Source organism: Nomascus leucogenys, chromosome 10 (assembly GCF_006542625.1).
Source record: "Nomascus leucogenys isolate Asia chromosome 10, Asia_NLE_v1, whole genome shotgun sequence".
NCBI classification, from domain to species: Eukaryota; Metazoa; Chordata; class Mammalia; order Primates; family Hylobatidae; genus Nomascus; species Nomascus leucogenys.
Genome location: NC_044390.1, coordinates 51,457,038 through 51,517,985, shown reverse-complemented (window position 1 = coordinate 51,517,985; position 60,948 = coordinate 51,457,038). Strand labels below are relative to the sequence as shown.

Below are 60,948 nucleotides of genomic sequence, written 5' to 3'. Positions count from 1 at the left end.
AGTGCCTGTTCAAAAGGTCACCCACAAGCACAGCACTGCCCAGGAGGCCTGAACAGTAGTGGCCTTCAGGCTGGGTGCAGTGGCTGACACCTGTGATTCCAACACTTTGGGAGTCTGAGGCGGGAGATTACTTGAACCCAGGACCAGTCTGGGGAACATAGCGAGACCCCATCTCTACAAAAATAAAAATTAAAAAAATAGCTAAAGTAGCTGGTCATGGTCCCAGCTACTTGGGAGGCTGAGGTGGGAGGATAAGTTGGGCCCAGGAGGTCGAGGCTACAGTGAGCTGTGTTTGTGCCACTGCACTCCAGCCTGGGTTAGAGAGCAAAACCCTGACCCCAACCCCAACAAAGTAGTATCCTTCAGAGAACTTGGAGGAGTGGGCACTGAAAGCTTCAGGGACTAGCAGAGACAAAAATTTGAAGCCACTTGGTGGAGACGGGAGATCGACAAGAGGAAATGGGACAAGGTCTCAAAGGAGGCCCACGGGGTGCAGGTTAAAACCTGGAAGAGCTGATGTGAACAGCCAGCTCAGAGCACCTGAGACAGAGTTGCCTTTTTTTTTTTTTTTTTTTTTTGAGACATTATTCTTACTCTGTTGCCCAGGCTAGAGTGAGTGGCACGACCTTGGCTCACTGCAACCTCTGCCTCCCAGGTTCAAGTGATTCTCCTGCCTCAGCCTCCCGAGTAGCTTACAGGCACCTGCCACCACACCTGGCTAATTTTTGTATTTTTAGTAGAAATGAGGTTTCACCATGTTGGTCAGGCTAGTTTCAAACTTCTGACCTCAGGTGATCTGCCTGCCTCGGCCTCCCAAAGTGCTGGGATTACAGGCATGAGCCACCTCACCTGTCCCACTGTTGCCATTTGGAGGTCATCAGGGGTCTCTACTGCATAGAAATTAGTTGGCAGCCGGCCGGGCGCGGTGGCTCACGCTTGTAATCCCAGCACTTTGGGAGGCCGAGGCGGGCGGATCACGAGGTCAGGAGATCGAGACCACGGTGAAACCCCGTCTCTACTAAAAATACAAAAAAAATTAGCCGGGCGTGGTGGCGGGCGCCTGTAGTCCCAGCTACTCGGAGAGGCTGAGGCAGGAGAATGGCGTGAGCCCAGGAGGCGGAGCTTGCAGTGAGCCGAGATCGCGCCACTGCACTCCAGCCTGGGTGACAGAGCGAGACTCCGTCTCAAAAAAAAAAAAAAAAAAAAAAAAGAAATTAGTTGGCAGCCTTGGCACTCAAAGTGCCCGGCCAGGGCCATTTAATATAGAAGGACCTGGGAGTTTTGGGTTCTTTGACAATGCATATTTTAGTGGTTTAAGAATTTGGCACAGGTGGCCGGGTGCGGTGGCTCACATCTCTGAGTGACCTGGGTTCAAATTCTAGCTGTTATTCAGCATGGGATTCAAAAGTAGGGACATAACCCCACCTCCTCACTGGTGAGGTGGGAGCAGAGAATGACATCCTGGCACACACTGTGCCTCGGAAGGGGCCTCCCTGAGCATCTCAGAGGGGGTTCATCATGGGTCTGGCACTCATGGGTTGGGTGCTGTGGGGTGAGGTAGGGAAAGCCCAGCTGAGCTTGGGACCAACTCTGGGCTTTGTGGGAATCTGAAGTCCCTTTCCTAGGGGCCTCTCTGGTCCCTCTGGGCATGTATGTGACATCTCCAAGCTATGTAACCATGGGCCAGATCACAACCTGTCTGAGTCAGTGTTCTCACATAAAAATCAGTAAGACTGGCCGGGCATGGTGGCTCACACCTGTAATCCCAGCACTTTGGGAGGCCAAAGCAGGCGGATCACGAGGTCAGGAGTTCAAGACCAGCCTGGCCAATATGGTGAAATCCCATATCTATTAAAATACAAAAAATTAGCCAGACATGGTGGTGCATGCCTGTAGTCCCAGCTCCTTGGGAGGCTGAGGCAGAAGAATCGTTTGAACCTGGGGGGGCAGACGTTGCAGTGAGCTGAGATCATGTGAGACTGTCTCAAAAAAAAAAAAAAAAAAAAAAAAGGCCAGGCATGGCGGCTCACACCTATAATCCCAGCACTTTGGGAGGCTGAGGCAGGCGGATCACCTGAGGTCAGGAGTTCGAGACCAGCCTGGCCAACATGGTGAAACCCTATCTCTACTAAAAATAAAAAAATTAGCTGGGCATGGTGGCATATGCCTGTAATCCCACCTACTTGGAAGGCTGATGCAGGAGAATCACTTGAACCTGGGAGGCAGAGGTTGCAGTGAGCTGAGATTGCGGCATTGCACTCCAGCCTGGGCAACAGAGCAAGATTCCGTCTCAAAAAAAAAAAAAAAAAAAATGCCCAGCACAGTGGCTGATGCCTGTAATCCCAGCACTTTGAGGCCGAGGCGGGTGGATCACAAGGTTGGGAGTTCAAGACAAGCCTGGCCAAGACGGTGAAACCCCGTCTCTAACAAAAATACAAAAATTAGCCGGGTACGGTGGCAGGTGCCTGTAATCCCAGCTACTTGGGAGGCTGAGGCAGGAGAATCGCTTGAACCTGGGAGGCGGAGGTTGCAGCAAGCCGAAATCGCACCACTACACTCCAGCCTGGAGGAGAGTGACACTCTGTCTCAAAAAAAAAAAAAAAAAAAAAGCACCTAAAGTGTTTACCAGTGTGCCAGGCACATCAGAGGAGCTTGAGAAATGGTAATGCTCAAATCCTGCATACCACTACCTGAACCCCACAACCTGTGGCTGGAAGTGTGAATACAGGTGGTGCGGAATGGGATAGAAACGACTGGACATGTGACCTTGAACCATCAGGGCTCATACAAAAGGGCAGTGGGGAGGGAGGGGGCTCATAGGGTCCAGACACTACCCTGAGCTGCAGAGAAAGACAGGGAGACAGGCAGTGAGATGGAGGCAGAGCAACAGATGGGGGAAACAAAGAACAGAAGCAGAGGGAAACAGATGCAAGACCCCAGTAAGAGAGAGGGGCCGGGCATGGTGGCTCATGCCTGTAATCCCAGCACTTTGGGAGGCCAAGGTGGGTAGGTGGATCGCTTGAGGTCAAGAGTTCGAGATCAGCCTGACTAACATGGTGGGACCCCATCTCTACTAAAAATATAAAGATTAGCCAGGCACGCGGTGGCTCGCACCTGTAATCCCAGCACTTTGGTAAGCTGAGGCGGGTGGATTCAAGGTCAGGAGTTTGAGACCAGCCTGGCCAACATTGGTGAAACCTCATCTCTACTATAATACAAAAATTAGCCGAGCATAGTGGCAGATGCCTATAACCCAGCTACTCGGGAAGCTGAGGCAGGAGAATCACTTGAACCCAGGAGGCAGAAGTTGCAGTGAGCCGAGATCAAGCCACTGCACTCCAGTCTGGGTGACAGAGCGAGACTCCCTCTCAAAAATAAACAAATAAATAAATAATAAAAATAAAAATACAGAGATTAGCTGGACGTGGTGGCGCACGCCTGTAATCCCAGCTTCTCCTGAGGCACAAGAATCTGGAACCTGGGAGGTAGAGGTTGCAGTGAGTTGAGATTGTGCTACTGCTCTCCAGCCTGGGCTACAAAGTGAGACCCTGTCTAAAAAAACAAAAAAAAAGATGGAATAACAGCCAGCCAGACTGAAGAAGAGTGAGCACAGGGCCAAGGAGATACCACGTTGAAGGATCCTTTCTGGACCTGGGCCAAGGTAGACAATTCCAGGACACAGGGACAGATACACTGAATTGATAACAACAAATGTTTCGGAGACCTCAGAGTGAAAAGAAAGGTTTACTCCTTGTATCATCCCCTCCCCGTGGACTGCTTCAATTCTATCAGGGACAGGCCAGCCCCTGGAGGCTGCAAGGAGCCACAAACCTTTCCCAGCTCACACTCTGCACCCCTCAGTCTCTGCTGCTAAAGAATCAGCCTCAGGCAGATGGGGCGTCCACAGTCTGTCCTCATTACCCAGTCACACCGGGTAGCATGGCCCGAGAGAGCCCTTATCTCTCCCCACCTTAAAACCCTCAGCATCACACAGCAGGAACCAGTCCACAGGGCTTACCAAGCATACGCAGTGAAAACAGAAAAATGTCTGTTATAAACCCCCTAAACCTGAGATGGCTGAAGAGCCAGATTCCTGCACCCCATCTGACTCCCCCAGGCAGTGGGAGATGACCCGAAGCCCCCATTCCCTGGGCAGAGTGGTGTGCCTGGGGAGGCCTGGCAGTGGTGCTGTGCTGTGCCAGACCTTGGCCTGCCAGTCAGTCAGTCCCGCTGGTTGGGTTGAGCCAGGAGCACCCACAAGTCATCAGGGGCTGTGGATTTGTTGCTTGCCGCATACCGCTGAAGTTCAAGGTAGCTAAAGGGTGGAGTCCATCAGTGGGTGGCCGTTCTCGGGAAGCATGATGCGAGTGCTGGCACCTCCCTGGGCAGAGGATGTATAGTGGACAGACTCGCGGGTGGACTGGCGGAGGCACGCACAGCAGAGGAGGCGGCGGAAGGTGCGGCGCATCTCAGCATCTCGGCAAGAGTACACAGCAGCATTGACCAGTGAGTTGGCCTCGGCCAACAGTAGGAAGTACTTTTCTACAGCCAGGACATTGCAGGACTCACAGCCTAAACCATCCAGCAGCAGTATCACCTGGCCTGGTGTCCAGCAGACCACGAACGCCCCTGTGGGACAGAGGCGGAAATGAGCAGGGCAAGCTGTCAGAGGCCTGGCACCTACAGCTCTCAGTTTGGGGTTGGAGTGGTCTCCAGAGCTCGAGCAATAGTGGTGAAGTTTGCAGTGCAAGAGCTGCCTGTTTTGCTGATTCTGCAGTGTGACAGGAAGACCTGCTAAGATGGGACATCTATGCTAATTGGTACACAGTGGCCAAGGCACTGGACATTTTGTGTGTGTGTGTGTGCGTGTGTGTGTTTGAGATGGAGCCTCGCTCTGTCGCCAGGCTAGAGTGCAGTGGTGTGATCTTGGCTCACTGCAACCTCTGCCTCCCAGGTTCAAGCGATTCCCCCACCTCAGCCTCCCAAGTAGCTGGGACTACAGGCGTGTGCCACCATGCCCGGCTATTTTTTTTTTTTTTTTTTTGTATTTTAGTAGACATGGGGTTTCACCATGTTGGCCAGGATGGTCTCGATCTCCTGACCTCGTGATCCGCCCACCTCGGCCTCCAAAAGTGTTGGGATTTCAGGCGTGAGCCACTGCGCCTGGCCTGTGTGTGTTTTTTGAGACAAGGTCTCCTTCTGTCACCTAGGCTGGAGTGCAGTGGCACGATCACACCTCACTGCAGCATTTGACAGGCTGAGGCAGGAGAATCGCTTGAGGCCAGGAGTTTGAGACCAGCCTAGGCAATATAGTGAGACCTCGTCTCTACAAAAAATAAAAAATTAGCCAGGTATGGTGGCACATGCCTGTAGTCCCAGCTACTCAGGAAACTGAGGCGGGAGGATTGCCTGAGCCCTGAAGGTCGAGGCTGCAGTGAGCTATGATGGAGCCACTGTAATCCAGCCTAGGCAAGAGTAAGACCCTCTCTCCTAAAAAAAAAAAATTTGAAATTTAAAAATATGGGCCGGGTGCGGTGGCTCATGCTTGTAATACCAGCACTTTGGGAGGCCAAGGTGGGTGGATCACAAGGTCAAGAGATTGAGACCGGCCGGGCGCAGTGGCTCACGCTTGTAATCCCAGCACTTTGGGAGGCCGAGGCGGGCAGATCACGAGGTCAGGAGATCGAGACCACGGTGAAATCCCGTCTCTACTAAAAAAAATACAAAAAATTAGCCGGGCGTGGTGGCGGGCGCCTGTAGTCCCAGCTACTCGGAGAGGCTGAGGCAGGAGAATGGCGTGAACCCGGGAGGCGGAGCTTGCAGTGAGCCGAGATTGCGCCACTGCACTCCAGCCTGGGCGACAGAGCAAGACTCCGTTTCAAAAAAAAGAAAAAAAAAAAAAAAAAGAGATTGAGACCATCCTGGCCAACATGGTGAAACCTGGTCTCTACTAAAAATACAAAAATTAGCCAGGCATAGTGGCACGCACCTGTACTCCCAGCTACTCAGGAGGCTGAGGCAGAATCACTTGATTCTGGGAGAATCAAGGAGAATCACTTGAACCTGGGAGGCAGAAGTTGCAGTGAGCTGAGATTGCGCCACTGCACTCCAGCCTGGGTGACAGAGCAAGACTCTGTCTCACAAAAAGAAAAAAAAAAAAAAAAATTAAAATACTTATAGATTAAAAAACAATTTAAAGGCTTTTTGTTAAAACAGGCTTAGCACTGCTAAAACTCCTTTTTTTTTTTTTTTCTGAGACAGAGTTCTGGAGTTTCGCTCTTGTTGCCCAGGCTGGAATGCAATGGTGCGATCTCTGCTCACCACAACCTCCGCCTCCTGGGTTCAAGTGATTCTCCTGCCTCAGGCTCCCGAGTAGCTGGGATTACAGGCACACACCACCATACCCAGCTAATTTTGTATTTTTAGTAGAGACGGGGTTTCTCCATGTTGGTCAGGCTGGTCGCGAACTCCCAACCTCAGTTGATCTGCCCGCCTCGGCTTCCCAAAGTGCTGGGATTACAGGCGTGAGCCACTGTGCCCGGCCAGCACTGCTAAAAACTCCTAAGGGCTTCCCATGAAACTCACAATAAGACTCCTGTTCGTGCCCCTTAAGGCCTTGCTGAACTCTCCTCCTCACAAGCCCGCTTTCCTCTTTAGAGGCTCTGGCCTGGTACTGCCTCGAGGTTTTTACTTTGTTTCCTCTGCCTGGAACTCTCTGTTCCTATCCTCAGCATTCAGGCCTCTGCTCACCTATCACCTCCTTGGAGAACATTCTCCACCTAAGTCATCCCCCATCGCCCTCTATCAGTTAGCTTGTTTTGTTCATTGCTTCGCAGTGTCTTGTGGGAGATGGGGGAAGCAGGATCCCTGTGGCCCACTGAGGGCCCCACTTACCCAGGATGATGACAACAGTCTTGACCAGGCTGAGCGTGGTCTCTCGGTAGCGGGGGTGGCAGCTGACGTGCTCTGCCATGCGCTGCACTCGCCGCCGCACGTAGAAAAAAATGCGGGTGTAGACGGCCACCATGAGCAGGAAGACAAGCAGGCTCGACAGAGCCCAGACGGCCAAATAGGAGCGGCTGAGCAGGGGTGCCATGCGTGAGCAGCGGTCCAGGGCACAGAGGCAGTGCCAGGAGTGGGCAGGCAGCAGCCCCAGGCCTAGGGCAGCCACCCACACGCCCACAATGAGCATGACCACACGGCCACGGGGCAGGCGGCTGTGCAGCTGCACGGCCATCACACTGCGGTGCCGCTCCACGGCGATGGCCAGCAGTGTGGCCACCGACGCAGTGAGGCTTGTGTCCAGCAAGCCCTGCCGCAGGAACCAGCCCTCAAGTGAAAGTCGAGCTGTGCGCGGACCAGTGTGGAACATGAGGAAGAGGTAGGCCACGCCCGCGAAGAGGTCAGCTGCGGCCAGGTTGCCGAGCAGGTAGTAGATGGGCTGGTGGAAGCGGCGGTTGGAGGCGATGGCTGCTATGACCAGCAGATTGGTCAGCAGCACCAGCACGCTGACGGTCAGCCCCAGTGCCACCACGACCACATCCTTGGGCCGCCAGTGGGAGCTGAGCTCTTTGCCACTGTTGTTATAGAAGAAGCCGATGGTCTCGTTGTAGTAGCACTGGCTCATGGTGACCATCTGGGGATACAAGAGATCAGTGCATGTGGCACTTCTTGGAAAGACACAGGGAGGGGCGGCAGCTGCAGAGGAGGGTCAGCGCAGGAAGGACAAGGGTCTCGAATTCAGATGCCTCAGAGCAAAGTGGCAGTGGTGACGACCACGGTGGCCTGGAAAAAGCATGCTCCATGGGGCTAGGGTGGGGGTGGAGGAGCAGCTGTTTCTTACCTACCAATAAGACCTGTGTGCAAGACATCACCCAAGTCAATAGGTTTTTGAACCAGAAGAAGTGAAACAAAACCCACCTATGGTCGAATCCCAGCCCACCTGCCGCCAATGTGTGACCCGGTTTGGGTTGTGGGGAGAGGAGGGTTAGGGCAAGACAAAGGGGTGTGAGCTGCGCGAAGAGATGAGGGAGGGTCACTTTGGTGCCGGAGTCAGTGTAGGGAGCAGAGACCCGGGAGCGTGTGCACACAAGGGTGAGGTCACTTGCTAGAACCCTGCGAGGGGGCGATGCCGAGGCGTGGAGGTGATCGGAGTGGACAGAGAGGCGGCCCCAGAAGTTGGTCGGCGGGATTTGGGCGCGAGTGCTTCCCAAGCGGGCGGGGCAATAGGCTGTTCCGGGTGGGACGGAGGACACTGGCGGTCTCCGGGACAAAGACAGCGGTTGGGGAAGGGACGGCTGGCCGGGCCTCCAGGCGTCTCCAGACTGGGGAAGGGGTAGGGGGTTAAGGGATCAGAGGGCGGCGTCCTGGCCCCGCAGGCACGTGCCGCGCCCTTCCCCCGGGCCCAGGCCCGCACCCGCCCGCCTCCCGTCCGTGCAGGCCTCACCTGGGCCTCCCGTCACGCCGCAGACAAGGCGGGCTCGCGGGGGTTCGGGGCGGGCCCGAGGCCCATGGCCCGGCGACTGCGGCGGGAGCGGTGGAGCGCCCGGGTGCGCCGGAGCGTCCGGGTGCGCCCTGTACGGGCTGCTGAGAGGGCGCGGGAGGCGGGGTCTCCCCGGCGCCCCGCCCCCGCCACCTGGGGGAGCCCCGCCCCGCCCCGCCACCTGGGGGAGCCCCGCCTCCCCGGCCGCGTCGGGGGCGGTGTCGCCCGGAACCGCAGCCCCCCTATTTCCTCCCCGCCTCGCGGCCCCTCGGTCGCCCCTATTTCCGGCGCGGGACCCCCACCCCGGTCCCTGCACACCTCACGCGCCCGCAGTTTCGAGCCTGCGGGGCTGAGTCACTCGGCGACCCGAAAATTCCCTCCGTGACCCCGCGCTGCCCGGACGGAGCTCCAGGTGGTCTTGGGTCCGCGCCCCCGCTCCGGACCCCTAACCCTCCCAGCCCCACCCCGCTCTCTTCTTCGTGTCCAATCGGCCGCCGAGTTACAAGCCACTCCCTGATCCGACTTGGCTCCCACCGCCCGGACCCCCGCCCAGCCTCGGCTTTCCCAGCTCGCAGTAACAGCGAGCCGAGGCCTCCAGTGCGAGGCCCACCTCTGCGGCCCCAGCTGATCATCGGGCGCACGCTAGGGTTTTGGAATCCCGCCCTCGTACCCCTCACCCTGGGACAGCGCTGCCCCCTGCAAAGCCCGGCCCTGCCCTGCCCTGTGGCTTCCTCCCTCGGCCTCCCTGCGGTGGCCCCGGGCTCCCACGGTCTGGAGCACACAGCCCCATTGTCCCGGTTATCTGTACTTTGTTATACTGTATTTGATTATGCAGGACCGGATCGGGGACGCAGAGCTCCGGGAGGGCCGGGCTGGCGTGACTCAGCCGGGTGCTGCGACCCAGCCCCAACTGCCTTTAGGTAGGTGCTGCAGGGTGTTTGATGATGCAAGAAGGAGGCCTTGAGGCCGGGCGCAGTGGCTCACGCCTATAATCCCTGCATTTTGGGAGGCCGATGCGGGCCGATCACGAGATCAGGAAATCGAGACCATCCTGGCCAACATGGTGAAACCCCGTCTCTACTAAAAGTACAAAAAAATTAGCTGGGCATGGTGGCACGCGCCTGTAGTCCCAGCTACTTGGGAGGCTGAGGCAGGAGAATCGCTTGAACCCGGGAGGCGGAGGTTGCAGTGAGCCGAGATGGCGCCGCTGCACTCCAACCTGGCGACAGAGCAAGACTCTGTCTCAAAAAAAAAAAAAAAAAAAAAAGAGGCCTTGATTCCCCTAATCTGTAACATGGGGGCAAGGAGTGCTACCCATGCTGGCCTCTCCCCTAGCAGAGATGCACCCAAGGGCATACAGGACACAGTTTATTAGAGGCCATCAGACCTCAGGCACCACCAGGATGTGGAGTCTGAGCTGCCCACCTCCTCCAGGAAGGTCACTTCGAGTCTGCGAAGGAGGCAGGCAGGTGTGGGGGAGTGACCACAACCAAAGTAGCAAAAGCACCCCTGTCCCAGGGGTCAGAGACTAGAGTGGACCCCAAGGATCTCATAACCTGTATTGACCCTGAGTATTGACCCTGAGTGACCTCTGAGCCCGAGCAGCCCTGATGCTTGGCAGTGACCTGTGTCTACTGGGGGGACTCTGGGACATTATCCCCAAAAGCGTTTTAGGCCTCCCCTAGGCCATGTATTAAATAGTTTTTCCTTATAGGAACCCTGGACCTCTCCCAACACTGAACTCCTGGCGGGGTGTTTGGCCACTAGGTGGTGGGAGGTAGGAAGATATGGGACCGTCTTCACAATCTGGGCCTCTTCCTTATTTAAGGTGCCAGGGTGGTCAGAGATGGTCCTCGGCTTCCTCAGCCTGGATGTCTGGGCAGCAGGTGGCCCTGGGCACAGCCTCACTGTACAGTTTCGAGAGTAGCCGGGCTGTCTCCTGGGTGATCTCAAAATGCTTGGGCAGCGGGGTGCGGCGCAGGGGGCTGCCCTCAGGGGAGGCAGCTGCAGGGCTGGGTCCCCGCCTCCGCAAACTCCCTCTGGGCACTGATGTGATGGGGGTCTCCTCGCACAGCTTGGAAGCCACTAGGGCCAGACTGGACAGCTGGTGGGTTACAGGCCTCACACCGCCCCGGGGATACTTCACTGGCTGGCGGCTGAAGTGGCCACGAGACTGTGTCCCCAGGAGTGAGTCCTCTGGGCCTTGGCTGGACACTGTGTGTGGAGTGGGTGGTCAGCGCAGAGCACCTCCAAGTTCTCTGGATATCCCCCCCAGGAGTCACCTTTTAGCCAAGCCACCCTGGGGCCAGGGCACCCCCAGAACTCCTGAGCCTCTCCCTAACATACTCACCTTCCCCTCCCCCATCTTTGGTGTCTTCAGCCACGTCTTCTCTCTGGTCACTCTGTGGAGTTGGAATCTGCAGGGAGAAACCCAAGAATGAGACCCCAACACTAAAATCCCAGTTCTTTGAGATTCCTGGAGAGCCGAGGGCTTATTCCTGGAAATGCAAAAGGCATAGCCAGTGCAAAAGCCCTGAGGTAGGAGCGTGCCTGATGTGTTAGGACGCAGCCCCACCCTGTAATGAATGAGGGAAAGGTGGTAGGAAGTGAGACCAAAGAGGAGTGGGCCCAGGTGGCTCTGCCAGCCACCCCTGACTTCGCACCTACTCTGCACTGGGTGTGGACCACCATTGAGCTCCTCCTAGGCACAGGGCATGGACCACCACTGAATGTGCACCTGTCATCCTTTGCAGTTTTGGTGTTTGGGGATAGACGATGCCCTTATAAGTGTACTGCTTGGTCAGGCATAGTGGTGCATGCCTGTAATCCCAGCACTTTGGGAGGCCGAGGTGGGTGGATTATTTGAGGTCAGGAGTTTGGGACCAGCCTGGCCAACATGGTGAAACCCCGTCTCTGCTAGAAATACAAAATTTAGCCGGGCGTGGTGGTGCATGCCTGTAATCCCAGCTACTAGGGAGGCTGAGGCAGGAGAATCGCTTGGACCTGGGAGGTGGAGATTGCAGTGAGCTTAGATTATGCCCCTGCACTCCAGTCTGGGTGACAGAATGAGACTCCGTCTCAATAATAATAATAAGTGTACTGCTTGCCCTTCCAGCATAGAGCAGTGTCATTCATTGAGTCTGGACCATGGGCTCCATGAGGGTGGGAAAATCCTTGTTTAGCAAACGGCCAGCCCAAGGAGTGGCTCAGCCCTCTCCACATTAGGACCAGGCGGTGCCTCTGAACTACCATCCTGGGCTGCTCTCTGCAACCTTACCAACCTTACTGTTCCATCCTTAGCTAAATGGTTGGCAGTGTCTACACATTAGACACTGTCCCGAGCACTTTATGAGCCATTCCAGCTCTCAGAGACCCACAGTTCACCAGCAGCCGCTTCCCAGCTCTGGGCTGCTGCAGGAGAGATCCTTGCTCTCAGGAATGGCAGATGCAGCAAGATACCAGCAGCACAGGCCTTGGGCATGGACTGTTCTAGCAATCCGGAGTGGCGGGTGCTGCTGTCTTCCTGGTTCACAGCTGAGCTCTGGATCCAGACTGGCGACCTTTGTTAAAGATTCTAGGCTGGGCGGCCGGGCGCGGTGGCTCAAGCCCGTAATCCCAGCACTTTGGAAGACCGAGGTGGGTGGATCATGAGGTCAGGAGATCGAGACCATCCTGGCTAACATGGTGAAACCCTGTCTCTACTAAAAATACAAAAAAATTAGACGGGCGTGGTGGTGGGAGCCCTGTAGTCCCAGCTACTCGGGAGGCTGAGGCAGGAGAATGGCGTGAACCCAGGAGGCGGAGCTTGCAGTGAGCCAAGATCGCGCCACTACACTCCAGCCTGGGTGACAGAGCGAGACTCCATCTCAAAAAAAGAAAACAAAAAAGATTCTAGGCCGGGTGCAGTGGCTCATGCCTGTAATCTCAGCACTTTGGGAGGCCGAGGAGGGCAGATCACCTGAGGTCGGGAGTTTGAGACCAGCCTGGCCAACATGGTGAAACCCCTACTCTACTAAAAATACAAAAAAAATTAGGCTGGTGTGGTGGTGCATGCCTGTAATCCCAGCTGCTCAGGAGGCTGAGGCAGGAGGATCGCTTGAACCCAGGAGGTGGAGGTTACGGTGAACCGAGATCACACCATTGCACTCCAACCTGGGCAACAAGAATGAAACTCTATCTACAAAAATAAAGGATTCCAACTGTGGCCGGGTGTGGTGGCTCACGCCTATAATCCCAGCACTTTGGGAGGCTAAGGTGGGTGGATTACTTGAGGTCAGGAGTTGGAGACCAGCCTGGCTAACATGGGGAAACCTTGTCTCTGAGGCATGAGAATCGCTTGAACCCGGGAGGTGGAGGTTGTGGTAAGCTGAGATTACACCACTGCACTCCAGTTGGGCGACACAGTGAGATTCTGTCTCCAAAAAAAAAAAAAAAAAGATTCCAACTGCTTACAGTCCCTTTTAGGGCCATTAACTACTCAGAGCCTTCATCGTTTCATCTGTAAATGATTTTCACTAACACTATCTACCTCTCAGGACTGTGGAGAGGACAACAGGAAGTCTCTATAGTGTCCCCTGCACAGCAGGTGCGCATTCAGTGGTGGTCTGTGCCCTATGCATAGGAGGTGCTTTGTGGTGGTCCACATCCTGTGAATAGCAGATACAAGTTCGGGATAGCTGGCAGAGCCACCTGGGCCCACTCCTCTTCAGTGTCACTTCGTACCACCTTCCCGTCATTCATTACAGGATGGGGCTGCGTCCTAACACACCAGGCATGCTCCTACCTCAGAGCCTTTGCACTGGCTATTCCCTTTGCCTGGAACACCCTTCACCTGATCTCCATGTGGCCAGCTCACTCCTTCATGTCTTTCCAGTCTTTGCTCAAGTCCATCTGCTCTCTAAGACTTGCCTCCGCCATCCTTAGTGCTACAAACTGCCTTCCACCTCCCACCGTGCTGCTCCCTGGTGTCGTGTGTCTTACTCCACTTTTTTTTTTTTTTGAAACAAAGTCTTGCTCTATTGCCCAGGCTGGAGTGCAGTGGCATGATCTTGGCTCACTACCTCTGCTTCCTGGGCTCAAGCGATTCTCCTGCCTCAGCCTCCTAAGCAGCTGGGATTACAGGTACACACCACCACACCCGGCTAATTTTTGTATTTTTAGTAGAGACAGGTTTCTCCTTGTTGGTTGGGCTAGTCTCTAACTCCTGACCTCAGGTGATCCACCCGCCTCAGCCTCCCAAAGTGCTGGGATTACAGGCGTAAGCCGCCGTGCCCAGCCATTACTCTACCTTTTCATGATCCATTACCCTTATCATCGTCACCTCATCACATTCCAGATAACTGACTTTTTGTCATGTTTATGGTTGGTCTTTCCCCACTAAAACGCAGGCACTGAGAGGGCAGGGTCTTTGGATATTTAGTCGTGGATGTATCTGCAATGCCTATGACAATGCTTGGCCCAAAATACGTGTTCAATAAATATTCTGTTGGAGGAAAGAATGATCACCCATGTTAGCACCTCTGCAGGGCTGTCCCCTTTTGTTACATCATCACTGCCCGCTGCTTATTCCTCACTATTCCTTCTAGAATGAACACAAGTTAAATGAGGAAGGGAGGAAGAGAATGAAGGAAATTTTAAAAGGAAAGGAAGGAAGGTGAAAGAGAAGGTAAGAGAATTGAACAGAGATAAGGCCCTCTCCATGGCTGTGGGCCCAGTGGGTTCCTACCTCGGTAGGCATGGCCGTGGGATGCTGCTCCAGGGTACTGTGGTGCTGGGGGTCTGGGCCGGGGTCCGAGGCTAGGACTGGGGGCTGGGATTCCGGGTCAAGGTGCAGGGGTGGCAGTTGGGAGCTGGTTGTGAGGGGCCCAGGGGCTGGGCTGGAGTCTTGGGGTGGGGGCTCAGTGGCCTGGGGGAGCTCATCCATCCCAAATATCTGCTCGTAGTGCACGATGAGGAACTCCACAAGCTGGGCCTGATGCCCAGAGTCCAGCAGGCAGGTGACAGGGATGGCGCCGGCTCCCCGCGGGCCGTCCAGCGGCCGCAGCAGTGTCGGCCCAAACACAATGCCCAGGTTGTTGGCAGACATCTTGTTTTCCATAAACCGTGCAGCCACCCTGGGGATGGTGTGAAGAGAAAGGTCAGGGTACAGGGTGCAAGGTCATTGGTCGGAGGGTAAGGGTGGGACCAACAGGCCAGCCTAGTGGTGACTTGCCCATGTCACAGGTGTAAGTCGTCTGAGACCAGCAGCCACATATCCAGAGCTGGAGGTCAGGGGTCAGTACCCCAAGTTATGAATCATGGATTAAGGTTCAGAGTTCAGAAAACACAGGTCAAAGGTCAGAGGTCAGTGTCAGGGGTCAGCCAGGGAAGTCAGTAGTCGCATGTCCAGGGAAGAGGGTCGCATTTCAAGGCTCAGGGACCCATGCACACCTGAACAGATGGGCCACCAGGTGCCGCAGGGTGTTGTAGTTAGAGTCAGGCAGCTGTACCAAGAGGGTCTTCAGCGAGCGGATAACCTCAGGGCTGGGGCTGGGGGTCCCAGGGTCGTCCCCAGGGTCTGCATGCAAGGTCTTAGCCAGAGAGATGAAGGCATCGTAGAGGTGGAAGGGGATCACGGGGTCGGTGAGCTGGGGGTGGAACGGAGGGCGCAACACGAGTGTGGGTGGGCTGTGGAGGGCCCCTGCCCACATCCCCCTCAGTGTCCTGAGCACCCACCTCCTGAAGAAATCGCTTGAGGACACTCGAGACGTCATGAGGTGAGTTCCCCGACAGCTCCACCAACGCTCGGCCATTCTCAAAAGCCTGGCACAGCCGCTCCACGCGGACCCGGGACCCGCTGACCCGGTAAATGCCCTGCAGGGTGAGGGTGAGAAACAGATGCCCGGTTCGTGATAGTCCATTGATTCGGTCAGGTCACTTCTGGGGATGATGAAGGGTCAGGGCAGCACCTGCACATCCAGGGCACGGTGTTCTATCTCAGCCGTGCACTTTGTGACCACAAAGGGTACCTCCTCCGGGAAGTCCCTGGGTAGCTGCAGGAAGTCAACCCCAAAGAGGGGTGTCCGGGCTGGGAGCCGCCTGTGTCCACAGAGGATCAGGAGTGTCTCCAGGCAGCGCTTGTGGCAGGTCAGAAAGCACTGTGGGGAAGGTCACAGGGACAGGGAGGTCATTAGGGACCAGCAGGGGAAGAGAAGGTTACAAGGATCCTCAAGGAATGGGGGCTCATGGGAGACATCAGGTTAGGGTGGGTCCCGGGGGCAGAAAGGCTGTAGGAATCTCAGGTCAGGGAGATGATCAAGGGTCAGCAAAGGTCATTTGGTCATTAGCCCAGGCCACACCTCCTCACACTCCGTCCCGCTGACCATGAAGGCTTCGCACTCGCGGCACTTGGCTGGGCCCCGCAGTCGCCGCAGCCGGTGGGTCTGAGCCGCGCTGGACAGCGTCCACTTCCTGAAGGGGCTGCCCAGCCCATTCTCCAGCCCGTCTCCCAGGTCTGCAGGGAGACAGGGTCAGGAGTGCCTGGTGCCCTGCCCTGTCCCATCCTGCCCTACCCTGCTTCAGCCTCACCAGGGTCTCGCTCCTCAAAGTCATCTGAGGACTCAGTGCCTGTGGACGAAGCCTTCACCAGCCGCCTCGTGCCAGCGCCTGGGGTCAGAGGAATCATGGGAGATTCCTGGGCTATGGGAGACACTCCTGGTTTTTAGGGCTTCCAGAACCACCCACTAATTCCCAAGGGGTCAGAGGTCAGGAGGGGGATTGGACAGGTCAGTGGTTAAGGGTTGGAGAATTGGGTCAGCAACCTGCGGGGGTGGTTCATAAGCTGGATCAAGAGGTTGAGGAAATAGGCCGGGCGCAGTGGCTCACACCTGTAATCCCAGCACTTTGGGAAGCTGAGGCAGGAGGATCACATGAGGCAAGGAGTTTGAGACCAGCCTGGCCAACATGGCAAAACCTCGTCTCTACTAAAAATATAAAAATTAACCAGGCATGGTGGCAGGCACCTGTAGTCCCAGCTACTCAGGAGGCTGAGGCATGAGAATCGCTTGAACCTGGGAGGCGGAGGTTGCAGTGAGCCGAGATCATACCACTGCACTCCAGCCTGGGCAACAGAGCAAGACTCTGTCTCAAAAAAAAAAAAAAAAAAAAAAAAAAAGAAAGAAAGAAAAGAAAAGGCCGGGCATGGTGGCACACACCTGTAATCCCTGCACTTTGGGAGACCAAGGTGGGTGGATCACCTGAGGTCAGGAGTTCGAGATCAGCCTGGCCAACATGGTGAAACCCCGTCTCCACTAAAAAATACAAAAATTAGCCGATGTGGTGGTGCACACCTGTAATCCCAGTTACTCCAGAGGCTGAGACAGGAGAATCACTTGAATCTAGGAGGTGGAGATTGCAGTGAGCCGAGATCATGCCACTGCACTCCAAGCTGGGCGACAGAATGAGACTGTCTCAAATAAACAAAGAAAGAAAGAAAGAAAGAAAGAAAGAAAGAAAGAAAGAAAGAAAGAAAGAAAGAAAGAGAGAGAGAATTTTAAAAAAGGTAAAAAAAGAGGTTGAGGAAATAGGTCAGGGGTGTGAGGTAGGTCAGAGGTCAAAGATAGTTAAAGATTGAGGGTCAGAGCTTGGCCAGGGGCTTGAGGATGGTCACAGGTGGAGTGTGGGTCAGGACCAGGTCCTATCCCTACCTGGGCTGGAAGTGGGAGAGTCCAGGGACCGAGACTCGCTGCTGCCACCCACGCTGTCCACATCACTGCCTGGAGTGGGGCCTGGAGTCCCTAGGTGGCACAGGTCAATAAGGATGGTCCCCTGCTCCCGAACCCCACTCCTGCAGCCCACCTTTGTGTGGGTGGAACGAACTCCTGGCACCACTCCCACCCAGCCCTCATTGCACTCACCTTGCCAGCGCCAGCCTGTGCCTGGATCCTCCCAAGGGCCTGGCTCAGCTGAATTCTCATCCAGCCTTGGAGGTAGAGGCCCAGAGAGCTTCTTTCTGATGTCCAGAGGGGAGCTGAGAAGACAGAAGTTTGAAGGTTTGAATCCCAGGAAACTGGCCTGTGGTGATGGCACCCAGGCATCATGTCTAGGTACCAACTCCAAGCACTTGGGTCTGCAAGCCCTGACACCCATGGGCATTGTGGCCCCTGAAATACAGTAGCCCCATATTCCTGCCCCTGTCCCTAGGACTGGGACAACCCATTCACCCTCCTAAGACCCCCGAGAGCCTGGAGTACTAAATTCCACTAAGGCTTTGCGTTCTCTAACCTTGAGTAACCAGCCTGCGGTGCCAACAGCCTGGCATCGCGATTCAGGGGCTCATTCCCGACTTCCTGCTCCAGTGACCCACCTGTTCGCAGAGGGAACGAACTCCTGGAAGGAGAAGGCGGGCGGCGGGGCCTCGGGCCGCAGCGCCCGTACGAACTCCTGGTAGCGCTGGCCCGGCTCAAAGGGCGCACAGCACTCGGCCAAGGCGGCAAAGGCGCGGGGACCACGCTCCGCCTGCGCCCCCCGCAGCCCGAAGAGACTCAGGGTCACCTGCCGGGTAGAGACAGCAGGTTGGGGAGGGGCGGGGCCTGGGAGCCTGGGGGCAGGGCCAGAGCTGGGGCGGGGCTTGAGAGAGACGCGAACGTGGTCAGGGTTTGGGACGCACCTGGGCGGCCTTGGAACTAGGGCAGTCGGCCAGGGGACCCAGGCGTGGTCAGAGCAAGGGCTGGTCATCCAGGGGACAGGACCCCATGGGGTGGAGCCGAGACAGTGGGTCTGGGGGCGGGAACTGGCTGTCGAGGGAAATGGCCTAGTCGTGGTGTCTCCAGGGTGGCTTAGGGGCGAGTAGTGGGGCACTCAGTCGGGTCCCCAACGGGGTGAGGGGAGGATGGCCTTGGGGATGGGCCTCACCCGCCTCAGCACTTCATCCCCCTGAAACACCAGCTTGCGCACGTGCGACACGATTCGCTTCTTTGCGATCTCCAGGTCCTGCTGCCGCGCGTTGGCCTCGCGGACACAGGCCTGGTACAGCGCCTCGGCCTCCTGCGCCTGGGGAAACGGGAGGCCAGGGGCGGGGTGGAGCGCGTGTGGGCGAGAGTGGAGGGCAGGGGGCGCCAAAGCGCTACAGGGGCTCGGGGCTGGGTGCCCACCTTGGCGTGGGCCTCCTCTCGCGAGCGCCGCCGCCGCTCCTGCTGCTTGCTAGGTCCCAGCGAGGCCTGGGGGGCCAGGGCCTCAGGGGACCCCTGAGAGCGCGCCCGCAGGTCCTCGCTGCGTTGCACATACTGCAGCTGGGCGCGCCGCAGTGCCTGCACCGCCTCATTCTGGGGGATGATGAGGAGGTCAGCCTCCCGGCGTCTCTCTCAGCCTACCCCTCCACCCATTCCAAGCCTCACCATCCGCTTCTGCTCCTTCATCCACTGCTCCTTGAACTCCTTCCGCCACTTCTCAATCTCAGTCCGTTTGGCGGCGAGGGGCTGGCAAGGGTTGGGGATGGGGATGGAGACGCTGCCTTAGGGTCACCCCAGAAGCAGCCACTCAGTCCTTCCATTCCTGCGCCATGTGCTTTGCCACCTCTGGACTCTTTTTTTTTTTTGAGACGGAGTTTTGCTCTTGTTGCCCAGGCTGGAGTGCAAGTGGGCAATCGTGGCTCACTGAAGCATTGAACTTGAACTCGAGTTCAAGCAATCCTCCAGCCTCAGCCTCTCAGTAGCTAGGACTACAGGCATGTGCACTAGGCCTAGTTAATTTAAGAAACAATTTCTTTTTTTTTTTTTGGTTGGCCAGGTGTAATGGCTCATGCCTTTAATCCCAGTACTTGGGAGGCCAAAGTGGGCAGATCACCTGAGGTCAGTAGTTTGAGACCAGCCTGACCAACATGGCAAAACCCCGTCTCTACAAAAATACAAAAATTATAAAGATGTGATGGCACACTCCTGTAGTCCCAGCTACTCGGGAGGCTGACGCAGGAGAATCACTTGAACCCAGGAGGTGGAGTTTGCAGTGAGCTGAGATCATGCCACTGCACTCCAGCCTGGACGATAAAGTGAGACTCTGTCTCAAAATATAAATAAATTTTTTTTGGCAGATAAAGACAGGGATCTCACTATGTTGCCCAGGTTAGTCCCGAACTCCTGGCCTCAAGCAATCCTCCAGCCTCAGCCTCCTAGTAGCTAGCACTACAGACATGCGCACCAGGCCCAGCTAATTAAAAAACTTTTTTTTTTTGTACAGACAGCGGGGTCTCACTATGTTGCCCAGGTTGGTCTCAAACTCCTGGGCTCAAGCAATCCTCCCTCCTTGGCCTCCAGAAGTGCTGGGATTACAGGCATGAGCCACTGTGCCTGGCTGGACCCTTTTCTGAGTCAGTATTCTCCTCCTGGGGTCTTCTCCAGACCTGCTCTTTCCTACCCCTGAGTCCAGAAGTCTCATGTGGTCACCCCATCCTTTCTGCTTGGAAGCAGAGACACCAAGCACTCAGCACCTTGTGCCCCTCCCCACAAACAAAAACGAAGTTTTTGGCTGGGCGTGGTGGCTCACGCCTGTAATCCCACCACTTTGGGAAGCTGAGGTAGGTGGATTACCTGAGGTCAGGAGTTGGAGACCAGCCTGGCCAACATGGTGAAACCCCATCTGTACTAAAAATACAAAAATTAGCCGGGCGTGGTGGCAGGCGCCTGTAATCCCAGCTACTCAGGAGGCTGAGGCAGGTGAATTGCTTGAACCCAGGAAGCGGAGGTTGCAATGAGCCGAGATCGCACCAATGCACCCCAGCCTGGGCAAAAGAGCAAGAGACTTTGTCTCAAGAAAAAAAGTAAAGTGAAGTTTTGCAATTGCACAGGAAGCCCAGCTTGAATCTTTGCTGGGTAACCTTGGGCAAGTTCCCGAGCATCCCCGGGCCTCAGCTTCCTCATCAGTGAAATGGCGATGTTGGTAGTGGTGCCTTCCTCCCAGCTTTCTGGGAACCGAGGGGATCAGGCCTGAAGGACAGCAGGACAGCAGGGTGCCTTCTGTAACATTCCGCCCTGCCCCCCTCACCTGGTAGTAGTCTCTTTTCTGCTGGGCCACTGTCTCCATGGCCAGGGCTCCCAGGCTGAGATCGTGCTCCAGAAACAGGGTGTAGATGTACTGCAGAGGCATGTGACTCTGGGGGAGACACAGTGGTGTAGGAGGATACTGAAGATCTGTAGGGGATAAAGGTGGGGTTCTGGGGGGGACTTGGGCTCTCCTGGGGGTCTGGTCATGACTACCTGCTGTTGAATGGACACCTTGCCAGCTTCAGCGATCTTCATGGTGCTCTTAGCAAACTCCAGCTCTAGGGGAAGAGAGAGAAGGGCTCTGGGTCTAGCTGGGGTCTGGGGACTGCCTGGTGACTGGGGCTGGGTGGAAGAGGTCCTCACCATAGCTGGCTCTCTTTTCAGTCCAGGCAAGCAGTTCCTTGGCATAGCGGCTCCAGGTCTTGGCATATTCCAGGGCTGCGTCCACACCCCCCTTTGTCCGAATGAGCCGCAAGTCCAGTTCCTTCCCTGGGGAAGATGGATGGACCTCTGACCTTTGCACCCTAGTCGGCTATGGATGTCTTCCCTAAGCCCCCAGACCAGACCAGTGGCACCTGTCCTACAGCCTTACAGCTCCCCAAACACTGCTTTGGGATCACTTGTTCTGGCTGCAATTTTACAGATTCACTGTTTTTTGTTTTTGATTTTTTATTTTATTATTTATTTATTTTTGAGACTGTGTTTCGCTCTTGTTGCCCAGGCTAGAGTGCAATGGTGCGATTTTGGCTCACCAAAACCTCCACCTCCCGGGTTCAAGCGATTCTCCTGCCTCAGCCTCCCAAGTAGCTGGATTACAGGCATGTGCCACCACGCCCGGCTAATTTTTTGTATTTTTAGTAGAGACAAGGTTTCTCCATGTTGGTCAGGCTGGTCTCGAACTCCCAATCTCAGGTGATCTGCCCGCCTTGGCCTCCCAAAGTGCTGGGATTACAGGCGTGAGCCACCGCGCCCGGCCTGTGTTTTTTTTTTTTTTTTTTTTCTTTTTTTGAGGCGGAGTCTCAATCTGTCGCTCAGGCTGGAGTGCAGTGGCCCTATCTTGGCTCACTGCAAGCTCCGCCTCCCGGGTTCACTCCATTCTCCTGCCTCAGCCTCCCGAGTAGCTGGGACTACAGGCATCCGCCACTGCGCTCGGCTAAATTTTTTTGTATATTTAGTAGAGACGGGGTTTCACCGTGTTAGCCAAGATGGTCTCGATCTCCTGACCTCGTGATCCACCCACCTCAGCCTCCAAAGTGCTGGGATTACAGGCATGAGCCACCGTGCCTGGCCCTGTGTTTGATTTTTTTGGACATGGTCTTGCTCTGTCATCCAGACTGGAGTGCAGTGGCGCAATCGTATCTCACTGCAGCCTCAAAGTCCTGGGCTTAATCAGTCCTCCAGCCTCAGCTTCCAAAGTAGCGGGGACTACAGGCACACACCACCACACCCAGCTAATTAAAAAAATATTTTTTCTTTTGCTGGGGATGGTGTCTTACTGTTGCCCAGCACGGTCACGAATTCCTGGCTTCAAGTGATCCTCCTACCTCAGCCTCCACCCAGCCTGGGGTCTCCCTGAGGGCTGGGACTGAGATCTGTTGTGTGTACTGCCATATTCCCAAAACCTAAACGATGCCTTGCATGGAACAGGGGATCAGTGGTGATTTGTTGAAGGAAAGACTCCTGTCTGTCCCCACTGTCCTGGCCTCCAGACCCCCCTACCTGTGAGGGGTACAGGACCCTCTGGGGAGGGGTCGCTCCAACAGCTGGCTTCGTTGGTCTGTGGGGGAGGGAGACAGTATTCAGAAGCAAACAGGGCAGGGACCTGGCCTTCCTAAGACCCCCTCTGCCTGAGGCCTTCCTCCCTATTCCCTTACTCCCCACTCACAACAGTGGCTGTAGGGGTCTTGTCAGGTTCTGGATCTTCTGAGAGTAGAGGGTCTCCAGCCAGCATCTCAAGGGTCCTGGGGGATAAAGGTGTGTCAGGATGCCACCTTACACCCAGTCTGTCCTGCCAAGGGGTGCTGGGGACCTTAGGGTTGTTTGTGGCAAACATCACCCCTGTGGCATCCCTTGTGTCTGGGAGGTCCGAAGAATGGTGTTTTGGGGGAATCAGGTGAGTTTTTTTTAAATAGGACTTGAAAAAGGGTCTGAAGGGCCCCAGGTAACTTTGGGGTTCATAGAGTGGGATTATAGGGATCGCAAATGTTTTAAGGGGTTACAAGGATATGTAGGGGTTCTAGGACCACTTTGGGGATTTCCAGTTTATTTAGGGGGACACTTTTAGGATACCCAGGCATTTTGGAGGGTCCCATCCTAGACTTCTCTGGTTATTAGGTATGTAGGCCCAGATGTTACAGGTTCCAAATGGGACTTCAGGGCACCTAAATGGTTAGGGGCTTGGGGCATCTTGGCAGGATTTGGGGGTGATCCAGGCTCAGACTCACACGTTCTCCAGTGAGATTTCGAGGTTGTCCAGGCTCCGGAAGATGTCACTGTACCTCTTCCTGCCCTCAGGAGCTGGGGGAAGTCCTGGGGGAGGTGAGTGTAACACATGGGCTAACCACTGCCTCCCTCCACCCACGGCACCTCAACCAGTCTCATTTGGAGGGGGTGGAAGAGAAAGGGAAAGAGAGAGAGAAAGAGAGGGCTGGGGGGGCTTGGTTGGGGCCAACTCGAGGCAGGCAGATGGACTCACACACCACCAGAGACCAGAGACAGCTGCTCAGGGAACAGAGACACCCACACCCTGGGTCTGCCTGCACCCAGAAGCAAACCAACAAAACAGATGCCCCAGATGCAACCACGCTGTCCCGAGAAGAGAGCCGGCCTGACAATGGAACCACAGGCTAGACAGATGGAAATACACAAGGGACAGCCAGGCAGAGCCTGGGACAGAAACACACATGGAGAGACTGAAGCCATGAGGGACATAAAGACCGAATGACACTCCACATACACAACACAGACACAAAGACGGCTGGAAACACCAAGTCGGACCCTGCCACATTTCTGCCACTGCCCCACTGCCCCCTCTCCTAGGGGTCCCAGACCAGCACTGCCGGCTCCCCAGAGCTACAGAGGAGCCCTGTGGGGATCCTACCGCGTTGCCCTCTCCCTCAGCAGTCGTGGCACCCTGCCCCCATCACAAAAATCAGAAGCAGAAGCAGCCACTTCCCCTTCCTGGGCCCCCTCCCCCAGGCGTCTGGGGTGAGGGATCAAAAGGGGGAGGGGGAGTGAAGGGCTGGCGTCCCGAACTCATCCAGGCATAGGGCTTCCCACAATGGAGGATCCCTGGGTCCTTCCGATTCAGGAACTCCTCTCCTGGCTCTCAGGACGGAGTGGGGCAAGTGTGTCCCCTCAATGTAGGAAGCAGGGGATGGTCGGAGGAGGCCCCTCCCGGATCCCCGACCCCCTACCCGGCTCTGCTGCGTCCATGTCTGGGCCCGGGGATCGCTCTGCGGGGACCGGGATGGGGATGGGGTCGCGCGCCGGCGGGGCCAAGCCCCAATTTCCTGCCGCCGCAGCCGCCGCCGCCTGGGTTCCGCGTCGCCCTGCCCAGCGGAGACCACGCCCCCGCATGAGGCCACGCCCCCGTAGCCCGGAAGCCTTGATAGTGCCCTTCTCTACCTGAGCCGCCTGAAACTGGGTCGGGCCAGGGCCCCCTGAGCGACCACTCGAGGCTACAGTGCCCCTGACCTGGGCATCCTAAGACTTCATCTAGGCCGTAGTTTCCCTCCCAGATCTTTGTGCTACCCCAAATCCCACGGAACCCCAGCCCCCTCCTCCCTGAATGGTTGCAGAGTCCACCCGTCCCGGGGAGCCTCTCCCAGGAGCTCCCACAACCCGCGACCCCGGTGATCCCCTTGCCCGGGTTGTCTCTCGGAGCCCTGAAACCACCCGGGCCTCGCTGGAGCCATGGCGCCCCCTGGTGGAAGCCTGATATTCTGTCCGATTCCAACCAAAATTCTAATACTCGGGCTGGGGGACGCCCCTTCCGTGACCCTCAAAGCTGGATCAGGCTCAAGACCCCATTTACAGCACACCAGGGAGCAGCCCTTTTAGGTAGGGAGTGGAGGTTTGTCCAGAAGCACCAGTTCTGGGGTTGCCACAAGCCGCTTGTCAGTTATAAAAATGCTCCCACACCCAGCACAGCGGAATTTTGGGGCTGGAAATAGACTTTAGTTTGTGAACTTTGTGTCCAACGGTTTTGGCTGTTAAGGAGGCAAGGATTCTCCGACTGGCTCCGTGCTGCCTACTCTGCAGTTCTTGAGTTGTGATGAGTGAGTCCATTGAAAGGAATAACACTATCGACCTAAGAGCCAAGCCAGGTTTCCAGGTCACATCCTGGCTGATGCTCAGCCAGAGCTCTGACTGTGACATGAGATGGTAGAGCAGTGCCGGACCCCAAAGAGCGTGACAGATTCAGTACTTGTTTTTTTTTTTTTGAGTCGGAGTCTCGCTCTGTTGCCCAGGCTGGAGTGCAGTGGCATCATCTCGGCTCACTGCAAGCTCCACCTCCTGGGTTCACGCCACTCTCCTGCCTCAGCCTCCCGAGTAACTGGGACTACAGGCGCCCGCCACCACACCCAGCTAATTTTTTGTATTGTTAGTAGAGATGGGGTTTCACTGTGTTAGCCAGGATGGTCTCGATCTCCTGACCTTGTGTTCAGCCCGCCTCGGCCTCCCAAAGTGCTGGGATTACAGGCTTGAGCCACCAGAGTCAGTACTTGTAATGATACAGATCATATTCCTCAAGTCTGAGACACCACCCGAGAGGAAGGCGTGCTGTTATGTATTATGGGAAAGAAAAAAATACCACACATCCTAAGGCTTCTCTCAGCAACTGAGTTGTTAAAATGTGAAACAGACCTCAACAATATGGGGGTGCTTGTTAAACTAGAAAATATGCACTGAATTTTCTGGGCAGGGCAAGTCCATGTTCAAGTGCTGAAAGGTTTCACCAACATCACACAGCCTGTGGGGAGGGTGCTGGGACCTTCCTCAGTGACCCTCTGTCCCCGAGCCTCCAGCAAACACCGTGTGGCGCAGACGAGGTGGAGGCAGGGCTTTTTAAAATCTCAGATGCTGCTTTATTTACCAAAGGTGCTGGCTTGGGGCTGGTTCTGCTGGCCAAGCCAGCGGATGGCTGTGGGGGTCCCAGCTCAGTCTTCCAAGGGCGAGACTGTACAGCCTTGCTGTGGGGGGTTGGGGGCAGGGTTCCCTCCCGGGGCCCTGGTGGGGTTCCCGCCCAGCGGCAGCCAGGGTGGGCAGTGGGTACCAGCACTGCCATCTCAGGAAGGCACTTTCAGCTTCGGGGTCCCCAGGAAGAACTGCAGGACGCGGTCGGCCAGGAGCGCCAGGCAGAAGTCCAGGAGCAGGACCTGGGCGATGACCAGCTTGAACTGTCGGGGCAGGAAGGGATGGTGAGCTGGAGACCTGCAGCCCAGCCCAGGGTCACCGCCAGAACAGGGACCCATCAAGCTGAGTCCCAGGGTCACCTCCACAGGGCCACTGACCTCCACAGGGATGTCCACGAGGCCAAACTGGCTGTTGAAGTCGGGCGAGGAGCCGAGGAGCAGGCCAATGATGGCCAGGAGTGAAACTGCCAGACTCCACACCAGGGGCTTGTTCTCGGGCAGGCTCTCCATGAAGGGCGGGCCCTGTGGGGATGAGGGACAGATGGCTTCATGGGCTGGGGCTGGGTGGGCAGACAGGGAATGTTCGGGCGGGGCCCAGGCCTTACTTTGTAGTTGATGGCGAAGGTGGCCATCTGCATGGCCATGGCCATGATGTAGACGGTGCTATTGACCAGGCTTGGCTCAAACTCCTTGTACAAGTCCACGAACTGCTCCTGCCTGCAAGGACGCATGGGAGTCAGGGCCCCCTCTCCTGCTCCGGCTCACACACACTCTGTGGCTTCCTGCTGCCCTGGCGCAGAGCTAGGGCTCTGCCTGGCCTAGTGCCCCTCCCTGGACACCCTGGACAACCCCCAGGGTCTCCTGCTGATGTCTGTGGAGTCATCCTCCTGCTACTCTCAGCTGCAGGGACATCACCTCCTCCAAGGCAGCACTTACTTCTCAGGGCTCCGGGCCTGGGCCTCACGGTACAGGTAGACGAGGCTCAGGAAGTGCACAAAGAACTGGAGCATGACGGTGAGGATGGTGTACAGGTTGAAGATGTTGGGCAGGGGCCGTTCTCGGGAGAGGGTCTTGAGGGGCTGCAGCAGCAAGGCGGGTGGGGGAGTCAGGACCTGGGTCACTTGGGGCCACCCTGCCCACGCAGCAGGCAGTAACATCCCCTGCCTCCTGGGAGACCTTGTGTAGAGCCGCCACCAAATTCTGGGGGATTCCATGGGTCGGCACCAGTCCCCGGAGCCCTGCCTGCCTCTCACCCCTGAGCCCAGGGCTGCCTCCATGGCCCTGGCTCTGCCATCCAGGCTCCCTGTGGCAGTGATGGGGGCCTGAGAATCATGAAGCAGATCCTGCCCTCCCTGGAGCCCACGGGACAGGCACAGTCCCGCCCAGCCAATCTCTCACCCCCTCCAGCCACCGGGGCCTCCCTGCGTCAGCCCATGCCTGTTTGGGGCCTTTGTGTTCAGTTCCTGGCCGCTGGCCCCCCTGGTTCTTTGCGCCTCGGCCTGAGTGTCAGTGTTGCACAGGCCTCCCCAGCTGTCCACCAGCCTGTCCTGTGTAGCCTGTGACCCACTTAGTTGTTTTTTTACCCTCTTGATGATTGTTCCTTGTTTGTGGGGCTCTGTGGGGCCCACCCCTGGGACCCCTGCCTGTGGACAGGTGTGGACCCTAAGCTGTGTCACCTGGAGGGGTCTGGGAGCCTCAGTTCGCACCTGCCCTGCTGGCATTTCCTGAGCCATCCCAGCTACAGCCCCCACCTCTGGGGCCCTGGGTCCTGTAACTTGGGGATGACAATTCCCGTGCCTATATCAGCTGGCCCTGGCAGGCCCATGCATCCCTGGACTTCCAGCACCTCTGGGGCCCACCTTGGAACGGGAGATGAAGAGGAAGCAGCCGGCCAGCAGCAGCCCCTGTAGGGTGGCCTGGAAGTCACTGAACTTGACCCCCTCCAGGTAGAGGACGCTCTGGCTGTAGGCCAGGATGAGGGCATTGAGCGCCAGGATCTTGAACATCTGTAGCGTGGTCACCAGTGTGCAGCGGCCCTGCTTGATCACGTGGCAGACTGCAGGGTGGTGGGGAGGCAGGTGTGGGTGTGGGTAGGGGTGCCAAGGGGGGAACGAAGGGAGGGGGAGCGGGGGCGGGCAACTCACTGCACTGGATGGACGAGAGCTTGGAGGTGAAGGGTGCTGCGATGCTGGCATCCCCCAGTTTCACAATGGGTGTGTTCTCGTCCTCGAGGTCTCGCAGCACCTGGCTCAGGCGGTCCTGCAGGGTAGGCAGCAGGCTGTCAGCCCTGGCCAGGATGGGGTGCAGCGCCTCCCCTCTTGGAACTCACCCTCTGGGAGGTTGGCTGCTCCTCGGAGGGAGGGAGCCCCGACCGCTGCTTGGCTGTCCTGGAGGTGGCTCTGATGCCACTGTTGCTCAGGGTTGGGCTGTCCCGGGGCCGCCGTCGCCGCTCGACAACCCGCTCAGGGGCATTGGCCAAGAGCGCCACACCTGGGGGGCAGGAGGGTGTCAGACCTGGAGGAGCAGGCTCCACGGAGGGGCAGATTGCTGGCTTCAGAGCCACTGGTCCTGAAGTCCCCCAGCTGGCTCCCGTGAAGACAGTTCCCAGACTTCCCCATTTCACCTGACACCCTAAGGAGACCTCACAGAGTGCCCGTGTTGCTTTCTACAAACTACTTTAAGAAAACAAACCAGCAACAACAAACCCCCGCAACAAATGCAATGAAAAAACACACAACACAAGATGGGTCAAAACTAAACTGATTTTGGCCGAGCAGTGGCTCACACCTGTTATCTCAGCACTTTGGGAGGCTGAGGTGGGCGGATCACCTGAGGTCAGGAGTTTGAGACCAGCCTGGCTGATATAGTGAAACCCCATCTCTGCTAAAAATACAAAAATTAGCCAGGGGTGGTGGCAGGTGCCTGTAATTCCAGCTACTCGGGAGGCTGAGGCAGGAGAATCGCTTGAACCCGGGAGGCGGAGGTTGCAGTGAGATGAGATCACACCACTGCACTCCAGCCTGCGCGACAGAGTGAGACAGTCTCAAAACAAAACAAAACAAAACAAAACAAAACAAAAAAACCTAAAGCGATTTCAAAAGAAATAGCCAAGGAGCATGATTCTAGGAAGCAAACAACACTCAATAAATGCTTTAGTAGATAAAAGCAGATAAATATTGGAAAGGCAAAAAAACAACGTAAGATTGATCTTTAAAGTTCAATTTAACACCTGTGTTCTTGCAAAAAAAAAAAAAAAGAAAGAAAAAAAAGGCCAGGTGAGGTGGCTCACGCCTGTAATCTCAGTATTTTGGGAGGCCAACGCAGGCGCATCACCTGAAGTCAGGAGTTTGAGACCAGCCTGGCCAACATGGTGAAACCCCGTCTCTACTAAAAATACAAAAATTATATGGGCATGGTGGCTGGTGCCTGTAATCCTAGCTACTTGGGAGGCTGAAGCAAGAGAATTGCTTGAACCCGGGAAGTAGAGGTTGCAGTGAGCTGAGACCGTGCTATTGCACTCCAGCCTGGGCAACAAGAGAGAAACCCTGTCTCAAAAAAAAAAAAAAAAAAAAAAAAAAAAAAAAAGACAGGGTTCGGCGGGATGCAGTGGTTCACACCTGTAATCTTAGCACTTTGGGAGGCCAAGGCGGGTGGATCACTTGAGGTCAGGAGTTGGAGACCATCCTGGCCAACATGGTGAAACCCCATCTCTACTAAAAATACAAAAATTAGCCAGGCATGGTGGCACGTGCCTGTAATCCCAGCTACTTGGGAGGCTGAGACAGGAGAATCGCTTGAACCCAGGAGGTGGAGGTTGCAGTGAGCCCAGATGGCGCCATTGTACTCCAGCCTGGGTGACAGAGCAAGGCTCCATCCAAAAAAAAAAAAAAAAAAAAAAAAAAGACAGGGTCTTGCACTGTCACTTAGGTTAGAGTGGATCACACCACTGCCTTGAACTCCCTGACTCAAGTGATCCTCCCGCCTCAGCCTCCCAAAGCACTGGGATTTCAGGCAGGAGCAACAGTGCTCAGCCATCTGTGTGCTTTTGACAGAGAGCTGGGGCTATGAACCCATGGCTTCAGCTCTGGGTTTTCTGAGTCACTCTCCCAACTTGTTGCCTCTCTCCTGGTCTCTGGCCTTCACCGTGCTCTGTTCCTGGGATATTCGCATCCCTTCCTGCCCTCAAAGCCCCTGACCTTGCCACCCCCTCCCATCCCCTGCACTGCTTCCTCACAGGAATTAGTGCCCCCATGGCTGTCACCAAGGGCCGGGTCTGTCTTTCTAGCTCAGTGACATGTCCTCAACACCTGGTCCACAAAGGAAGGAACCACCCTAGCCCACAGCACTCACCCACATCAGCGTGCTTCAGGGCGCCCACGTCGTTGGTGCCATCCCCACACATGAGGGTCACGTAGCCCAGCTCCTTCAGGCTGGTGATGACAAACTCCTGTGTGGGCAGAGACAGGCTGAGCAGGGTCTGCGTGCCTACCTCTGTGCCCCTGACCCCTAGGGCTGTGCGCATACCTTCTGCTTGGGGGCCACGCGGGCGAACACCTGCACGTGGGGGATGAGGTGGAGCAGCTGCTGGGGGTCGGTGGCCTGCAGGTGGGCCAAGCCGTCGCCTGTGAGGCACAGTGCATACTCCAGGGCCAGTGCCTTTGGGGAGCCCCGGGCCAGGGGCAGCACGATGCTGCCATCAATGGAGCGCCACTCACACTGCCGGCCTGCGGGCAGCACCTAGGGTTAGGGCTGGGGGCTTGGCTGCCCCGGCTCAGAAGCACCCGCCCTCCACTCGGACCCCAGCACCGGCCAGTCTCTCCTCTCTGGAGCCAGCACCTCCCTACCCACCCAGGTGACCCCCAGCCCTTCTCTGGGGACTCCATAAAGAACGTCCCTCAGGTACGCAGGGTGGAACCAAGAGCCTGGGGCCTGAGCTACTTGCCTGAGAGCACAGGACACAGCCAGATTAGAACCTGGGCAGTCTGACCCCAGCTAAGCCATGCCCCCACCTCATGCAAGGCCCCCCAACCTGAAACACACAGAAGGGGGCTATTGCGCTCTCCTTGGGAAACCCCATACCAGGCCCTCACCTCATTTATCCGTGCCCGTGGCCTCTCTGAAATCCTGTTTTCTTGGGGGTGGGCCCCCTCCCCACTCTGACAGGGCCCCTGAGTTCTCAACATCCTCTTGCTCCACTTCCCCTTTCTTGCTGGCTGGCCCTGGCTTGGATGCTGAGCGCTAAGGATGGCCAAGGGTGGCCCACCAGCCCTCCTGACACTGGCCTGCTCACCCTGGACCATCTCAAGTGGAAGGGCAGCACACCTCCACCTGGCTTGTGCTGCAGCTGTTGCTAGACCCGCTTCGCTTGTCAGTCAACAGTCCTGCTCATCCGCTCCATGCCACCTGTCCACAATCCCCAGGCCCTGGAAGACCCCGGTAGCTGGGGCTGGGACGGGGAGGGCTGGGACCAACAGAACAGAGGGAGGGCAGGGACTGAGTCTTCTGAGAGGTGGCCTGGAGGTTCTGGAAGCCGCTCTGGCCCAGACCTGTGAATGTTTGCTGCCAGCAGCCCTGAGGCAACCCTGTTCCATGTGGTTCTTCTTAGGGCCCTGTCAACACTCATGCAGGCCCTGAACTGCGTGCGCCCACGGGGGCTTCACCTCTAGCCCTGGGGCAGGTATCTGGTAAGCCCCACACCTCTAGCTGGGAGGGGCTGGGTCTCTATGTCTGCCTCTTCATCAATCTGAATCCAGGGCATTGCTCAAAGAGGTCACCGGGGAGAGGTTGGAGCCTTGAGCTCTGGAGTCAGGCTGTCTGGATTCCAATTCTTAGCCATGGGGACATCAAGTGACCTGGGCAAGTAGGTTCACTTCTGAGCCTCTGTCCCTTCTCTACAAAGCAGGGGCCCCGAGAGCTGACCCAGCCAGCTTCCTCCTCTGTGGCGTGGGGAAGGCAAGCCACCCCGTGTGGTACAGGATGGGGTGGAGGGACCAACGCAGTAACACGCACGGAGCGCTCCGCCTGGGGTCTGGTCAGGCTGAGCACTGGGCAAACTGTGCCATCAACTGTGGCTGAGGATGACAGCTGTCCCTGTGCTCGGGAAGGGAGCACTCGGTACATGGGCAGCTTGCCAGGCCAAAGAGGGTGGGAAATCAGGATGACGCTGAGGATGGGGAGTAAGTGTGGTAGGAGCAGTACCTGCCCATGAGTGCACAGGAAACCTGAGCTGGCAGTCAGACTATCGCCTCATTATGGTAAACACCTACATGCCACACATCCTGGGACCTGTGACCCAGTGAAGGCTCACATGCTGTCTGAGGTGCCCAGTGGGCCAGGGCTGTGAGTAGTGGTGCCACCGTGGTGCCAGGCATTTGAAGACACTGTGCTGCTGAGGCCTGGCACACAGGTGGGCTGTTGCGATGTGAGCTGTTCTTGGACTCAGGGTCCCCCTTCCCCCACCGTGGGCCGGGCTAGGGCCTCACCTTTCTCGGAAGGAGGCTGCAGGATCAGCGTGTGGGCCTTTTCAATGAAGTGCAGCTCCTGGGCCACGTGGCATGCAGTGAGCGGGTTGTCTCCCGTGATCATGACCACCTTGGGGAAAGAGGGGCAGATGCTCAGCAGGGCACCCTGGAGCCAAGCTCTAGGCCAGAGACAAGGCTGCCAAGTCTTCTAAGGCAGGCCATGGTGGGAGATCCTGGGCCTCTAACCGAGATGCTGAATGGGCTTCCAAGGGCCACAATCCACCCCAATCCAGGTCATTTTACACAAATGACACGTGTATGTGTGTCCTTCTGAAGACACCCTTAGCTTGGATTTGCAATACAAATGAACAACCTGCCCCTGAGCTGGACCCTCTTGGCTTGGTAGCTGCCCATGGGGGTAATATTTCAGCAAAGAGGAGGATGGGACCATGACCTCTGGGCTTGGTGGGGACTAATCACATCACCCATCTGACCCAGAGTCATCATCCTCTGAGACGGCTCACTCACCCCTTATACCCTAAAAAGACACCCTAAGTCCCAAAATATAAAACACAAGCCACCAGGACAGGCAGACAGTGCCCCCCACCCCTCAACTCCCCAGCCTCAGCTTCCTTCTCTCTAGGATGGCGGTGGATTGGGGAAGTGGAGAGAAGCGCCCCCACCTTTCCATGATGCGGGGGGGTGAGGGGAGTGGTCTGTGGAGGTGAGAGGAGCCAGCATAGGCGGGTCCCAGAGTGTCCTCGGGCCAGCGGCAACGTTAGCACCTGAGCTATGATCTTGCTCAGCTAAAACATGCAGCCTGTGAGACCTGCGTGCCCTCCCCACCACGAAGCTGTAATTGTCATCTCCTCGCCTCTATTTCCCATGTGGAGGGTGGAGCCCAGCACCGTCCCATACCCGGTGGGACGCATTCTGGATCTCCCGGATCACGGCCTTGGAGTCAGCCTTGAGCGGGCAGGAGACCACAATGAAGCCGACGAACTTGAGGCTGCACTCCAGGGCCTCCCGCTTGACCTCCCGGGCCTGTGGACAGACAGGGGCACCCTCACCATCTGTCCCTCCCTCTGCCCCCACTCTGCATTTCCTGAGCTCTGACCATGCGCTGGGAGCCATGGGGACGATGGAAGGCCCTGTTCCTGTAGTGGACACATGTGAGGGTCGGGAGGGGAGAAATGCCAGGAGGCTACCAGGCACGCTCGAGGGGTGGGATCTGGCAGTGACTGGGGGGTCTGGGTCCCCCGAATGTGGCTCTATGTCCTGGTTGTGGACATGGGCACATCACAGAGTCCCTTGTGGCTCAGTTTCCGAGTCAACGAAGTAGGGACTCTCCCAATAATATTGGAGTTTAGCCACGAACTCTTACTCACTGGGGCTCCACCACATACCAGAGACTGGGCACAGACCCCTGGCCTTAGGGAGCTCACACTGCACCAGGGGAGATGCATGATCGAGAAAGTCACAGAAATCGGAGTGCTGAGTGCCATGAGAGAGGAGGTGAGAACGGAATCCAGAGAGGGGTGGAAAGGCCTCAGAAGTGGCCACTATGAAGGTGATGAGGACCTGTGTCACTGGGAAGGGGGCTCCGGGTGCAGGAACAGGGCAGAGCACGCAGGCTGTGAGCTGTGGCCTGGGCTCTGCACACAGCACTGCAACCTGAGGCTAAATTCTAGAAGGATCCGCAGCTGTAGGGTGCAAGCAGAACGAACGAGAGCCCAGGAAGAAGCCAAGCGGCAGACGTGCTGGTGGTGGAGGCGGAGGGTGGGCTTTGTGGAGGATGGATGGGTGAGAGGGCTGAGGATGCCAAGCCCTGCCCAAGACCAGGGCAGAAGAGTAGAGCTAGGGACACACCAGGACTGGGGCAGGTAACGCCTGCCTGTGCTCTGCGTGAACCAGGACTGGGTGGGTCCCAACAGCAGGGGACAGACTGAGTGTCATTTGGAGTCTCCAAAGGTAGAAGCTGGAGGTAGGGCAAGGAGAACAAAATCACAACCATTCAACCTGGCACTGTAGGACACAGAAGGTGACTCAGGGAGGAGCTGACGGGCCAGGCACATGGTGAAGGCGGTGGGGGAGCCTGGGCCCGTACCTGCTGGTGAGTGAGGTGTCCCAGCTCCTTGTACCCCAGCGCCAGGACGCGGGCTCCTTCCCGGGAGATCTCGGTGTGGATGTGGTGGTAGTCGGGTGGGCACTGGGAGAACTGCAGGGAATGCAGGGGGATGTCACGGGCTGCCCCGTGCCCCCACCCTGCACCCCAGGCTGGGGCCAGCTCACCATGGAGTGCAGAGTTTCGGGGGCCCCCTTCACGGCCGCGATGTAGCAGAGGTCAGTGGAGCCCAGCTTCTCATACGAGGCAAGCACGGACATTCGCTTCAGGGCACTGGCAAAATGAAAGCGCTGGTGAATTTTCAGCCCCTGAGTTTTAATACTTCGGGGGAATACTTTCTCATCTGGAAACAAATAAGTACGAGTCCTGAGGGGCTTTGCTCCAAAGAGGCAGCCAAGCCCCTACCTCTCACCCCGGCCTCCCCCACCTCCCTCCTGTCTCCCCCAGGGCCTGATCCGGGGCTCTGGGCTAGAGCAGGGGTTGGTCCAGAGCTGGAAGACCTGGGCTTGGAGGACCCTGGCACTGTGGCTTCGGCAAGGGCAGGGCAGATTCCAACCCAGAGGGACACCCAAGGACGTGGCCTGTCCTGGGTCTAAAGTGAGCCTCTGGCCACCCACCTCGGGGAGCTTCAGAGCTGTAGGCCTGCCTGTCCCCAAGATCCTCTGAGCGGTGCAGCCCACCTGCCTAGGGCTATGAGAGCCAGTGGCTCCCCCTTGCTGGGCCTGAGGCCCCAGCTCCTCACCTTTGGTCAGCGTCCAGTCCACGGCCGTCAGCATGGCCTTCTCTAGAGGATCACCCACGAGGGTGCCGTCGTCCAGCTGCATGAGCGAGTGGCACGAGGCCAGGGCCCGGTGTGTTTCTACAGGGATGCTGGACACTGGGGTCACCTCCTTCCCATCTCTGCAAGGATGGGGAACAGCTGGTTACAGAGTGCAGGCGGGTAGGGCGAAGCTGCATCTCCACCAGCGGAAGGACCCCCAAGGCCATTCATTCTGTGCCTGTCACTGGGGGGCCTGGGCGCCAACTGGGTCTTTGTGAGACCCGCACCTGCTTCACAGATGCCCCCAGAAGCCAGGCATTGTGCATGGGGGTCATGCAGTCGCATGGCTGGTGTGGGATGTTCCAGGCCTGAGCTGAGCCCCCGTGCCGCTGCCATGGCTGACACCCAGGACTTTGTGGGGAGCCCCTGGAAATGAACCCCTGAGGCAGGGCCTCTGAAGGGCCCTCACTGCAAGGGCTTGGGGTGGATGGGCCACCTGTCTCTTGACTTCCCAGAAACCCCATCTGGGTGACCTTTGCTACAGGGCCCCTGACGCTTACCTCAGCCCGGCCACACCGCGCACCACCAGGCTGTCACTGGTCAAGGTCCCCGTCTTGTCAAAGCAGCACACCTCGACCTTGCCAGCAAAGGGGATCCGGAAGGGCTCTGTGCAGTACATGTCTAGGGGCGGGAGTGAGGTCAGGGGTCCTGCTTGGCCCCAGCCCACTCAGCACCCCATCCCATTTGACACACTCACAGAGCTTGGCCAGGGCGATGAGGGAGGTGTTGACGGCCAGGGACAGCTCGATGGGCAGCTCAGGAGGCACGACCGAGGTGAGGATCAGGGTGCACTCCAGAAACAGCTTGTAGCGGTTCCGGCTGGGGTCCTTGGTACCTGTGGAGACAGGGCCTGCCAGCCTGGAGCCTCGGAGGGTGGGCGCAGGGGACCACGGAGGCCGTGGTGCTTACCTTCAATCCATACATAGGCGGCTGCAGCGATGGCAAACACCAGGAGGAAAAGGATGAAGATGAAGGTCTCCAGGTTGTTTGCAGTCACTCTCTTGACCCCGAAGAGGATGGTGCGCAGCAGCTTGCCCTGGAGGAATGGAGGGACAGCCTTTCTGCTGTGTGGACTCCCTCCAGCAGCTCAGGCCTGGAAGCGTGGGCCTGGTCTTGGGGTGGCCTCTGCACCCTGGCCCAGGTCCAGAGCTGTGCTGCCAGAGTCAGCCCGTGGGGCAGATGTTCTGGGGTCAGAAAGGGCTGATACCTTGGCTGTCCAACTGCCCTGGGGCCCGCCCTCCCCAGACCCGGCCCTGCACCTGGGATGTGTTGAATCCAGTCCGCAGGACGTAGGCCACGCATCCGCTGTCAACCGCTGGGGAGTGAAGCAGAGTCACCGTCATGCCTGTCTCCTCGTCCTGACTCCCTCATGATCAAGCAGACGAGCAAAGGGGGTGGGAGCCCAGATACCCCCAGACGCCCATGAGGCACCTACGCTTCAGGCCCGTGGTGGCTTTCTGTGGGGGGATGTGCTGCACCACCTTGGTGCCCCCGAAGATGACGTGTAGCCGGGAGTCGGCCTGGAGGTCCAGCACCCTGTCTGGGCTGAGGTCTTCGATGGGCTCCTGGGGAAGAAGATCGTGAATCTGGATGGCCAGTCCTACCTTGCTTCCTTCTCCATCTGAGTTCCTGGACAGCTGGACCTTGAGGCTGGAATGAGCCAGGGGGCTCCCCACCCAACCAGCACATCCCACCCAGCTCCCGGGTCCTCACCCTCGCCCCGTCCTGTCTTCTCCCCATTGCACTCACAGTGCCTGCTCTCTGGGGCCTGCACTTGGCCTCGTCCGGGACTCACCCCTTCTGGGCTGCTCCTAGCCCACCTTGGTCTGATATCCCAGGGCACCAATGTACCCTGGATGCCCTTGGCTCTCCCATCTCCTTCCTCGCCCCCACCACCCAGCTCCCCAGTCCAGAGAGCTCATCCGTGCCCACACTGCCTCCTCCGCCTGTGCCTGAGGGGGATCTCCGCCACCCCCTAGGCCTCCACCTCCTGGCCTGTTTCCTCCTGAACAGCTTGAGGATCCCCATCCTCCACCAAGTACCTTCATCTGTGGCACGGACTCCCCCGTGAGCATGGCCTCATCTACGATGCAGCGGCCTCGCAGCAGAAGCACGTCACATGGCACCAGGTTCTCCTGTGGGGAGCGGCCTGCAGGGCAGAGGCAAGAGGGTTGGCCAGAGGCCCTGAGACTGGGGCTCCCACTAGGACTGAGCAGAACCTGGCCTCACCGATGGAGACGATGTCCCCTGGTATGATCTCATCACTGGCAATGGGCCTCCACTTGCGGCTTCGGTAAACCTGGGCGGGGCACGGGTGTCAGCACAGAAGCCGCATCTGTGCCGCAACCCCCACCTGGGTCTCCCCGGCAGCCACACCTGGATCATGTGGGGCTTGTTGCCCATCTTCCGGATCTCCGACATGTTCCGCATCTGCTGCTGCACCAGCGAGGCCTCGAATGCCACCAGCATGGATAGCGTGAAGACGCTGTAGTACCAGTACTCATCCAGGCACCAGAGCCCCACACAGAACACCTGTGGGATGCCAGCCTGTCTGTCCTTGCCCTACCCGCCCTGTTCCCATGAGCCTCTTCTGCCCGCCAGATCGGACATGTGAGGATAAGGAGAGGCTTCCAGGTTTAGAAGTGGTGGGCAGGCTTGATCCGGCTAGGAAAGCCCCAAGGGAGGAAATGGGGAGATGGGCCAGAGCTGCTGCCTTACCTGAAATACAAAGAAGGGGGCTGTGGCTCTCTCCTTGAAAAGCTCCGAGAAGTCAGGCACCACCATCTCGGCCCTGCAAGAGACCAGGCCCCATCCTGTTCCCAGGGCAAGGCCTCTGGGGTATGGAGTCTCCACCCTGACCCCTCCAACCTGAGCATGGCAGGCCGCTCTCAAGAAACCAAGAGCCATATGTGGGTGTCGGGAGCCCTGGCGAGCTTCCAGGTAGGAGGATCCATTTGACTGTGGCTCTCCCTCATCCTGGCTGCGCCTGGGGTAGACAGGCTGCCCGCCCACAGCCCTCGGCTCTGCATTAAACAGATGAAGCTCCTGAATCTGCAATATGCTCTTCCCGGCAGCCTGGGGCTGGTGTCAGACGAGAGCCCATCATCTGGTCGAGTGACGCAGCAAGTAGAGAAGGAACCTCTGATTGAAGGATGGAGGCCCTGAAGCTATAGATAGCAGAAGACACTGAGACCCAGCCCCACCAAAGCTGAGATTTTCTACGATTCCTGAATTAAAGCCCCAGAATGGGTCGAGTAGGGTGGTTCACGCCTGTAATCCCAGCACTTTGGGAGGCCGAGGCAGGAGGAGTGCTTGAGCCCAGGAGTCAGAAACTAGCCTGGGCAACACAGCGAGACCTTCTCTTTACAAAAAATTTAAAAATTAGCTGGGGGTGGTGGTATGTGCCTGTGATCCCAGCTATTTGGGAAGCTGAGGCAGGACGAATGCTTGAGCCCAGGAGTTCAAGGCTGCAGTGAGCCATGATCACGCCACTGCACTTCAGCCTGGGTAACAGAGTGAGACCCTGTCTCCAAAAAAAAAAAAAAAAAAAAGCTCGAGAATGCAAGGACTCGGGCCTAAGGGTGTGTTCTGCAGTACTCTGTGCCATGGTCCAATCTGATCAGGGCACCAGTCATGTCAACAAGGGTCATTCTCGCTCTGCCCTTTAACTGCATGGACGTCTTATGTACGGGATGTGAGAAGAGGAAACCAAAGAGCAACCCCACTGCTATCAAACAATAAGCCCTTCTGTTGTATCTTGCTGGGTACCTTTGCGTGAGTAAGAACAGCATGAAAGGGAACGTAGTTGCCACAGGCCATTAATGTGACTGGCCAACTTGGGGTAGGGGAAGTCGCTAAATGTTTCTTATAAATCCTTGTATTAGATTGATAGTTGTAGTCAACATATTTGTAATCTCTGAACAGTGATTAAGTCAGGAAAGAGCTCCCTAGGTGTTCTGTGGGTTTCCAGGTTGAGGACCACCGTAACAAGGCCATGACGGGGTTTGGAGCCCAGTTCTCTGGCTCCCAGCCATGTGTCAGCACTTGCAGTTTTGGTGAAGATGAAGGGAGAGGGTGTGCACCGCACATTGGCCATTGTACTCAGTACAAAAGGGCAGACATGGTCACTGTCTTCGTCACCATTCCTGAAGCGCTGAGATGCGTAGACTCGAAACAGTGAGGACTGAAACGTTTAGGTTGGGTGCAGTGACTCATGCCTTTAATCCCAGCGCTTTGGGATGTTGATTTAGGAGGACTGCTTGAGGCCAGGAGTTTGAGACAAGCCTGGGCAACATGGCGAGACCCCATCTCTACACAAATAAACAAACATTTTAAAAGAATTTAAAATGAAGCTGTTGCTGAGGAGGGGCCACAGACTAGACTCCTGTGAAGAACCTTACACTCAAGGTCTCACACCCCAGGGCACGGGCTTCCAGCTGCAGACCCTCTGGGGTTCCTGCCAGCAGGCAAGTTCAGAGGAGACTGGACTCAGAGCACGTTGCTCAAACGGCATCACAGTCACCTGGGACATTTGGCTAAAAGCGCAGATTTGGCCGGGTGCGGTGGCTCATGCCTGTAATCCCAGCACTCTGGGAGGCCAACATGGGAGGATCACCTGAGGTCAGGAGTTCAAGAACAGCCTGGCCAACATGGTGAAACCCCCATCTCTACTAAAAATACAAAAATTAGCCAGGCGTGGTGGGGGGAGCCTGTATTCCCAGCTACTTGGCAGGCTGAGGCAGGAGAATCCCTTGAACCGGGGAGGCGGAGGTTGGCGTCAGCTGAGATCGCGTCACTGCACTCCAGCCTGGGTGACAGAGTGAGACTCAATCTCAAAAATAAAAAATAAAATAAAAATAAAATAATAGTAAATAAATAGACTCACTTGTTGCTCCCAAATTTCTTCTCAGCTGCTCGGATCTCTGAGTCTTCCTGGAAGCCTCTGTTGCTCTGATAGTATGAGAAGGCGTTTCCCACAGGAAAGGCCACGGGGAGAAACTGCTTCTTCTCCAGGGCATCATAGGAATACTTGATCTTCTGGAATTCGAAGGACAGCACCTCGAGCCCGTCTTCGCCCTGTGGTAGAAGGTGTGTTTGCTTTAGAGGCCCCTGACCTTGGGGTGTCAATGCCTGGGAATCCCACTCAAGCCCCTCCTCCAGGAGCCCAGCAGGCAGTCCCTACCTCATTGCGGTGCAGGGCCACGAGCTCCGTGGAGCCATTGTTGGGGGTTGGCACCACCTTCACAAAGGTCGCTTTGCTGGGGTCGTACTCCTGACAGAGACAAAGAAAGCACTGCGGCTTAGCTCTTCTCAACCTATAGTTCCAAGACCTCCCTGGGAGGTTTTGGGTATAGCAGCTCTATGGGTATATTCTGAAATGCCACTGGGCTCTGGTGCTGCCTCTGTCACTCCCTCATCTGTCATCAGGACAAAGGAGACCACCTTGCTGTGCCTCTGGTGCCACACTCAAAGCTGGGAGAACAAGGCTGGGCGCGGTGACTCACACCCATAATCCCAGCACTTCGGGAGGCCAAGGCGGGCGGATCACTTGAGGCCAGGAGTTCGAGTTCAGCCTGGCCAATGTGGCGAAACCCTGTCTCAACTAAAAATACAAAAATGAGCCGGACATAGTGATGCACACCTGTAATCCCAGCTACTTAGGAGGCTGAGGCAGGAGAATCTCTTGAACTGGGAGGCGGAGGTTGCAGTGAACTGAGATTGCAACACTGCACTCCAGCCTGGGTGACAGAGTGAGATCCTATCTCAATTAAAACAAAAACAAAAAAAACCAGCCAGGCACAGTGGCTTGCACCTGTAACCCCAGCACTTTGGGAGGCCAAGGTGGGTGGATCATGACGTCAGGAGATTGAGACCATCCTGGCTAACACGGTGAAACCCCATCTCTACTAAAAATACAAAAAATTAGCTGGGCATGGTGGCAGGTGTCTGTAGTCCCAGCTACTTGGGAGGCTGAGGCAGGAGAATGGCATGAACCCAGGAGGCAGAGCTTGCAGTGAGCTGCGATCGCCCCACTGCACTCCAGCCTGGGCGACAGAGAAGGACTCTGTCTCAAAATAAAAAGGCTGGGCGCAGTGGCTCACGCCTGTAATCCCAGCACTTTGGGAGGCCGAGGCAGGGGGGGATCACGAGGTCAGGAATTTGAGACCAGCCTGGCCAATATGGTGAAACCCCGTCTCTACTAAAAATATAAAAATTAGCTGGGCATGGTGGCAGGCACCTGTAGTCTCAGCTACTTGGGAGGCTGAAGCAGAACAATCACTTGAACCTGGGAGGCAGAGGTTGCAGTGAGCCGAGATTGTGCCACTGCACTCCAGCCTGGGCAACAGAGCCAGACTCCATCTCAAAAACAAAACAAAACAAAAACCCAAGAAACAAAACGAAAACAACAACAACAACAAAAAAAGCTGGGAAGCTGGGTGCACAGATAGCACCTAATGCCCAGGGCTCTGCTCTGCTGATGGTGACATGAACTCAAATAGGAAGAAGGCTGCCAGGCACCCACCCAGTACGTCCTCACATGAGCCAAGCCCCTGCCCCCATCACAGGCCCCCTGGCCTCCTGCTCAGCTCTGCCTCTTCCACCAACCCTGCTGACTACACTCCACAGCTCCACACGCACATGGGGCTCGACCCTGCCTCAGCAAAGGGCCTTGGCATGTGCTGTTTTCTCTGCCCGGAATACACATTCATACAGCTCCCTTGCTGCCTCAGGCTTTTGCTGAAACATCACCTTCTCAGGAGCCCCTCCCTGGCTGCCCCATCTAAAGTTCCCCGCAATGTCCCATCCTGTCCTGATGTTAGATGTCATCTCTCTTTAGCATCAACTGCTGACTATGAGTTCTCCCTCCCAGTAATACCACAAAGGCAGGGGGATTTGCCTGTTTTGTTCACTGCTGTTTCCCCAGCATCTAAGACACAGAAATGTTGAATGGAGCTCATTCAGTGCTCCCTGGATCCCGTGAACCGCATCCATCCCTCTGCTGCTCTGCTAGACCGAGCTGCATGGAGATGGGGGGAGCACAATGATGACCCACAGAAACAAAGCGCCACCACCACCGCACAGGTGCTTCACGGGCCTCCAAAGCAGGCAGCAAATAACAACAATCACATAACTACAAACGTGACGTCACGGAAGAAACGTACAAGAGGCTATACATTGTGATGGCCCCAGGGCGGGCACTTTGCAGATATCATCTCCACTTCTCACGATGGCACCCAGTAGGTGTTACGGTTCTCAGTTTACAGAAGGGGGAAACTGAAACTCAGAGAGCAGAAGCAGCCCTTTCTGAGATCTGAATCAAACCCAGATCCACCTCTCCTGGCTGATGGCTGTTCAGCTCCTCCCACTTCTCCATCCCTGGAGAGGAAGTTAAGAGCTAAGCTGCTTAGCTGCAGGTCAAAAGGCAGCTGAAGTTTGAGCGGTGCCACAGTCCCCTTAACCCCTCCTCTATTTTGTCCCTCATTGGTGTCTTTCATTGTACTACCTCAAAGCCACCAAGTTGAGCTCCTCCCCTGGGATAGTCTCTTTGAAGGACAGAACAGCTTCAGTCTCTCAGGAGAGGAGAATGAGGATTCTACCCACATTCAGAGCCAGCCAGGGTGGGGGGCTTCTGTCTTTCTGTAGCCCTTGATGCTGTTCCCTTTTCCTCTTCTTGAGGCAAACACACTCCTGGGATCAGAGGGGAAGCTTCCTGATATACCTCAGTGTCCATGGCTCCAAACCTGCTGGTGTCACCTGACGCAGGCCCAGAGAGAGATGGCACAGTCACTGCTTCAGGCCCAGGGAAACTCACAGTCACCAACTCCTCCGACCACACTTGGTCACTCAGAACTCTATAAACTGTGGGTCAGGAGCTCGACCTTGCTTGCTGTTGTATCCAGAGCAGAACTCACTATCACCACCCTCATTTTGCGGAAAGACATCATGTAAGTGACTCGCTCATAAACACCTCTGCCTCTCTTCAACATTGTAATTAACTGCATTTCATGCTCCTTTCCATCACAGTATAGAAAACCACTAAGCACTGGACAGCAAGACTTGGTTCAGTCTAAGAACCAACTAAGCTTCATAGATGGGGGAAACCTATCCCAGTGGTCTTGCCTTACACTTTGAAAACCAAGGTAGGAGACAGATGAGATGGAAGGTAGCGCCGTTTCCACAACAAGAGTAGTCGCTAATATGGGAACTAGCATTAACAACTCCTACCTGACCTTGGGCGACGTATGCTGGGCCCTGCGCTAAGCCTTTTACAAGTATTACATTACTGAATCTAAATAACCATAACAGGGAAGACTTCAGAAAAAGGAAATAACCCGCACCAGGCATGCAGCAAGTCAGCAGCGGGGTCATGATTAAGCCTGCGCCAAGTGTAGAGGGTGCCCCTGGGAACCCAGGCCAGGCAGATGAGTGGCCCAGGTCGCGATGGTGACCGACAGGAAGGCCGCAGCTGGGACCCACGGCGAGGCCCGACAGTGCTGGGGGTCGGGCTCGCGCGTACACACTTACCGGGGTGCAGGTGAGCGCGCAATGCGCGTGCACAGACCAATGCCCCGAGAGGACAGTGAGCGCGTGCGCGAGACAGATGGTGGCAAGCACGAGCAGCGCGGCTTCGGGGATCTGCACCCAACTGCTGCCCCAGCCCCAGCAGCCAGCGGCTGCGGCACCCAACCAGGCCGGGTAGAGCAGCCCCGCGAATGGCAGCACCGTGAGGCGCCGCAGCAGCGCCAACCGCCGGTACGGCCACACGGCAGCGACCAGCTCGTCACCGTTAGCTATGAGCGCCGGCCCGGCGGCAAGGAGCGCGCGCGGCTGCGGCCCGGGCTTGGGCTGCCCGTCAGGCCGGGCCCCGCAAGCCCGGGCCCCGCAAGCCCGGGCCCCGCAGGGCACCGCGTTGCCCACCGCCGCCGCTGCCGCCATCTTTCCTAGCACCGCGCTCACTTCCGGGCAGAGGAACGCCTCACTTCCGAAGTTTTACTTCCGGTAAGCCCTGAGCGCCGCCATGGCAGCCTGGACTAGGAAGAACCAGGGCAACAGAAAAGGCTGGTCCCGGCAGGGACTACTTCGGGTGCCGCCATGACAGGCTGTGGCCGGAAGAAGAGGCAGGGCGTCGCCATGACAGAGAGGGACTGAAAGACCTAACGCTGCCTGCCTCCGCTGCCACGCCGGACTGAGACCGGAAAAGACAAGGCCGGCAAGGCGGGCTCGGCGCCACCATGACAACCTGAACCAAAAAAAGCGAGCCCTCCTCCTTGACTACACCAGCACCACCTGTCACGAGGGGCGAAGCCTGGACTCTGCGGAGGCGGGGTCGGAAGCTCCGAAGTTCAGGAGGCGCGGCCTGTTTGCGGGGGCGGGGCTTGTGAGGGGCGGGGCTTGTGAGGGGCGGAGTCAGGGACCGCCCCGGAACACAACCACACTGGACAAGAGCCTTAATGTGATAGATAAGAATTACAAAAGCTAGCCGGGCGCGGTGGCTCACACCTGTAATCCGAACACTTTGGGAAGCCGAGGCGGGCGTATCACCTGAGGTCAGGAGTTCAAGACCCAACATGGTGAAAGCACGTCTCTACTAAAAATACAAAAATTAGCCAGGCATGGTGGCACATGCCTGTAATCCCAGCTACTCAGGAGGATGAGGCAGAATTGCTTGAGCCCGGGAGACGGAGGTTGCAGTGAGCCAAGATTGCTCCACTGCACTTCAGCCTGGCCAACAGAGCAAGACTGTCTCAAAAAAAAAGAAAAATGAATTACAAAAACTTACCACTTTAGGCCGGGCGCCTGTAATCCCAGCACTTTGGGAAGCCGAGGCGGGTGGATCACAAGGTCAGGAGATCGAGACCGTCCTGGCTAACACAGTGAAACCCCGTCTCTACTAAAAATACAAAAAATTAGCCGGGCGTGGTTGCAGGCGCCTGTAGTCCCAGCTACTCGGGAGGCTGAGGCAGGAGAATGGCCTGAACCTGGGAGGCGGAGCTTGCAGTGAGCCAAGATCGCGCCACTGCACTCCAGCCTGGGCGACAGAGCGAGACTGTCTCAAAAAAAAAAAAATTATATAGTTCTATATTATTAACTGTACTGTTGCATAAATGCTATTTGAACAAAACCACAATAGGACTACTTAACAGTACCAATTAGTAGGATTAAACAGTATGTGTGACAAACAGTAACAATATTTTGTTTCTTTTTGTCCTCTGATACAGCAAATTTATTTAAACTTAAAATTTATTGGATATTTAAATTTTGTAGCTTATATTGTTGCATATTCTTTTTTAAATTTTTTGAGATGAAGTCTCACTCCGTCGCCCTGGCTGGAGTGCAGTGGTGCGATCTCGGCTCACTGCAAACTCCACTTTCCGAGTTCAATCGATTCTCCCATTTCACCCTCCCGAGTAACTGGGATTACAGGCGCTTGCCACCGCGCCGGCTAATTTTTGTACTTTTTTTTTTTTAGACGGAGTCTCACTCTGTTGCCCAGGCTGGAGTGCGGTGGTGCGATCTCAGCTCACTACAACCTATGCCTCCTGGGTTCCAGTGATTCTCCTGCCTCAGCCTCCCGGGTAGCTGGGACTACAGGCGTGTGCCACTATGCCTGGCTAATTTTTTGTATTTTCAGTAGAGATGGGGTTTCACTATGTTGGCCAGGTTGGTCTCGAACTCCTGACCTTGTGATCCTCCCACTTCGGCCTCCCAAAGTGCTAGGATTACAGGCGTGAGCCAGCGCTCCTAGCCTAATGTTTTGTGTTTTTAGTAGAGATGGGTTTCGCCATGTTGGCCAGTCTGGTCTCAAACTCGTGGCCTCTAATGATCTGGCCGCCTCAGTCTCCTAAAGTGCTAGGATTACAGGTGTGAGCCACGGTGCCCAGTCCTAGTCTTTATTTTGTTTCCTTGGGACGGACTCTCACTGTCGCCCAAGCTGGAGTGCAGTGTGGCAATCTTGGCTCACTGCAACCTCTGCCTCTTGGGTTCAAACGATTCTCCTGCCTCAGCCTCCTGAGTAGCTGGAATTACAGGCATGAACCACCATGCCTGCTAATTTTTGTATTTTTAGAAGAGACGGGGTTTCACCATGTTGGCCAGGCTCGTCTGGAACTCCTGGCCTCGAGATCTGCCTGCCTCGACTTCCCAAAGTGCTACAGGTGTGACCCACTGCGGCCACCCACTGCATATTCTGTTTTTTTTTTTGTTTGTTTTTTTTTTTGAGATGGAGTCTCACTCTGTCGTCAGGCTGGAGGCTGGAGTGCAGTGGCATGATCTCAGCTCACTGCAACCTCCGCCCTCCGAGTTCAAGCGATTCTCCTGCCTCAGCCTCCCGAGTAGCTGGGATTACAGGCGCCTGCCACTGCACCCAGCTAATTTTTTGTATTTTTAGTAGAGAGGGGGTTTCACCTTCTTGGCCAGGCTGAGTCTTGAACTCCTGACCTCGTGATCCACCCGCCTCGGACTCCCAAAGTGCTGGGATTACAGGCGTGAGTCACCGCGCCCGGCTCTGTTTGTTTTTTTTTTTTTTTTTTTGAGATAGAGTCATGCTCTGTCGCCCAGGCGCCATGCTGTGATCTCAGCTCACTGCAACCTCCCCCTCCTGGGTTCAAGCAATTCTCCTGCCTCAGCCTTCTGAGTAGCTAGGATTACAGGCATGTGCCACCACACCCGGCTAATTTTTGTAATTGTAGTAGAGACGATGTTTCACCACGTTGGCCAGGCTGGTCTCCTACTCCTGACCTCATAATCCGCCTGCCTCGGCCTCCCAGAGTGCTGGGATTACAGGCGTGAGCCACCGTGCCCGGCTGCATATTCTTAAGATATATGACTTTGTAAAAGGAGAAAGGAAATGTAATAGGACTTAATAATCAGATAGTATTGAATAAGATAATCTTCAGTAAAAATAGGAATAACATGTTTCTGTCCCATTATACAGTTTGATATACTTACTTTTTCAGTTTTTTCTCCAATATTAATTCTTTCCCATACAAGGTCCAAGCTTCTGCTCTTGGAGTCTGGGACTGGACCCCTTTCTGGTAGTAGTATAGAATGTTTACTCCAGGCCAGGCACGGTGGCTCATGCCTGTAATCCCAGCACTTTGGGAGGCCAAGGCGGGCGGATCATGAGTTCAGGAGATCGAGACCATCCTGGCTAACACGGTGAAACCCCGTCTCTACTAAAAATACAAAAAAAAAAAAAAAAATTGGCCGGGCATGGTGGCACATGCCTGTAGTTCCAGCTACTCGGACTCGGGAGGCTGAGGCAAGAAAATCACTTGAACCTGGGAGGCAGAGGTTGCAGTGAGCTGAGATCGTGCCACTGCACTCCAGCCTGGGCTACAGAGCCAGACTCTGTCTCATAAAAAAGAGAAAAAAAAGTGGTTTACTCCAGTTTTTCCCTGCATTTAATATTTTTTTTCCCTTTAAGGCATGTTTTTATTTTCTTGGCTGAAAACGAGTAGCCTAAGTAAGGTGTAGGAAGCCTTGGCCATGGGACCAATAGCCTCATCTTAAATTCCTGATTTCTGGAGGACATCAGGGCCTCCTACCTGTTCCAGTGTGACCTGGGAGTCTCTCCAGCTCTAAGGCGGAGGGACGGGTTCACTGAACACGGAGTCTGGAATTCCATGCACACTTATGTGACCGGTGTTCCGGAAAAAGAAGCAGGAGGCGGCTGGGCGCGGTGGCTCACGCCTGTAATCCCAGCAGTTTGAAAGGCTGAGGCCGGCGGATCACGAGATCAGGAGTTCGAGACCAACCTCGCCAACACGGTGCAACCCCATTTCTACTAAAAATACAAAAATTAGCCGGGAGTGGTGGTGGGCGCCTGTAATCGCAGCTACTCGGGAGGCTTAGGCAGGAGAATCGCTTGAAACCGGAAAGCGGAGGTGGCAGTGAGCTGAGATCGTGCCATTGCATTCCAGCTTGGGCAGCAAGAGCGAAACTCCGTCTCAAAAAAAAAAAAAAAAAAAAAAGCAGCAGGAAGGACCCACTGAGTACAGGAAGCCGACAGGGCCTGCTCTGGAAAACCAGGAGCTGTAAGGTCAGCCGAAAGGACGAAGAGACTTGAAGTCAATCAAGTAAGTTTTATTAACCTGCTGGGCTGCTCCCCCACAGTTAGAGGAGGCAGCCCCTCTTACAGACTACAGCAGGGCTTTATAGGGCGAGGAACTGGGTTGGGGTGTGAGAACTGAGTCGGGGGTGCAGGTGTCCTGACCGCATCCTGGAGATGTTTTTGCCAGCTTTGTTATGCAAGGTGGGCAGGTGTTCTGACCGCATCCTGAAACTGTCTGCCGGTTCAGCTGAAGTCTTTTGAACAAACAGTTACTGGAAGGGTCAGTGGGGAGGAGGTCTACTTCTAGCCCGGGGGGAGTTGTGTGGCGGTCACAAAGGACTGTATTGTAAGACTGATGGGGGAAGGAGGGGAACAGTCTGGTTGGGTTGACCCTAACAGGAGCAAGTTCTGCTTCCATGCAAGTCCAAGTCCAAGGTCCCAGAGAAAGTCCCGCCCTGCGACGGGCTGCGGGTAGCACCTGTCAGTCACACCACACACAGCGGGCAGATTATCTGAGGATTCCGATCACCTCTCCTGTCGCTCAAACCCCAGGGGCGGGACCTGGGGCGCCATCCAGTCAGAGGCCCTGTGGGGCAAACTGTCCAGTCAGGTGCGCCCGGAGGAGGGGCTACTCCCAAAGCCCGACGCGGTCTGTTTTCGCGCGGGCCCCGCATTCGGGTCCGGGTTTTAGTTCCTCAGGGAGGCCCCTGGTGCCCCGGATACAGCAGATTCTGTCGTGTGGGACCTGTTCTGGCTGCTCTAGCCCCAGGGAGGACCCAGGACACCCGGAAGCCGGAAATGGTGAGAGTGCGGAGCCGGGCGTCCGGAGACCTGAGGAGGAGCTGGTCGGAAGCGGCAGTGGCTGGACCTGGGCCTCCCCGCGGCGACTGTGGGGTCTGGGACCCGAGTCCCCCAGGCGCAGCTCGACCCTTGGTCCCCTCGGTCGCAGGGTGGAGCTGGACCAGCCGCCGGGACCCCGGGTGTCCTGTCCCGGCCCCGGAGCCCTCTCAGGGCAGCTCCGCGCCCGCAGCCCCGCGTCTCTCCAGATCGTGCGGGGGCCACAGGAGGGTCTTAGGGGGAATCCCGCCTCGGGTGTGGGGTTCGTGCGGGAGGAGCCGTGGCCTGTGGGGTCCCCCGTTCCTCCTCCCATAGGCGGTTTCCGTTTCCTTCGGAGTCTTCCAAAGGTGTAGGAAGCTGGGTTTCAAACCCACGACCCCGTCCCCCAGCCTCGCTCCTCCCAGGGCTGCAGTAAATCTCTAAATTTCCCCGCATTCCCCAACCCTAAGTTCTCCCTCCACTACATCCACTTCACATTATTGTCATTATTTCTATTATTTTTGAGACGGAGTCTCGCTCTGTCGCCCAGGCTGGAGTGCAGTGGCACAGTCTCGGCTCACTGCAGCCTCCGCCTCCCGGGTTCAAGTGATTCTCATGCCTCAGCCTCCTGAGTAGCTGGAATTACAGGTGCCCGCCACCACGTCCGGCTAACTTGTATTTTCAGTAAACAGGTTCACCACGTTGGCCGTGCTGAAGTCCTGATCTCAGGTATCTGCCTGCCTTGGTCTCCCAAAGTGCTGGGGTTACAGGCTTGAGCCACTGCGCCTGGCAAGACCCAGTGTTTTAACTGTCATCTTTTCCAAGGAGCCCTAGATGGCACTTCTTAAAAGGTTCATTTTCCGTTTGTGAACATTTCACATGCGAGTAAAGCAGAAAATAACACCCTGACACTCCAATGTTAAAAAAAAAAATCACTGTGCCTGCCCTCTTTTTACCTTCCCTAGGCGCGGACACCTTATCAGACAGTCTTTGGGTGGAGGCTTCTCTTGGGAACTTCACAGGGTATTGGGTCCTCAGCCCACCCTCCTATCTTTCTGGTCCTGGGTTTCAGGACCGTCCAGGGATTTCTTCCAGCTGCCCTAGGAAGAATGGGTGAAAAGTCTGTCCTGGCGTGGTTAATCTTTCCTGGTTGTTTGATGAGCCTCCTAGGGAGGAGTTCTTGTCTTTTGAAAAGAGGTTTCCTTAGGAAATTCCAGAGGGAGTCCCTGCTGGCCCTTGGGGGTGGGGTGGGGCCAGAAACAGTAGAAAGAAACTTCTTCCTTCTGAGGCAGCTAAGGCTGGAATGCAGTGGCACAGTCATGGCTTACTACAGCCTCAACCTCTGGGGCCCAAGCAATCCTCCTGCCTCAGTCTCCCGAGAAGCTGGGACCACAGGCATGCGCCACGCCCGGCTAATTTTTATTTTTTGTAGAGACAAGGTCTCACTATGTTGCCCAGTCTGCTCTGGAAGTCAAAAGCGATTCTCCTGCCCAGGTGGCTCACGCCTGTAATTCCAGCACTTTGGGAGGCTGGGGCGGGAAGATCTCTTGAGCCCAGAAGTTTGAGACCAGTCTGGGCAACGTGGTGAGACCCATTTCTACAACAAATACAAAAATAGCCGGGTATGATGGCGCATGCCTGTAGTCTCAGCTACTCAGGAGACTGAGGTAGGAGAGCCATCTGAGCCTGGGAAAGTTGAGACTGCCGTTAGCTGTGATTGCGCCACTGCACTGAACGACAGAGTGAGACCCTGTCTTTAAAAAAAAAAAAAAGGAAATCTTCCATTATGGCTGCAGAATATGAATACATTCCCACAAAAAAAAGGCATGGTAGGCTGGGTGCGATGGCTCACGCCTGTAATCCCAACACCTTGGGAGGCAGAGGCGGGCGGATCATGAGGTCAGGACATCGAGACCATCCTGGCTAACATGGGGAAACCCCCCTCTCTACTAAAAATACAAAAAAATTAGCCAGGCGTGGTGGCGAGCTCCCAGATACTCTGGAGGCTGAGGCAGGAGAATGGCGTGAATCCGGGAGGCGGAGCTTGCAGTGAGCTGGAGATCGCGCCACTGCACTCCAGCCTGCGCGACAGAGCGAGACTCAGTCTCAAAAAATAAATAATAAAAAAGGCATGGTAGATAAGCAGAAATTAGTGATTTACAAAGATTCACCAGCACATCAGCTCCTCTCCTTTGCAGGTTGGGGAATTTGTGATGGTGGATAACTCTGTTCTGTTTTGTGTTATCTGGATTTGACAGATTAATGCTGAATCCTTTGGGATAAGTTTGGCAACATCTAGAAGTAGTCAGATATGATCTTTTGTTTACTGAATGGTTTATTATGGAAAAAATACTGAATGACATCTGAAAGTGATAGATACTCATCTCTTTTCCTAAGGATACTAATCTTACGCCTAGGGCTCTCTCATGATCTCATGTAATCCCAGTTATTTCCCAGAGTTGCTGCCCCTAATATTAATACCATCACCTTAGGTGTTAGGATTTCTTTTTTTTTTTTTTTTTTTTTTTTTTAATTTTTTTTTTTGCACACAAAAACAAACATTTTCTAAAAATACATACAAACAAAAAGATGCATATCAAACATATTAGGAAGGTTACACATGGGAAGTCGGGGAATAGAAATGGGGGGTGGGAGTTAAAATAAGGTAGAGAGGGACTTTATGTGGATCAGTGATAATAACTCAATCCTCTATTTGACAAAGAAGAGGGAGAAGGAAGAGGAAGAAAAAGAAAGTGGGATAAAGGATCAGAAAGGGAGGAAAATAAAAAAATTAGAGTATGACTCCAGGGTAGACCTGTTTTGTTGTCACTGAGTTGGTTGGTTGGTTTGTCTGTTGTATTTTTCATGTTTCGCCAAGTTGGCCAGACTGGTCTCGAACTCCTAGCACGAAGTGATCAACCCGCCTCGCCCCCCAGAGTGCCGGGACCACAGGCGTGAGCCACCACGTCCAGCCCCCACATTGTTTCTGGCCTCCATGGTAGACCTCCCAGACGGAGCGGCCGGGCAGAGGCGCTCCTCACTTCTTCCCAGACACGGGGCGGCCGGGCAGAGGCGCTCCTCACTTCCCAGACGGGGCGGCCAGGCAGAGACGCTCCTCACTTCTTCCCAGACGATAGGTGGCCGGGCAGAGGCGCCCCTCACTTCCCAGACAATGGGTGGCCGGGCAGAGGCGCCCCTCACTTCCCAGACAATGGGTGGCCGGGCAGAGGCGCTCCTCACTTTCCAGACGATGGGTGGCCGGGCAGAGGTGCTCCTCACTTCCCAGACGGGGCGGCCGGGCAGAGGCGCTCCTCACTTCCCAGACGGGGCGGCCGGGCCGAGGCGCTCCTCACTTCCCAGACGGGGCAGCCGGGCAGAGGCGCTCCTCACTTCTTCCCGGACGGGGCGGCCGGGCAGAGGCGCTCCTCACTTCTTCCCGGACGGGGCGGTCGGGCAGAGGCGCTCCTCACTTCCCAGACGGGGCGGCCAGGCAGAGGCGCTCCTCACTTCTTCCCGGATGGGGCGGCCGGGTAGAGGCGCTCCTCACTTCCCAGACGGGGCGGCCAGGCAGAGGCGCTCCTCACTTCTTCCCGGATGGGGCGGCCGGGTAGAGGCGCTCCTCACTTCTTCCCGGACGGGGCGGCCGGGCAGAGGCGGTCCTCACTTCCCAGATGGGGCGGCCGGGCAGAGGCACTCCTCACTTCTTCCCGGACGGGGCGGCCGGGCAGAGGCGCTCCTCACTTCTTCCCGGACGGGGCGGCCGGGCGGAGGCGCTCCTCACTTCTTCCCGGATGGGGCGGCCGGGCGGAGGCGCTCCTCACTTCCCAGACGGTGGGTGGCCGGGCAGAGGCGCTCCTCACTTCCCAGACGGTGGGTGGCCGGGCAGAGGCGCTCCTCACTTCCCAGACGGTGGGTGGCCGGGCAGAGGCGCTCCTCACTTCCCAGACGGTGGGTGGCCGGGCAGAGGCGCTCCTCACTTCCCAGACGGTGGGTGGCCGGGCAGAGGCGCTCCTCACTTCCCAGACGGTGGGTGGCCGGGCAGAGGCGCTCCTCACTTCCCAGACGGTGGGTGGCCGGGCAGAGGCGCTCCTCACTTCCCAGACGGTGGGTGGCCGGGCAGAGGCGCTCCTCACTTCCCAGACGGTGGGTGGCCGGGCAGAGGCGCTCCTCACTTCCCAGACGGGACGGCCGGGCAGAGGCGCTCCTCACTTCCCAGACGGGGCGGCCGGGCAGAGGCGCTCCTCACTTCCCAGACGGGGCGGCCGGGCAGAGGCACTCCTCACTTCCCAGATGCGGCGGCCGGGCAGAGGCGCTCCTCATCTCCCAGACGATGGGTGGCCGGGCAGAGGTTCTCCTCACCTCCCAGACGGGGCAGCCGGGCAGAGGCGCTCCTCACTTCTTCCCGGACAGGGCGGCCGGGCAGAGGCGCTCCTCACTTCTTCCCGGACGGGGCGGCCGGGCAGAGGCGCTCCTCACTTCCCAGACGGGGCGGCCGGGCAGAGGCGCTCCTCACTTCCCAGACGGGGCGGCCGGGCAGAGGCGCTCCTCACTTCCCAGACGGGGCGGCCGGGCAGAGGCGCTCCTCACTTCCCAGACGGTGGGTGGCCGGGCAGAGGCGCTCCTCACTTCCCTGACGGGGCGGCCGGGCAGAGGCGCTCCTCACTTCCCAGATGGTGGGTGGCCGGGCAGAGGCGCTCCTCACTTCCCAGACGGTGGGTGGCCGGGCAGAGGCGCTCCTCACTTCCCAGACGGGGTGGCCGGGCAGAGGCTCTCCTCACTTCCCAGACGGTGGGTGGCCGGGCAGAGGCGCTCCTCACTTCCCAGACGGTGGGTGGCCGGGCAGAGGCGCTCCTCACTTCCCAGACGGTGGGTGGCCGGGCAGAGGCGCTCCTCACTTCCCAGACGGGGCGGTGGCCGGGCAGGGGCTCGGGAGGCTGAGGCGGGCAGAGCAGTCGGCGTCAGGAGCTGGCGAGCAGCGTGGCCAACATGGCGACCGCGCGCCTGCAGCCGAAGGAGAAAAAGCAGGCGGCGGTGGTGTGCGGCGGCAGTCCCAGGGAGTCCGCGGCGCGGGCAGCAGCGAGCTGAGTAGATTGCAGCCTGGGCCACAGAGGGAAAGAAAAAAAAGGAAGGAAGGAAGGAAGGAAGAAGGAAGGAAGGAAGGAAGGAAGGAAGGAAGGAAGGAAGGAAGGAAGGAAGGAAGGATTAGGATTTCTTTCTTTTTTTTTTTTTTTGAGACATAGTCTTGCTCTGTCGCCCAGGCTGGAGTGCAGTGGCTCCATCTCAGCTCACTGCAAACTCTGCCTCTCAGGTTCAAGGGATTGTCCTGCCTCAGCCTCCCGAGTAGCTGGGATTACAGGCGCCCGCCATCACGCCCACTAATTTTTGTATTTTTTTTTTTTAGTAGAGACAGGGTTTCACCATGTTGGTCAGGTTGGTCTCGAACTCCTGACCTCAGGTGATCCGCCTGCCTCGGCCTCCCAAAGTGCTGAGATTACAGGGGTGAGCCACCGTCCCTGGCCTTTTTTTCTTTTTCTTTTCTTTTTTTGAGATGGTCTTGCTCTGTCATCCAGGCTGGAGTGCAGTGGCGTGATCTCAGCTCACTGCAACCTCGGCCTCCCTGGTTCAAGCGATTCTCCTGCCTCAGCATCCCAAGTAGCTAGGACTACAGGCACCCGCCACCACGCCTGGCTAATTGTTTTTTTTTTTTTTTTTGAGACAGAGTCTTGCTCTGTCGCTCATGCTGGAGTCCAGTGGTGCAGTCTCAGCTTACTGCAAACTCCACCTCCCAGGCTCAAGCGATTCTCTTGCCTCAGCCTCCTGAATAGCTGGGATTACAGGCACGCGCCACAGCGCCAAGCTAATTTTTGTATTTTTAGAAAATGTTGGCCATGCTGGTCTTGAACTCCTGACCTCAGGTGATCCATCCGCCTCGGCCTCCCAAAGTGCTGGGATTATAGTCGTGAGCCACCGTGCCCGGCCTAATTTTTATATTTTTAGTAGTGACAGGGTTTTGCCATGTTGGCCAGGCTGGTCTTGAACTCCTGACCTCAGGTGATCCACCTGCCTCACCCTCCCAAAGTGCTGTGATTGCAGGCGTGAACCACTGCGCCTGGCCTGATATTTTTCAATGTACACTTTTTTGATCATAATCATTTTATTCGTGAGACATTTTCAGACTTCAAGAAAAATTTCAATAGGCTTTGTTCTTTTCTAAAAATTTGCTTCAACGGCTTGTAACAGCAATACAAGATGAACTGAGGGCAGGAACACTGGCAAACACCTGTAATTCTAGGTACTTGAGAGGCTGAGGCGGGAGGATCGATTTAGTCCAAGAGTTCAAGTCCAGCCTGGGCAACATAGTGAGACCCCCATCTCTTAAAAAATGTGTGTGTGTGTGTGTATATATATAAATTATATGTATGATTATATATATAAATTATATGTATGATTATATATAATATATTTATAAGTTATATGATTTTATATATAATATAGTTATAAATTTTATTTATGATTATATATATTTATAAATTTATTTATTTATTTTGTTTTTTTACTTTCAAGACAAAGTCTCGCCCAGTTGCCCAGCCTGGAGTGCAATGGTACAATCTCGGCTCACTACAACCTCCGCTAAAGCGATTCTCCTTCCTCAGCCCTCCTTCACGCCCGATAGCTGAACCCGGTAGTTGAATCCTGAGTAGCTGGGATTACAGGCGTCCTCTACCATGCCCAGCTAATTTTTTGTAGCTCTACTAGAGACAGGGTTTCACCATGTTGGCCAGGCTGGTCTAGAACTCCTGACCTCATGGTCCTCCCGCCTCGGCCTCCCAGAGTGTTGGGATTATAGGCGTGAACCATCACATTCAGAGAATGGGCTTTTTTTTTTTTTGGTCTCTGTTGCCCAGGCTGGAGTGCCGTCGCACGATCTCAGCTCACTGCAACCTCCGCCTCCCAGGTTCAAGTGATTTTCCTGCCTCAGCCTCCCAAGTACCTGGGATTACAGGCACCTGCCACCACGCCCAGCTAATTTTTTGTATTTTTAGTAGACACGGGGTTTCAACATGTTGGCGAGGCCAGTCTGAAACTCCTGAGCTCAGGCAATCCTCCCACTTCGACTTCCCAAAGTGTTGAGATTACAGGCATGAGCCACTGTGACTGGCTGGTATTTTTATTTCTGAAAAACAAAACAAAACAAAACAAAAAAAACCAGACATGGGATTTTGATAGGGATTGTATTGAATTTGCAGATCATTTTGGGTAGTATTACCTTCCAAATAATGTAAAGTCTTTTTTTTTCTTTGACACAGAGTCTTGCTCTATCACTCAGACTGGAATGCAATGGCATGGTCTTGGCTCACTTGCAACCTCCACCTCCTGGGTTCAAGCGATATCTCCTGCCTCAGCCTCCTGAGTAGCTGGGACTACAAGTGCATGCCACCACGCCTGGCTAATTTTTTTTTTTTTATTTTTAGTAGAGATGGGATTTTACCATGTCGGCCAGGCTGGTCTCAAACTCCTGACCTCAGGTGATTTGCTCCGGAGTAGCTGGGATTACAGGCACGTGCCACCACATCTGGCTAATTTTTGTATTTTCAGTACAGACAGGGTTTCATCATGTTAGCCAGGCTGGTCTTGAACTCCTGACCTTGTAATCCACCCACCTCAGCCTCCCAAAGTGCTAGGGTTGCAGGCATGAGCCACTGCACCTGGCCAAATAATGTAAAGTCTTCGAACACATGAACACAAGATATTTTTCAATTTGTCTTTAATTTCATTCAGCAACATTTTGTTGTTTTCAGTGTACAAGTAGTCTTTTGACTTCTTGGTTTTATAATTTGTAAGTGTTCAATTTTTTTTTTTTTTTTTTTTTGAGACAGAGTCTCACTCTGTCGCCCAGTCTGGGCTGTTTGGTGTCCTGGGTTTTGTATTTGTTGAGGTTTTTTAAATTATTATTATTATTATTTTGAGACAGAGTCTCGCTTTGTCACCCAGGATGGAGTGCAGTGGCGCGATCCCAGCTCACTGCAACCTCTGCCTCCTGAGTTCAAGGGATTCTCCTGCCTCAGCCTCCCAAGTAGTTGGGATTACAGGTGCCTGCCACCGTGCCTGACTAATTTTTGTGTTTTTAGTAGAGACAGGGTTTCACCATCTTGGCCAGGCTGGTCTTGAATTCCTAACCTTTTGATCCACCTGCCTTGGCCTCCCAAAGTGCTGGGATTGCAGATATAAGCCACCGTGCCCAGCCTATTCAATTCTTTTTGGTGCTATTGTTTGTGGTATTGCTTTCTTAATTTCTTTTTCACATTATTCAGTTTTGGTGCATATAAATGCAACTGACTTTTTTGGTCTTTTTTTTTTTTTTGAGGCGGAGTCTTGCTCTGTTGCCCAGGCTGGAGTGCAGTGGCGCGATCTCGGCTCACTGCAAGTTCCGCCTCCCGGGTTCACGCCATTCTCCTGCCTCAGCCTCTCCGAGTAGCTGGGACTACAGGCGCCTGCCACCACGCCCGGCTAATTTTTTGTATTTTTTAGTAGAGACGGGGTTTCACCGTGGTCTCGATCTCCTGACCTCGTGATCCACCCGCCTCGGCCTCCCAAAGTGCTGGGATTACAAGCGTGAGCCACCGCGCCCGGCGACTTTTTTGGTCTTGAGACAGTCTCCTTCTGTTGCCCAGACTGGAGTACAATGGTGTGATCTCGGCTCACTGCAACCTCTGCCTCCTGGGTTCAAGTGATTCTCCTGCCTTAGCCTCTTGAGTAGCTGGGACTACAGGCGTGGGCTACCACACCTGGCTAATTGTGTATTTTTAGTAGAGATGGGGTTTCACCATGCTGGTCAGGCTGGTCTCGAACTTCTGACCTCAAGTGATCTACTCACCTCGACCTCCGGAAGTGCTGGGATTACAGGTGTGAACCACCACACCCAGCCCCATTGTTTTTCATATTTGAACCATCCTTGCATTTTGTGGATAAATCTCTCTTGATCATGTCATATAATCCTTTAAATATGCTGTCAGGTATGATTTGCTAGCATTTATTTGAGGATTTTTTGCATTGATATTCATAAAGGTAGTTTTTGAGTTTTCTTTTTTGTAGTGTCTGTCTCTGGTGTCAGCATAATTTTGACCTCATAGAGGGAGTTTGGAAATGTCCCCTCTTCAGTTTTGGAAGAGTTTGAGGAGGACTGATAGCAATTCTTTTTTAAATTTTTGGTGGATTTCAGCAGTGAAACTATTTGGTGTCCTGGGTTTTGTATTTGTTGAGGTTTTTTTAATTATTATTATTCTTTTGAGACAGAGTCTCGTTTTGTCACCCAGGATGGAGTGCAGTGGCGCCATCTCGGCTCACTGCAACCTCCGCCTCCCAGGTTCACGCCATTGTCCTGCCTCAGCCTCCCCAGTAGCTGGAACTACAGGCGCCCGCCACCACGCCAGGCTACTTTTTTGTATTTTTAGTAGAGACGGGGTTTCACCGTGTTAGCCAGGATGGTCTCGATTTCCTGACCTTGTGATCCACCCGCCTCTGCCTCCCAAAGTGCTGGGGTTACAGGTGTGAGCCACCGCGCCTAGTCAATTTATTATTTTTCTTATTTTATTTTTTTGAGACAGAGTTTCACTCTTGTTGCCCAGACTGGAGTGTAATGGCATGATCTCGGCCCACTGCAACCTCTGCCTCCCAGGTTCATGCGATTCTCCTGCCTCTGCCTCCCAAGTAGCTGGGATTACAGGCGTCCGCCACCACGCCCAGGTAATTTTTTTATTTTTAGTAGAGACGGAGTTTCACCATGTTGGCTAGGCTGGCCTCGAACTCCTGACTTAAGGGGATCTACCCACCTTGGCCTCCCAAATTGCTGGGATTAAAGGCATGAGCCACCATGCCTGGCTGGTTTTTTTTTTTTTTTTTTATTACTATGCCAATCTCCTACTACTATAGCTCTGTTCAGATTTTTTGTTTTTTCATGACTCAGTCTTGGAATATTGTGTGTGTGTAGACATTTGTCCACGTAATCAGTTATATAATTTGCTGAAGTATTCTAAAGGACTTCTGAAATTAAGCCTGAGTTGTACAGTTTTCTGTCCTCTGCTGTATGTGTATTCTGTTGCTGTTTCTGTGAGTGTGAGGGGTGAGGTGAGGGGAATCATTCTATTGACCTATGACTTAGCCTCATTTAAAGATAATAGGCCGGGCACAGTGGCTTATGTGTATGGTCCCAGCACTTTCAGAGGCGAAGGTGGGCAGATTGCTTTAGCCCAGGAGTTTGAGAGGAGCCTGGGCAACACAGGGAGATCCTATCTCTACAAAAAATACAAAAATTAGCTGGGTGCGGTGGTGACCACCTGTAATACGGAACAAGGTGGGATGATCACTTGAGCCTGGGAGGTTAAGACTGCAGGGGCCGCCGGGCGCGGTGGCCCACGCTTGTAATCCCAGCACTTTGGGAGGCCGAGGCGGGCGGATCACGAGGTCAGGAGATCGAGACCACAGTGAAACCCCATCTCTACTAAAAGTACAAAGAATTAGCCGAGCATGGTGGCGGGCGCCTGTAGTCCCAGCTACTCGGAGAGGCTGAGGCAGGAGAATGGCGTGAACCCGGGAGGCAGAGCTTGCAGTGAGCCGAGATCACGCCACTGCACTCCAGCCTGGGTGACAGAGCGAGACTCCGTCTCAAAAAAAAAAAAAAAGACTGCAGGGGCCATGATTGTACCATTGCACTCTAGTCTGGACAACAGAGTGAGATCCTATCTCAAAAAAAAATATTATATCAATCTTTATTTATTTATTTATTTATTTGGAGAAAGTCTCACTCTGTCACCCAGGCTGGAGTGCAGTAACACAATCCTAGCTCACTGCAGCCTTGAATTCCTGGGCTCAAGCAATCCTCCTGCCTTAGCTTCCCAAGTAGCTAGGACCACAGGCACCTGCTAACATACCCTGCTAATGTTTTAAAAAAAATTTTCTAGGGATGGCTATAACTTTTACTTTTTTTGTTTTTTTGAGGTGGAGTCTTGCTCTGTTGCTCAGGCCCACCACGCCAGGCTAATTTTTCTATTTTTAATAGAGACCAGTTTTCACTTTGTAGGCCAGGCTGGTCTTTAACTCCTGACCTTAAGTGTTCCGCTCTACTACTCTACATGCCTGCTCTGTTATTAACCAAGTTTTCATATGAATACTGGCCCACTGAAGACTATTCTTTTTCCTTGATCTATTTGTTTATCTCTCTGCTAATAGTATGCTGTCCTGAATGTGATGGTTTGGAAATCCTTGGTGTTTGTTAGGCAAGCCATCCACCTGCTATTCAGAAGGCTTTGACAATTATTAGACGTTAATTCCTGCACACCAGGTGGTGGGAGGTTTGGAAAAGTAGCTTTTGTTGACCTAAAATGTCTGTTTTGGGGATTTTTTTTTTTTTTTTTTTGAGACAGAGTCTCGCTCTGTTGCCCAGGCTGGAGTGCAGTGGCATGATCTCAGCTGACTGTAATCTCTGCTTCCTGGGTTCAAGTGATTCTTCTGTCTCAGCCTCCCAAGTAGCTGGGACTACAGGCATGCGCCATCATGCCTGGCTAATTTTTTGTATTTTTAGTAGAGATGGGATTTCACCATGTTGGCCAGGCTGGTCTCAAACTCCTGTCCTCAAGTGATCCACCTGCCTCGGCCTCCCAAAGTGCTGGGATTACAGGTGTGAGTCACCACACCCAGCTGTATTGGGTATTTATGAAATTTTATAAGGATATCATTTGGAAGAAGGGACATCTTACTGAGTTTTTTCTAGGAACACATGTTATCTTTCCACTTACTCCATACTGCTTTGACATTACCTGATAGAAATTTTAAAATTCTTCCATTAGGACAATTAAATATTGATCATGAGTCTTATTTACTACTTGATTAAATTTGGTCTAGAGTAAACCGCTTGCAAGCTTCAGGATATTCTCTCTTGGTATAACCACATGGGATGAGCTCAGTTCCCCAGTGGACAAGTTGTGACAACACGTGACATATTGTCTCCCAGGAAAGCTCATTAAAGACTCTGTGCCCAGAGT

At 55.3% G+C, this 60,948-nt stretch overlaps 4 protein-coding genes across 12 annotated transcripts in view; 1 reads left to right on the top strand and 3 right to left on the bottom strand.

The window, feature by feature from the left end:
- Positions 1–3,727: 3,727 nt before the first annotated feature.
- On the bottom strand, positions 3,728–9,298 carry LPAR2 (lysophosphatidic acid receptor 2). 3 transcript variants are annotated; one of them, XM_030820324.1, is made up of 6 exons: positions 8,801–9,298; positions 8,447–8,522; positions 8,109–8,324; positions 7,749–7,856; positions 6,895–7,636; positions 3,729–4,629 (listed from the first exon to the last, which is right to left on the bottom strand). In XM_030820324.1, exons 4-6 carry the CDS (start codon positions 7,803–7,805, stop codon positions 4,316–4,318), a joined length of 1,113 nt encoding a protein of 370 aa, XP_030676184.1. In that variant the 5' UTR covers positions 7,806–7,856; positions 8,109–8,324; positions 8,447–8,522; positions 8,801–9,298; the 3' UTR covers positions 3,729–4,315. The 3 variants fall into 3 exon arrangements, with proteins under 3 accessions (XP_030676186.1, XP_030676184.1, XP_030676185.1); XM_030820326.1 differs by lacking the exons at positions 7,749–7,856; positions 8,109–8,324; positions 8,801–9,298 and having other exon boundaries at positions 3,728–4,629; positions 6,895–7,698; positions 8,447–8,584; XM_030820325.1 differs by lacking the exons at positions 7,749–7,856; positions 8,109–8,324; positions 8,801–9,298 and having other exon boundaries at positions 8,447–8,593.
- Positions 9,299–9,834: 536 nt separating this feature from the next.
- On the bottom strand, positions 9,835–24,050 carry GMIP (GEM interacting protein). 3 transcript variants are annotated; one of them, XM_030820320.1, is made up of 21 exons: positions 23,913–24,050; positions 22,941–23,025; positions 22,382–22,457; positions 22,216–22,273; positions 20,860–20,985; positions 20,710–20,774; positions 20,498–20,605; positions 18,856–18,936; positions 18,613–18,783; positions 18,374–18,511; positions 17,826–18,013; positions 17,377–17,489; positions 17,167–17,256; positions 16,049–16,126; positions 15,820–15,974; positions 15,430–15,618; positions 15,197–15,334; positions 14,912–15,108; positions 14,208–14,595; positions 10,833–10,899; positions 9,835–10,696 (listed from the first exon to the last, which is right to left on the bottom strand). In XM_030820320.1, the coding sequence occupies exons 1-21, from the start codon at positions 23,929–23,931 to the stop codon at positions 10,323–10,325; spliced, it is 2,904 nt and encodes a 967-aa protein (XP_030676180.1). In that variant the 5' UTR covers positions 23,932–24,050; the 3' UTR covers positions 9,835–10,322. The 3 variants fall into 3 exon arrangements, with proteins under 3 accessions (XP_030676180.1, XP_030676182.1, XP_030676183.1); XM_030820322.1 differs by lacking the exon at positions 16,049–16,126; XM_030820323.1 differs by lacking the exon at positions 16,049–16,126 and having other exon boundaries at positions 17,167–17,247.
- A 1,513-nt stretch (positions 24,051–25,563) lies between these two features.
- On the bottom strand, positions 25,564–44,009 carry ATP13A1 (ATPase 13A1). Of its 2 annotated transcripts, XM_030820319.1 has the most exons (26): positions 43,567–43,981; positions 40,223–40,312; positions 39,926–40,116; positions 37,759–37,831; positions 37,417–37,572; positions 37,270–37,339; positions 37,083–37,189; positions 36,476–36,605; positions 36,300–36,355; positions 35,950–36,076; positions 35,738–35,875; positions 35,541–35,661; positions 34,963–35,120; positions 34,388–34,563; positions 34,203–34,313; positions 33,014–33,139; positions 32,117–32,225; positions 30,159–30,358; positions 29,985–30,081; positions 27,964–28,124; positions 27,779–27,893; positions 27,494–27,690; positions 26,571–26,713; positions 26,240–26,351; positions 26,013–26,156; positions 25,564–25,898 (listed from the first exon to the last, which is right to left on the bottom strand). In XM_030820319.1, the coding sequence occupies exons 1-26, from the start codon at positions 43,975–43,977 to the stop codon at positions 25,788–25,790; spliced, it is 3,630 nt and encodes a 1,209-aa protein (XP_030676179.1). In that variant the 5' UTR covers positions 43,978–43,981; the 3' UTR covers positions 25,564–25,787. The 2 variants fall into 2 exon arrangements, with proteins under 2 accessions (XP_030676179.1, XP_030676178.1); XM_030820318.1 differs by having other exon boundaries at positions 26,013–26,351; positions 43,567–44,009.
- A 4,191-nt stretch (positions 44,010–48,200) lies between these two features.
- ZNF101 (zinc finger protein 101) overlaps positions 48,201–60,948 on the top strand; it is a 15,868-nt gene continuing 3,120 nt past the window's right edge. For 2 of the 4 annotated variants that reach the window (XM_012509378.2, XM_030820317.1), the window contains exon 1: positions 60,562–60,948. This exon is cut by the window's right edge. Coding sequence is in view for 1 of the 4 variants with exons in the window: in XM_030820314.1 (XP_030676174.1) it covers positions 48,893–48,895 (3 nt within the window). In the remaining 3 variants the exon portion in view is untranslated. Of the gene's footprint in view, positions 48,896–49,527; positions 49,762–60,561 lie in introns of those variants that run through there. The other 2 variants (XM_030820314.1, XM_030820315.1) reach the window with 2 other exon arrangements.

Coding starts and splice junctions, on each gene's coding strand:
- LPAR2 (XM_030820324.1), bottom strand. CDS start 7,805: ATGGAGCATGCTTTTTCCAGGCCACCGTGGTCGTCACCACTGCCACTT. Junction 7,637..7,748: donor CACTGCCACTTTGCTCTGAG/GCATCTGAATTC, acceptor TTGTATCCCCAG/ATGGTCACCATGAGCCAGTG. Junction 4,630..6,894: donor GACTGTTGTCATCATCCTGG/GTAAGTGGGGCC, acceptor TCTGTCCCACAG/GGGCGTTCGTGGTCTGCTGG.
- GMIP (XM_030820320.1), bottom strand. Junction 22,458..22,940: donor GAAATCTCACTGGAGAACGT/GTGAGTCTGAGC, acceptor TTTATCCCCCAG/GACCCTTGAGATGCTGGCTG. Junction 20,775..20,859: donor TGAAAAGAGAGCCAGCTATG/GTGAGGACCTCT, acceptor CTCTTCCCCTAG/AGCTGGAGTTTGCTAAGAGC.
- ATP13A1 (XM_030820318.1), bottom strand. CDS start 43,977: ATGGCGGCAGCGGCGGCGGTGGGCAACGCGGTGCCCTGCGGGGCCCGG. Junction 35,662..35,737: donor CATCGCCCTGGCCAAGCTCT/GTGAGTGTGTCA, acceptor TCCCGCCCCTAG/ACATGTACTGCACAGAGCCC. Junction 25,899..26,012: donor TCGTGGACATCCCTGTGGAG/GTCAGTGGCCCT, acceptor CTGCCCCGACAG/TTCAAGCTGGTCATCGCCCA.